Source organism: Sinohyriopsis cumingii, chromosome 4 (assembly GCF_028554795.1).
Source record: "Sinohyriopsis cumingii isolate HCF-2022 chromosome 4, ASM2855479v2, whole genome shotgun sequence".
Classification (NCBI taxonomy): domain Eukaryota; kingdom Metazoa; phylum Mollusca; class Bivalvia; order Unionida; family Unionidae; genus Sinohyriopsis; species Sinohyriopsis cumingii.
Window position 1 is genome coordinate 38,059,940 of NC_142964.1, and position 72,089 is coordinate 38,132,028.

General features: G+C 34.2%; 1 protein-coding gene across 5 annotated transcripts; it reads left to right on the plus strand.

The window, feature by feature from the left end:
* The first annotated feature begins 206 nt into the window (after nucleotides 1-206).
* Nucleotides 207-58,452, plus strand: LOC149800946 (uncharacterized). 5 transcript variants are annotated; one of them, XM_089955017.1, is made up of 31 exons: nucleotides 207-308; nucleotides 4,486-4,545; nucleotides 5,387-5,494; nucleotides 8,621-8,680; nucleotides 9,204-9,300; nucleotides 14,129-14,270; nucleotides 21,072-21,132; nucleotides 22,663-22,768; nucleotides 24,584-24,675; nucleotides 25,810-25,936; nucleotides 28,818-28,949; nucleotides 29,948-30,220; nucleotides 31,193-31,405; nucleotides 31,589-31,732; nucleotides 33,144-33,271; nucleotides 34,244-34,365; nucleotides 36,687-36,808; nucleotides 37,294-37,426; nucleotides 41,324-41,442; nucleotides 41,910-42,047; nucleotides 43,181-43,237; nucleotides 45,755-45,937; nucleotides 46,747-46,909; nucleotides 47,795-47,895; nucleotides 48,149-48,265; nucleotides 49,616-49,756; nucleotides 50,273-50,470; nucleotides 50,863-51,064; nucleotides 51,662-51,771; nucleotides 57,260-57,460; nucleotides 58,315-58,418. In XM_089955017.1, exons 1-31 carry the CDS (start codon nucleotides 291-293, stop codon nucleotides 58,401-58,403), a joined length of 3,957 nt encoding a protein of 1,318 aa, XP_089811143.1. In that variant the 5' UTR covers nucleotides 207-290; the 3' UTR covers nucleotides 58,404-58,418. The 5 variants fall into 5 exon arrangements, with proteins under 5 accessions (XP_089811143.1, XP_089811142.1, XP_089811145.1 ...); XM_089955016.1 differs by having other exon boundaries at nucleotides 220-308; nucleotides 4,480-4,545; XM_089955019.1 differs by having other exon boundaries at nucleotides 221-308; nucleotides 4,480-4,545; nucleotides 57,260-57,456; nucleotides 58,315-58,452.
* Nucleotides 58,453-72,089: the final 13,637 nt, after the last annotated feature.

Sequence of the window (72,089 nt, forward strand, 5' to 3'; positions counted from 1 at the left end):
CCATCTCCGATTTGTGTGTGTGTGTGTGTGTGTGTATATATATATATATATATATATATATATATATATATATATATATATATATATATATATATATATATATATATATATATGTGTGAGTGTGTGTGTGTGTGTGTGTGCATGAAGTAAACAATTCTGATGTAAACATGTCATATCATTATCTAACTCAGTGCTTTAACCTTATATCTGACTTGTCATTCTGCCTACACGTGTAAACTTCGGTGTGTGTTCATGATAAGCCGCAAAATCCGAACTATTCAGGGACATCGATGATGGTAAATGGAAACGTAAGTACCGCAAATTGCCTTCTGTTACCTGTATTTCATCCACACAACAATGTTAATTATTCATTATATCAACATTACACTGATTCCACTAGACAGATGTTACAATAGGAATGAAGAATTTTGATATAAATAACCTTATATAAATAACCTTATATTCAGACTGTCACCTGTCTTAAAATGTAATGGAAATTTCAATCAAATAAGCAAACAATGAAGTATGAAGTTAGTTATATATATATATATATATATATATATATATATATATATATATATATATATATATATATATATATATATATATATCAAACTTCATTTTTCAAATGCTGGGATTAGAAAGGGTCAGTATCAAATGTGGAGTTATCTAAAATGAACCAATGTCGACTAGAATAACAGAATAGTTTCACAGCCCTATTTATGGTAGATTGCTGAAAATCGCAAATATTCCTAGGTGGTGCTTAAATGAAATCGATTAAGATTCGTACTCGTCGCCGCTGCCTTTTTGTCCCCTTCATCCTCGACATAGTCATTTGATTGCGTCTGACTAGTCTTTTCTTTACATCGCGTAGTTATCCGAACCACAAAGACCTTTCGTTGAATAGAAATGCGGCCATTCCTTGAGCTTTCCTTTTTATAGCTGTTTTTCTTTATTGTTATTCCTGAATTCAGTCTGTGCCAAGGAACAGGTAATGTCAAATGTTAGTACAGCAGTAACAACCTGGACTGTGCAATATATGAAAGTGTGCCAAGAAACAGGTAATGTCAAATATTAGTACAGCAGTAACAACCTGGACTGTGCAATATATGAAAGTGCGCCACGGAACAGGTAATGTCAAATATTTGTACAGCAGTAACAACCTGGACTGTGCAATATATGAAAGTGTGACAAGGAACAACTAATGTAAAATATTAGTACTGCAGTAACAACCTGGACTGTGCAATATATGAAAGTGTGTCAAGGAACAACTAATGTAAAATATTAGTACAGCAGTAACTACCTGGACTGTACAATATATGAAAGTGTGCCATGGAACAGGTGTGTGTGTGTGTGTGTGTGAGAGAGATTTGGATTTCTAACGTAGCTTTAAAAAAAATTTCAGTCATATCGCTACGATGTCTGCAGTGTGTCAGTTTATAGTGATGTCTAGCACTGGGGCATCATGTCGCAGACATCTAGCATGATGTCCCACCCAGTCACATTATCCTGATACTAGGCCGACCAGTCCTAACACTAACCTCGTAATGCTGAGCGCCAAGCGAGGAAGCTGTTAGTACCAATTTTGTAAGTCTTTGGTATGACTCGGCCGGGGATTGAACCCACGACCTCCTCATCCGATGAGGACGCTCTAGCCACTAGGCGCCACGGACCAGGTAATGTAAAATATTAGTACAGCAGAAACAACCTGGACTGTGCAATATATGAAAGTGTGTCAAGGAACAGGTCATGTAAAACATTAGTACAGCAATAACAACCTAGACTGTGCAATATACGAAAGAGTGCCCCGGAATCGGTAATGTAAAATATTAATTAAGCAGTAACAACATGGGTTTTGAAATATATGAAGGATCATTCAAAGCTTTCAAACTTCTCTTTTAGCAAGATCGTCGTGATTTGTTACTTTCACGTGTTCCTTGCATACGATAAGAGAGATCTCGAGTGCTCCTGTATTTAATCCACTACTGTGTAGATCATATTCTTATCTATAAAATACAGCACAGTTCTTTACCTTACTCGTATGTGCTTATGACGAATATTCCGCCTTCCTATTCTCAACCTCTTTTATATACATATTGTGACAGTATAACATGTGTGCTTATTTGACACATTATAAGAAACATACCAGTGTATTTACTTGGATGTATTTCGTAAAGAATTTGGTACTCATAATTTTAAAACTTACAGCTCTCGCTAATCAAGTGATTGACTATCGGATTTGTGTGCATCCTCATTTTTTAAAGTTATGAGATGTCTGGAATCCGTACAGTTGCTTTAACCTTGCTAACCACTCTATTATTGTCTTCCGCTGCAATCTATCCTTCTATCTCTTTGATTCTTTTGATGTATGCTATTATGGATGTCTATCTTGTGTACTTAACTTTTGTCCATGAATATAGATTGTAATTATCATTTGTAAACGGCATATTAAAAGCTTAATTTTTATCCCTGATTGTCGATTATATTTTAAGATAAAGACCCTTTGTAAACATGTTTACTTGATTTGCGTCCAGCACATTGATTTTCCAACTGAAAAAATAAACATAGTTTACCTGATACTTCCCAAGAAGTTTTCTAAAATTTAAATAAACAGACTTGACATTGTTTGAGAATTTGATGAAAATTTCCATTGCTTCATAGGTCAAGAGACATAACATATGTCAAATGGTACCAGTCTTTAAGCTCTGTTCATTTACAATTTGAGAGGATTAATTTATTTAAAGTATTTTTGGAATTACAAAGTGTTTATTGACTTTCAGACTAAGACGTTATTATGAGACTTTTGTGAATGTATTCAAGAACATTTTCATTATCTCATTGTGACATATCAAAATTGTTGGCACATCACCACATTTAAGGATATTGTCACATCAGCACGTTGAAGATTGGAATTACTTCGGAACACCACTGGAACTCATTTGGAACACTATACTTGTGATCATGTGACAGAATGTTCAGGACTATTTGCGATTTATTCACAATGCTATAAGTTCCTTTTAAATTTTTAATTTTTTAATTCTTGTGAAATAATTCATTTGTTAAATTTTACTAGACCTGTTCTTTTTGCTTTTTGTTTTATTTAGTTTAAGACCTTCGAGTCGTAACAATACTATAAATGATATGTATTTTTGTACCCCTCAAACACTTTTTTAGGCATGATCTGCCAGTAATTATTCTTCCCTTCTTTCTCTCTGAGAATCCCGTGCTCTTGTACCGAGAAAACATACATACATACATACATACATACCGACCTACATACATTGATACATACATACATACATACACACATACATACATACATACATACATACATGCATGGAGTATGATACAAAATAAATATACAACACGTTAATATGTGACGTGTAAAATATACCAGAATATGTTTGCTCAATCACATGCGTGCGTTTAAATTAAAGCTATTTCCGACGAAGACACAGGCAGAGTCATCAATATACAAGCGTTATTCAGAATGATATTTGTGGGTCGATAAGATCGTTATGCGTCAAATATGATAGCAATGCATGCATTAAACAATGAAATGGAGATTGGTTGAAATCAAAAGAGAACTTAGGAACAAAATAATAATAACTGCAAATAATTTTAATTAAATCGTGTAATTTTATGTAATTTTGTACAGCATTCTTCATATTAATACGTCCAATTAGTACTCTATGGATATAATTTCTCAGATTTCGTACCACGGTAAGTTTCGTGGAATTTAGTAATGTAATAAATTTCACCAGGCCTTTCCAAACATAAGAGTTTATATACTTCTTTCTTCGAGTCAAAAAAACTACAAGTCCTTTTTGATGTAATGGGGTAGATTGTGATATCTTCCATCTCTCTGATACAATATACAAAGTATGGGTAGACATATTTATCTTTGACAGGAATTTTCTAAATTGTTTCACTTTACTACATCCAAATACTCGTTATTGACATAATGTGATGTCAAATTTCTATATAATCTAGATGGTGAATAATTTGATTCCAAGTTGTCAATTTTGGATAAACTGGTCAGTTAGTTGTTGTTTGACGAAAGATAAGACAACCTTTATGTTTCCATTAGCTTGATTTATCTAAATATCCCCCAAATCAAGACTGTTTAATAAATCCCGGACTAGTGATGCACAGTTTTTATTTTCCGTAACAGCTTTCCATGTCAGTGAGCATTAGGGGATACATCATAATGCATAATATATATTGATCAGGAAGGTTTCTTTCCTAAAACGCCATATAAAAAATCGTTAGGGTAGATTTTTTAACCCCACGAAATACTTCAGTGCAACCGCTCGACAGCAGTTCCTTCAAACTAACCCTAACTTCTGATCCATAATTAAGAATTGGTGTTCAAACATGTTCAAACATTTTGCATTTTAATTTTTGGTGGCACATATCCAAACTTCTATAAATCTTTACCCATTGCAATTATTATTATTATTATTATTATTATTATAGCTGAAGATGTCGGTGAGTTTCTCCTTGCGACGATCTCTATTGGGCAGAATTCTGCTTCTGTGCGCGGTAAGAACTATTTGCTTGCGAATCGGATCAATTCGTATTGCTCTATTCTGCTGAACTTTGTTTTTCGCTGGATTAAGATTCGCCAACTTTTTACTGCTGAAGCGTGAATAAATTATGTGGTCTTAACTGTGGAAACATGTGATGCTAAGTCAATGTCCACTCTATCGAGAGAAAAATATTTGTCTATAAAAGCGCCTCATTAAAATTAAAATATTAGTTCATTCACATTTCTTTAGTATAGATTACAAGGTTTACACAAAATCAGAAATAATCGAGCAAAACGTCTTGTATTTTTCTATCGTTTTCTTCGTCATTTACGATTAAACTTGAGAGACAAATAATTAAAGAATTTACCCTCTATACCGGTATTTTTGAAAATGTAAGAGTAAATCTGTATCACACACCAATGCTAACCATAAAATTGCATTTGACTATATTTCTTATATACATACAAATAAACGAAATGCTGAGCACCAAAGCAACGCATAACGGTTATCATTAGTATTGCCATGTCGTGGGTGTTAAACACTCCGTTTAGCTCCTTACTATGTGAATTTTAAATTTATTTAAACCTGTCATATTTTGCAAACAAAATAATATTTTTTGGTAATTAGTTATTATCAGAACAAAGTGTTTTTATCACCAACTACAATGTTGGTGATACTGTTTCGTATTATTTTTATTTCTTTACTTCTGGGTGTTTAAAATATTTCAATGTGTTAATGTAATGGAAATAAATTAAATCATTATTAATATTTTATAAATCATCCTCAAAAAATATATTCATAACGTGATCCTCGGTTTCTCAATTTTGTTTTTTCCCTTTTATTTACTTCATTAGCTGTTACGTCAGTGCGACAATGTTGCGGCTGCCACCGTAAGTGACGTGGTATACATGAAAGATGGACGTCCGGATAATCGGATTCTGTCAGAGATGCAGCAGTCGCAGGTAAGAACAGGGAGAAACGTCCGAAATTGGGTCAACACTAAATGATTTCAAGAATATGTGTTAAGAAATTGAATGCACAAAACTGGTATGACAAGAGTGCCGTCTTTTCTTGAAAATCTCAGAACATGTATCCATCATGACTAGATAAAACTTGAAGAAGGCAAGTATTCAGCCTTAATTACTGAATAAAATTATTTTTCAGTTTCAGTTTTAACTATGCAATGAGTCAACTAGTTAATCTAGATGCTGCCTTATTTATTCTTTTAATTTTCTCAGCTGGTTCAAAAGATTTATTTTGAAACACAGATCATAACAGCATTTTTAAATATCAAAGTGGCATTATATATAATGTATGACCATTCAATTCAATTAATGTTATTGTACAGAACATAACAGCAGAAAATGTACACTTTAAGAAAAAAATTAACAAAAGAATCAAGTGACAGAGATGATCAAATAATGTTGTGGCAAATATATGACTACTATATATTGTAACTTCTTACCTATAGAGGGCACTCTGATTTTGAGAAATTCAAAAGATATATATATATATATATATATATATATATATATATATATATATATATATATATATATATATATATATATATAATTAACCACTTTTTTATCATACTTGTATCACTGATTAGAAATTTAAGTATATATCTGAATGAATATCAAAACATTTTTATTCAGTATTATTTTTTCAGATGATTATTTACAGAACATGACAATAGAAAATGTTTTTCGTCATCTATAGAGTTAGAGCAGGAGGTAGACTCCATTCTGTTTTGTTGTCTCGACCTATCACTATAGCATAGCAATTTAAGCGAAGTGTTGTATCGACCTATTTCAATCACTAGTGTATGGAAACTAAGGCGAAGTGTTGATTCGACCTATCTCACTCTCTATTGTATGGCAATAAAGCGAAGTGTTGTATCGACCTATTTCAATCACTAGTGTATGGAAACTAAGGCGAAGTGTTGAATCGACCTATTTCACTCCCTAGTGTATGACAACAAAGCGAAGTGTTATATCGACCTATTTCAATCACTAGTGTATGGAAACTAAGGCGAAGTCTTGAATCGACCTATTTCACTCTCTAGTTTATGGCAATAAAGCGAAGTGATATATCGACCTATTTCAATCTCTAGAGCATATTGATTTAAGCGAAGAGATGTATCGACCTATTTCGATCTCTAGTGAATGGCAATAAAGCTAAGTGTTGTATAGTTCCATTTCAATCATTAGTTTATGACAACTAAGACGAGGTGTTTTATCGAACTATTTCAATTACTAGTGTAAGGCAACTGACGCTTTTAAAAATATTAAAATATATTGGGAACTGGATTGATTTGAGATAGTTGTTTTTCGGTTAATTGTATTATTGCCTATACTACTTATCTATCGTTGCATCAATAGTTGTAAATAGCATATGCTATGTGCTTACACGTCAACAATATCCACCTGCAACTGATCATCCACATGATTAACATAGATCAGTCTCTATGGAAATCTAAATCTTTCTCACTTTGGTTGTGTAAAGTATATTCTGCTCAGCGAATACTTGCTTTAATTTAATGTACTTCATTGAAATTTTCTCTCATGTAATTTGTTCACACGTTTGAGTGATATTTTGTATAAGCAAATATATATTGTGCATGGTAGGGATAATGTTATACATGCTTGCCATTTAAAACGGTATGAATCTTTAAGAGTATCATTTGTGTTTGATACATTTTCTTTAGGTGCCATCCACAAACCACCAAGATTATCGTCTAAGGCAAGAGGATTTTCTTGCCAGCAATTAACAACGTTTATTTCATCGTTGCAAACGTATAATGATTCTAGATTTATGTCATGCATTTTTCCTTCCATATACTGATTACAAATTGCTGCCTCATAAGCTAAATCACAATGTCTTGTTTTAAATCTAACTTTATGTTTCATAAATTCTATATCTTTTTAGGTGTCGAACAAATTTCGATTGGCCTTGTGATATGTATCACATTCTCGGATTGTAATGTGCATATAACCGAATACAAAAACATCTGTTTCTCACCACAAATAGTTTTATTTCATTCATCATCCTACACTGCTTGAGCCATTTTACTATCCGAGAAGACACTACTAATTTCAGTGCAATTATAATTAAATATAATCAGCATCTCTGATCGTTTCTGAAACGTTCAAGTATATCTCTATGTTTTCTAAATCGACAAATTAATGATTTTGTTCTTTTATTGGAAACTCTTTAGCACAACTAGCTTTAACTACGAAATTTGTAAACCAATAGGAATTACACACACACACACATACGCACACACACACACACACACACACACACACATATATATATATATATATATATATATATATATATATATATATATATATATATATATATATATATATATATATATATATATATATATATATATATATATATATATATATATATATATATATGTAAGTATACACCGACATTCCTGCTTTATGTTAAACTCTGAAAACTGTTGAACTCAATACAGTTTGGATTTTTGACATTATTTTTGTTCTGAAAAGAAACGTCGCACCAGTGTTCGCTAATTTTCTTCATAATCTGACTGATCCAGTATTTTTTTTACAGTTATGAGGTATCTACCTCTGGTCAGCCAGCGATGTCTTGCTAGTCCATTAGTTTAAAAAAGTTTCAATTACATTTGTTCTCTTATATGACTAAGAAATGTCGATCAACAAAACGTGAGTGGTTTCGTGATATTTTTAATTTATTTTTAAATGAACCCAGACGGTTTAGTGTCTATCGGTTTTTAAGATTTCATTTTATTTTAATTACGATTGGTTCAGCACAGAAACAGCCTTTTACATACTACTCCCCATTCCCGTAAAGTTAAAGGCTGCAGTTATCATACGAGACACAAAAATGCTCTCCAGGCAGTGAAAGGTAAAATAATATCAAACTTTAATACCTTTAGAAATGTTATTTGTTTTCTGTCTTGAGCCACTCGAACCCAACGCTTTCCAACCTCTTTTTGAATATATAAAATAAGTTTGTTATGAACACCGCATTTTGCACCTAAGACATCGTTATGGCTATTATCAATATGGTATTTAATTTTATTCCAGTCATTGGAGGACGATAGAATATTCGAAGAGACTAGTCCCGAGGAAATGCAAGATGTAGAAGTAAGTTCTAATTTTATTTGTGTGAAATTGGTCCAGTAATAGAAATATAATAATGAGTTAACCTTCACTAAGATAAAGTCAAAACCAGGCGACGTTTTTTATCAACATACCTGTTACCTTTTACGTCGCTAAGCAGACACGTTGACATGTAAACGAGCGAGGTAATTTTCTCAATATTGGAGTATATTTTGCAAATGAAAGATAATTATGTTTTCAATAGCTTTGACAATATTGATACATAACGGGATTATATAATTTAAATCACTGAGATAAGGCGTATGTAAAAAAAGAATCTTTATAAATTTAGAGTTGCTTTATAGACTGACTTCGTGCAAGCTCTTGTCAGTTTTATTCCCATTTACCAAAGAAGCAAGTTATTGTCCTTTCAACCTAACCAAACCAATTTGTAGATGATATTGGCTCTGAAAATAAGCAAACCTATCCGAAGATCCAGATATTTTACATAGAGTCAAATCTATTTTAGTTACCATTTATTTATTTATTAATTTATTTATTTAAACAGTATGAGGATGGATACAGTAGCCGAAAACGGTTTTTGACTAACAACCCACATAGCTATTGGGATAAAGGAATCATACCGTATGAATTTTCTAATATCAGTAAGTAACAATGTTTTAAAAGTAAACTTGAACATGTTTTTTTTCTTCTCAAAACTTTTATTTGTATCCCACCCCCAATGAAACAAAATAAAAGCCTTATTGCTTATAGCCACGTGTAAATATCGGCTAATTTTGATGATACCTTAGTCATTTTAAAAGTGAAATTACATCATAATTTTAAAATTTTAATTTCTTACCTTGTTGCTTAAAGAAAAAAGATTCTAGCATTATTCCAATTCTTCTTCCCATATTATAACGCATTGACATAAAACATATGTACGAGGGGCATTTGATAAGTTTGAATATTTGTATAACCTTTGTTTCTTTGAAACTGTTAATAAATGTAATGCCGATCAATGGACAAAGTAACGTTCTATAAAATGGACTGCTGCTGCAAATCCTGCGCACCGGACACCTGAAGATATATGTTTGTGAAGTAACATAGGCAAATGAAATTAAGGTAAAAATACCGGAGAAGGAACACAATTCCACTAGTGAGTAAAGAGTATACTTAAAAAATTGAACTCTCTTAGGGTACTCTGCGACTGGTATTAGAGCCAACTTGGATAAAGTTTGCGAATATAATTCTCTGCCATATCCAACAATTTGGAGGTGGTTGCAGCATTTTAAAGATGGTTGCGAATGTATGGAAGGAAATTGATGAACATGCTCGATATATAGAGAATATTACGAGCAATAATTCATCGTATAAAGCTCAGAAACATGTTTGCAATGTGGATTGTAGCGGTTGCTACTGGTTGCGTGGTATTATGAGGTTGTACCTTCTTACAAGGTGTCCGCTTTATTTGGCTCTTTTTATCTAGATGGTGATCGCCCTCGGTATTCGTGCCCGGATCGAGTAAATTTTAAAATAAAGTGTGAAATTATAAATAGAGATCTGAGCAGATATATAGAACAGAATGACACGAGTCCCCGTACATAAAAAAACAAAAATTTAATCAATTACATAAACAATTGTGATAATACATTATATATTAGGAAGATACACTTCTTTTTTCAATAAATATTTCACCAAATTTGAAACACAAATATATTTATATAAATAACCGGTCTGTTTTAAATGACAGATTTAGTTCATCATATAATCGAGTGAACGATCGAAGCCATTGCATTGTACAACTTCATAACTTGCTAATTCCGGCCCTCTCCGACTTCACTATAGTGGTTCCTCCAGGTCCTTTCGCTTTTTCCCTTTTCCGACCTCTTTGCTGTCTCGCCTCTTTTCGGTCCTCAAACTTTGTGTGGGTATATACTTGGATAAGGAGGTACGTGGATATGTCAGTGGATACTTCCGGGGATACGTCCATGGATACGTCAGTGGATACTTCAGCTGATACGTCCGTGGAGCTATTTCCCATTGCAAAATAAAGAGAAGCGACCTAAATCTTCTGTCAGTTGTCCTACTGGGAATATATCATTATTCCACTCTCGTTATGTCAGATATCGTTACATCGGAATTCAAACAGAACAAATGCTATCTGGTCAAGCTAAACATGGCAGACCATAAACAAACCTAGTTTCGCAAGATTAATGTACTTCCTAATGGCTATTTCATTACTGATTCCCATTAACATTACACGAGAAATAACAATTTCGTTCTCGTCTCAATTACACAAATGAATGATTGAAATTCATTACATGCTTTAACTACGTTATTTTCAGCGAATACACACATTCAAGACTTTGGCATACATGAAATTATCTAAGATCGGTAAATTCAACGGATTCTCGTAACTCTTATCAACTAAAGTAATGCATGGAATTCTTAGATTCCTATAACAATCAAGACGACAAATTCAAACAAGTCTTCAAACTTATATAAAGGAGATCATTGTACAAATTCAGATAGATGGACTCAAACACAGTTACACTCATTTCAAGAGAATTGATCAACGGATTTAAACAAATAAATTCATGAAAATATAAACAATTAAATTCAAGCCAACTAGTATATTGGTATCAACGAACTAAATGAAATTGACGCAAATACCTTGTGCTTTCAAGCTTTGTTCGCTTCTGCCGCCAAAATTGTGTCCGTTGACTTTCCAGACATCCGGTCCCTTTGACCAATGTTTTACGAGAGAATTTCTTCCAAATTCAGTCTCGGAGTCCCTTATAGTTTCACTCTTGCAGGAAAATTGCAGACTGACTAGATTTCTTTCGATGAGGGCAATTTAACCCTAAGAATTTTTCGTGTGGGAACCACGCCCCTTATTTAGCTTTACCAATCAGGATTAAATATATTTACCGCCTTTTATAACCAGGCACCAAAATTGCGGTCAGCATGACTTATAGAATTCCAAACAATAGATCTGGAAAATGTCAAATCTGACAGTTCCGATATAAAAATCGAAAGTACCATTCCCTTTTCTAGTCGTCTAACGGTTAAGTAAACGAAGGCTTAATTAAGAATCATTTCCTCCCCGATACAGACCTTAGAAATAATTGCAGTATAGCGATTTAAGAACCACCTGTCCCCATAAATCTAATTAATTGTTCTCTGGCCCAGATTAATGTGCTTGTTATATATCGACAGAAATTTGCAGCCTTACATGGGTCCCACATTTGTTGACGGCTTATATATAATAAAAAAAAAACAGATTCGGGTTGAAACCGACCAACATCTACCGGCCAAATATGAATATATTGACCAGGGACGTTTGAATAAGACAATCATAAGAGATAAGGCATCAAATTACTTTGCTAAAGACTACTGAAGATAAAATAATAAAGTTTGGATGGGATAAAATAAGCAGAAGACACATATCGCTGTTCATTGGAGTCGGACTGTCAACAAAGAGTGATACACGTTATTTTGTATGCTTAATGCCCTGTCGTCCAGATATCTGTACCTGACTGTGCTAGTGTCACCGGATATTTTTAAGACTCCAAAAATTTTGCCACACGCTGTAAAACATTACCGAACCACCCGTCTGCGCACCGGTGCCTGAAATATTTATCTACTCCATAACACGTATTGGCTCAAAAATACTTCCTGAAGGAGACGGCGTCCAAACTTTGCCACATCCTCCATGCAACTTTGTGTTATGCATATTTGATTTACTTGTATCTGATTTAATATATATTTATTTCAATTTAATTGTTTTGTCAGTTTTATTTTTTTATATTTTTCATTACATGATATTGTAATGTTAATTTATTCACTAGAGATGATACGTTTTTCAGAAAATAGTTTGACATTGACTGTTAGTTTATAAACACCAGGTGTTGATCTAAATCCTGAAATTGTTTCACAATTTGTAGCAACCATCGTAAACAAGTTCTATTTTATTTTAAAATGATTGGTTGTTTTCGAGGTCATGATGAGACTTTGTCTTTAAGATGTAAACATTATTTTTTTTATTATTTCTTAGAGTAAAATAATTGGTTTTCGCCAGAGTCACACTGGTATACGTGATCTGTAACAAGTACTTTCCTTCTATAGACTTCGAGAAGATGATCACGTGACCCCTTTTGTACGTTAATAATACGATATAACGCATGTTTTGGAGAAATAATTTCAGTAGAAGCTAGGCTGTTAAACTGTTTGTTGTACGTTGTGCTGTTTCGAGTTATTTCAAATTACTTGGTTTGGAGTTATTTCAAATTACTTGGATTGAAAAGGATTAATTCTGTTATTTTTCTGGACAATACGTGTGCTAATGTAATATTGTGGAACAAGAAAAGTTTTTTTTACAAAAATTTATTTAGTTATCAAAAACCGGAGTGATAATTCTTGTTTCTACAAGGAACTGTAGAATTCAACACTATAGAATTCACCATTCGTCATCGTCTTCCATCTTGGATTCTTCATTGGGATTCGAACTTGAAATTAGTAGAACATTTTGTTATTAGGACTTCAAAAATTTTATTCTTTGATTATTCTTGGATTAATTTTGGATTTGATTCTATAAAATCGTAAGTTCATATTTTTTCATTTTTCCAGGGACATAAATTATTGTATTTTTTCAAAGCTTGTTGTTTTCACTCTTTCTCGTGTTACTGTTTATTCGAGCCTAAACAAGTGACATAAGACTCTGGTTTAGCTACCAAGTTAGTGTTAGCTGAATCCCGTTATCAACGATTCGCCGAGGGACAGACGATTTGAAAGCCACCCTACTGTGAAAATTCATGTTTGTAATGTACGAACAATATACCATAAAGTGAATACAAAATGGCATTTAATAATTGGACAATAAGACTGAGAAAGTAAGTAGACCTGCACGGTGAGCACTTTGAGACGATACACTAACGTACTGTTCACTAAACTTTGTCGCTCAGAGCATAGATATTCAGAACTTTTAAAAAAAAAAAAACACTGGTATCATCCGCAATGCATCTTTAACAGTTGTTTTTGACCAAAATTAATGCTGCAAGTTGTAAATATGCGACGTCATCGCAGGATTGTGCATCCATGGATTTAGCAGCGAGGCACTCATCTGTTTAAATACATATCTCTTGAGGATGAATTGCTTCTTAACTAAAAATAGCAATTATTAAGCATCGACAATTTAGTCTTAGCCGGGACAATATTCTGTGTCACGTTCACACTAAACCTACGACCTAAAAGTAGCCTCGATATAAAATGATTACTAGAAAACTTTATTCAGAACAATGGCGTACACTTGAATATACTAACATGCAATCCTCTCATTTAAGGAGACCTCAAGGCATATGGAAATATGTATTATAATACAACACGGTTTTTTTTATAGTTTATTAGTCGTAGATATTTAAAACTCGTATATACATGGAACCTGACTAACACAAACGGTTACTACATTTTTTTCCACGATAAAATGGAGAGGTTCCTCAAAAAGCATATTTGAAAACGTATTCCCGAGGTACGAGACGATGACGTGTATCCGGTTTGTACCATGGAATAACAGTGTACCCAGTCTGTATGGCCTGTCTCACCACAACTACTTGATATTCATCCAAGACCACGGGTATGTATACGAAAGCATGTTCAATTGTAATAATAATAATAATAATAATAATAATAATTTATATTCGCAATTTGAATAAGTTGCTGACAAACATAAACACACAATAAAATACATTTATACACATCAAATTATAGAAATGCATTAGTACATATACACTGAATATATGACGATAATAACAATTTCACCACTTAAACAAGTAAGAAACTGTATATCAACTCGTGCCACTCATTGGCTAGAATCTGCATGAAACCCATCGTACAAAACAGTGGTGATTCACAATCTGTATTACGCCGATTCCATCATTGTAATCTGGACTGATCCCAAATTAAGTAGAATCTAGGTTCGGCTTATCCTAGCATCAGTGTGTATGTTTGGCTGAGTCCAGGTTAAGTAAAAATATGTGCATGTCTGATCCTCGCATCTGAGTGTATTCTGGGCTGATCCCAGACTCAGTAGAACTGTGATCAGCCTGAAAAGGTATTCTGATTTCCAATTAAATGTACCCGAACTAAACTTTGAATATCAATATACGGTGGGATGAGTCCAGCGCTTTGGCTGATCCCAGTGTACAAGACTTGTATGGTCTGGATTTAAACTAGAATTCTCAAGATGGATGGTGGGAGATGATTCCATAGTTGAAGCGACTATAAACATTATATTAAACAGACAAAGCATTAGTGTTAGTATACAATATGAATATCTATGGGGAACGCCTAGCCCCTATCAGAGTAATAAAGAGACATCACAATAAGTGAAAGCCAAGTATACGAGTATAGGGCACAATGTACATAACAAACCGACCGTGTCAGGTGTGATATCAAGGCGGTGTCAGTGGTGATATCAGGCATGTACAAGTACATAAATATAGTTACATGAGACTCAAACCAAGCCCAGCGATAGCGACTGATCACTACATACCACCTACTAACCATGGACTTTGATTCAATCTTTCATTACTGATAACAATGATGACCAGTTCGAGGGTCTCTGACTATGTACACTGAACGTCATCCTACAGCTAGCCCCAACTAGACAGCAAATTAAGGGGGACAAACATAACTTCATGCACGAGTCATTGTCTATCTCAGTTCCAATGAACATGTGAAAACCATTATACAATGGTTGTATACATGATCAAAACGTCTAACTTCAGATTATCATCACAGATTGCAATACTAGCATCAATTTCCCACTGTTTTTTTGTTTTAAAAAAGCTATAAAGAAAAATATTTTCCTAATAGATTGCAGTTTACTGATATACAAGAAATAGACAACACAGTTATTAGCAAGCTAAAGTCTGTTCTAAATCTTTGCTACGTGCCTTTGCAATTAATGAATGCATCATGTTTTGTATAAACAACATATACACCAGTCAGATTGAAAAATTATATCTGTTGAACCTACACGACGATGAGTAATACTTTGAAGTGAAATTAAAAAGTACGGAGTACGGAGGGAAAATGCTTTAGATAATTTTTAATTCGTCCCCTGCTGGGAACTAAAATATTGTCCTTGGGTTACAGCTCTCATCGCCTTGCCTTCGCGCACCAACCCCCATTCCTTCTCAACTTAGCGCATATCCCCAAAAGAAGAATGGAACCCATACCAAAATTTTATTACGTGTAGTGACATTTTATACCAACCCACTTGTAAAGGGATAGAAACATTCAAATAAAAAGAAAAAAATTATAATGCACTAACACAACATTTTTGAAAAGAAATAAGCACAATATGTGTGTTCGAAAAAGACAGGTGACCGTATATACTGGGTTCACGATCTACTTGCCTAAAGTCTACCACCACCACCCCACACCCCTAATAGGGAATATTTTAAATACACTAATTTTCTCTTTAAAGAGGTTTTATATTGCTCCAATTGTCATTTCCGGTCATGCTTTGAAATGTAACAGAATATTAAGAATGCTAAAATATGCATTTCTAACACATACGATAAAATGTACAAATTAAAAAGGATAGTTAGCTACTGTTGGCACTGAGAAAAGAATCGAATTTGAAGACTAAAAATATACACATACATATTTGTTCAAAATTATTTTGCTTATCACTGAAATCTTGAACATATATGCAAATGCAAAACCTGAGTAGATTTCAGATATATATTTTGTGAAAGAAATAATGATATAAAGAATCTAACCACTCATTCATTTCCAATAAAGCTTAATTTTAATATGTCAAAAATAAAAATGATGTCTTCATTAGGTTGGCAAACAAAACCACACATGACTCCATTTACTAGAGTTAGAGAAATTGTTTTAAGCTTGAAAGACAGGTGTTTCGCAATACTATCTTCGTACTCTTAAATATGGCAACATCCTGGTCTGCGCCTGATATCACTGTCTCGCACCAAAAAAGTCCTTATGATATTTTTCAGTATGAAACGAAATGCAGGATATCAAAATAAAACTACATATTTTGTTGTCAACTATAGTGCACTACATTGACGTTTATGAAATGTATATTGGAAGAAAACTGAACCAATATACTAGCCATTGCGTGCATCTTTAAATATTTGGTACTGTATTTTTTATTCCCCCACCAGTGGACACGATCTCGAGCGTTAAAACAATTGGTGGCTTGCTGATTACAACATAATGGACAGTTAAAACTGATTACACAGTGAGAAAAGAACATGTTTCTAATTTTGAGGACGGGAATACTGTTATATTTAGAGCATCTTTTTCCGTACTGGGTACCATGTAAAACAGCGTGATGTAATACTTGATCTTTAATTAAGTACGATAAGTTTTTATATCACCGAAAACTATATCAAAGATTTTAATTTAGTTATTCTGTATGTAGTGTATAATCTGAAATAGGAAACTGCACAACGTTTCGGATCAAAGATTTTAATTTAGTTATTATATTGCGGGGAAATAAATGGTCCTGTAAATCAGTGGAAGGAACTAGAATATTTTAAACTATTACAGGAACCTACTAAAAAGTGCAAATGTGTATTGTACTCTGGGTTACTGTCAGTTAAAGTTTTGCTCGAAAGTGTTGCGAAAACGTGTGTGCTACAAAACGACGACATTAAACGATACAATTATTATTAATATTATTATTATCATTACTATTATTATTATTATATTGATCTCATTTGTGAAAAATACATTGGTTAAATGAGTAATAAGCCTGAATTTAATAATAACAATCTCTGCTTGTTCATTTTCATGTTTCATATGAAAGATATTCCCTATGTTGCAATGTATTTATTGCTTACTAAATATATAGTGTTCTAACTAAATGTATTAAATCTTGTCAACGCGACTTTTTTACACATGATGTTCATATGTTTAGGTTGATTCAAACAGGATTCAATAAATACTCCAAGTAAAAATCATATAACAAAGATCAAAGAAATATCAAATTTTTGTAAGTGCCAAAATTGCCTATAAAGTTAACAAACATTAATATTTCGACACTCAAAGTAAGAGAGGAAGAAATAAAAACTATATGGTTAGTTACTCGCGATTGACAAATTAACTTATTGTTTTCAATCGAGGAGCCAAACATCGGCAGATACGAATTAAGAAATTAAATAGAGGTTAAATCGAAATTCGTTATGTTTTCTCCCAACAATTATTAACAACTGCTACAATTAAAGGAATGTGCAAGCACCGTGAAACTAAAACTTATTAATAGATCAATCGAAATTGAAAATACGACATAAAATTAAACATTGTCATTGATTCTCACTTTTAAAAGAAAGATGTTTTCCGATATATTCTTGTTTTGCATGTAAGACTCTTTAATGATGAGAAAGCTCAGACGCTGTTTATAATATTAAACAAACGTTGTAACTCGCGATGACTGCAGCGTTGTTCGACTTTCAATAAATGACATTTAGTTGCTTTAGCAATAATTAGTGATATGTATTTAGTGGCGTTCAATGACATTATATGGGAACATTGGCCACTTTTACTAACAATTGGTGATATTATATGAGAATTATTTACATTTAATGACAAACATTGGCTACAATATCTGGCCATCTAAAATAGGGAGTTCTCGTGTCTAAGAACTGACCCTGTTGTCCTCGTTCAACAGGAGTCATGTGGAATTTAATGCAACGCGATAAAAGTAAACACCATTATGAGAAAGACGAAAGCAGTAAGGAAATCAAGATACATTTTATAGGCAGATGAAAAAACACATGGCCTGGACAAAGTACAACAGACTGAATTGAAAAACATTGTGGAAGAAAGCCCAGTTAAATCAGACAGACTAATAGCAAGGAAGGAGCATTAAAATCAGATCCGATAGAAGTACTGAAAGAGAAGAATGTATTGTTTGGAAGAAAGTTGATATCAACGCTTCTGTTGCTTGTTAGCACCAGTTATCTTGCATATAAATTGGAGACACTGCCGACTCCAACCTGCAGTTCAAAGTGTCACGGGTCTATGCTCGTAAAATAAGTAACAAAACAGAGTGAAAGAAAATAAGCTTTGTAAAATTTAACAAATAATTTATTTCTGTAGAATACAAAGTGAAAATGAGAAAACAAACTGACGGTATTGAGAATTAAATCAAACAATAATCCAAGAATTACAGACACAAGTCCTAGTAACTTAAAGTCCTGAATACAATTTAGTAAATGTCCAGAATAAATCCAAAAACTGAAGGCGATTATGTGTCTTTGGTAGCTTAGAAAGTGTTGATGTGTCAACAGTCTTTTGTTGAATCACAGTAATATAATTCCAGGTTTGAATTCAATATAAATTCCAGTGAATGTCTCTATCCACGAATGTTATCAGAACACTTTTGTATTTTCAGAGAAAATAATCACTTGAATTCAATAATTTGAAGAAATAAAATTTAGCCCGACTGGTCACAACATAATATATAACTTAAAAGTGCTAGTTACAAGATTATATAGCTCTCTACTTCACCACAGGTCACAATTAGCATTTTCTATATATAAATAACCCTATTACGCAACGGAAAATAACCTTCTAGAACGATCCTGATGTTTACAATATACAAACCATTACCTGGATTACACTCAGGAAATTCCAAAACCTAGACCCAAATAAACATATTGACTTCTTTTAATAATAAAACTGAATTTCAACACACACACACACACACAGACACACACACATGGAAAATAATTTAGTTATGCATTAGTTGTTTACACAGAATAAAATATTTAAAAAATCAATTTGAGTCAAGCAGAAATGAACTCAATTTTTGACAATGTCAAGTCCAACAAACAGTATTACATTACAACAGCATGTAACGAAATACAAAATAATAAAAAACTAACAAAAAATTAGATTAAATATACATAGCAAAAGTCCAATTTAGAAAAACAAAGCGAAAATAAAAGTGTAGAAATTAAAACGACAGAGTCTGCAACAGGTGTGCAAAGCAAACCTAGCAGTATTACATCCCTCAAATGTTGTAGGCTTTTTGTATTTCAAATGTTTAAAACAAAATACCAACAATGATTGTTATTTAACATGTATCTCTGGTAACCGTTTTAACGGTCTAGTGTAATATTGTTGCAAACATTAGACCGTTATAAGATAGGGTCACCATCTAAACTGTATATCGTGGAAGTACTTAAATTGATTAAGCCTATTCTTATGTCGGATATTCCCATGGACTATCTAACTGTGCGCGGACTAGTGCATGACAAAATAAATACATTATGTCTTGGGAATGCATTTTCATTTCTTTAACGTTTCTTCAATGCGTGCTCCATTTAATATATTGTGTTGACGATGTATATTGCTTTGTACAATCCATCAGAAAGGCCAGATTTATATACCCTGCATAGAACCAAATGTCAAATCTCGAGTCGGACTGCTTCGATATTTTACTTTATTTAACTAGCATTTTAGATGAAAAAGTAATTATATTTAATCATTGTAACTATATAAATGAGTCACGAATTTATTTACACCAGTACGTTCATGTGTTAGCAGCTTGTTTATTAATTTCTGAATATTGTGACTTAGTACGAATTCATGTCATGGTATGATCTTTGGTATTAAAGAACGTTTTATATGTACTGTTGAGTTGCACGAAAATATAATTCATGTTATGACTTTATTTTGTGTATTAGATCACTGTTGTAGGCTTTGATAACTTCTCACTGAAAAAATAGTAATACATATGCTGAGTTTCCAGCAACATCATTTCAATAAATATTCTATTCTCTACATAGTCTCCACACGGCCTCGCTTACACATTAAAGCAAGGTATGCAATATTTATATACTGACGCAAAAGAAAGAAACAAAAAATATTTTGCCATTTAACAGTGCAAATAATTTGCTATTTATATGTACAACAACGTTACTGTTTTAGGACATTAATGTAAGATCCTTTTTGGTGTCCGTTGCACTTCTCTGAAACATATTAATTTAATACATGTAGCTTGGTGCCGTTAGTAATGTATACAAATTCAAATTATTGATTGCACCACCGTTTCTCTGCACGAGTGCGTTTTAAAGTTTGATTTGACTGTTGTTGTAGTACCTGTACAGGAGAAATCGTGAAAGAAAATATCATTCGCTATAACATTTAGATTTTCTTATTTATATTTATGTATTTTACCTGTACACGAATATATATATATATATATATATATATATATATATATATATATATATATATATATATATATATATATATATATATATATATATATATCTGCCTGTATACAGAGAGAGAGAGAGAGAGAGAGAGAGAGAGAGAGAGAGAGAGATGCATGGACAGACAAGGGGCAAACGAAAAGACAAATAACTAGATAGAATATCTTGGTTCGTTTCAGCTGTTGGTCATTCGTTGGTAATATAAGGACAAGTGGACAGAAAATATCATGCTGTGAAGGTGTAAGTACTCTCTCTCTCTCTCTCTCTCTCTCTCTCTCCTGTGGAAGTAACTGTGAAAAATATTTTTTGGAGAGGAATATAAAGAGACTGATGTTTACGTGCAAAATATAGTTTTTTGTTCGATCAGCCTTGACTCCAGAGAAGAACGAATTCTATCACATCTGTTGAATGTTGATGAAATATAGATTCGGATTGAAATCGTTAAACGGCTACTCAAATACAAAAAGGTGTTCAAACTTTAAGCAAATGAGGAGAAACCACAAATCACTCGATCTAATGAAGTGGACACTCAAAAGCGTTATACAACAATTATATATATATATATATATATATATATATATATATATATATATATATATATATATATATATATATATATATATATATATATATATTTATATTTATATATAGTGGTGTGTTTAGGCTCTTGCAAAACGTCACAAGAAAACGTGGAGCCAACAAGCTTTGTACAATTTAACAAATATTTTATTTCCCAACAACAACAAGGTAGAAAAGAGAAAAAGAACTTACGGTTTTAAGAATTAAATAAAAAAATAAGAATTAAAATTAAAAGTCTTATTATTAAAAAAGTCCTAAATGAAACTGAGCTCGAATCCCGATGAAATCCAAAATGGAAAACAATGACGTCTGTTGTAACCTGTGAAGTGCTGCTGTGTCAACAGTCTCTTGTTCAATCACAGAAAATAATATTCCAATTTGCATTCTGTATAAAGTACGATAAATGTCTTTGTCCAAGAAATGATTTAGAGCATTTGTATTTCCATTGATAACAAACTTTAAATCCAAAGAAAAACAAAATAATTAGCTCAACATTAAACACTTTAACTTCTCAAGTGTTAAGGCAAGAATGATAATTCTTTCTCAAAACATTAGTAATCAATCTAACTACAACGTAAAACAGATTCCCGAATGGAAGTCAGTAGTTCATCCTTCTGGTAAAACCAAACGTTTGTAACAATAAACACTTTATGAATCTTACTCTGACAAGGAATAAAAAAATTTAGCAAAAGTTGTTTACTACAACTATTACTGTTTCTGAATCAACGTCAGGAACTAGGTCAGCATTAGGTACAAAGTTTATCTTATTAGTTGTTTATAACTGTCTTAGGTTTCTGGACAATTTTATTTCCAGTAAATAAAATTACACTACAATAACATGTAATGGAATAAAAATAAATTAAGACTAACAAAGAAACAATTAAATTAAAACATATATATATATATATATATATATATATATATATATATATATATATATATATATATATATATATATATATATATATATATATATATATACTTTTTTCTATATTCTTTAAAATGTAGGAAAATTCTACATCAAAATTCACAAGATTGTTGACACAGACAGGTATGCAGCATATAAGTTTGAACTATATTCCATCTCCCGAAAGCTTATCATTGATAAGTCTTGTAATTTATTTATTTATTTTCAGAATGTTTTTGGTATGGCCTAATTCTTAATCATTTAATATTATTTTTTATGCACAGACTGCCTGTGTGCATGAAATTGGACACGTGCTCGGTTTTCTGCATGAGCAAGAAGTCCCAGTCAGAGACGATTACATCAGAATCAACTATCAAAACATAGTCAGCGGTAATTTTAGTTTAAGGACGTTATTTAATTCATGCAGATTAATTATCTAATTATGAATGTGAATAAAGGGTATATACAGTTTTCAAGATGTTTAAGAGTAATGAATAGAGTACCGAAATAAATTAAGAACTTATATATGGCGTGTGCAAGTCGGCTGCATATATAGTATTATGTTATATCCTGTCCGGATTGTTCACATTACACGTAATACATTGTTCCATATCTCCAGAGTTTTCTCAATAGATCAAGTACAAGTGACTAACACATCCTCCAACACATACAGACAAAATGCCTTTTTCATAACTGAATATAATGTTTTGGTAACCGTTTAAGTTTGAAGGCATTCTTAAATTTAATATTATTTCCACATAAAGTTTGGTCGTAGTAAACACTGTCAGTATTTATAATTCATAAAGAATTGTTAGCTTTAAATCAAATATTTATTATGGTATTTCTAATATGCGTATGAACATTATTAGTTCTGACTTTCCTGTTTTATAGTAGAATGTGTCTTAAAGGCATGCATTGTTTGGCAACTGGTATTGATTATTTAGCAGCAGATAAAAGTTGGAATGTTTTGCTATATTATTTTGTAGCCCACGTTAGTTGGAAGCGAGACATAGCAGTCAATGTTCCATAAAATGTAAAAACGACGTCAACATGTTGCTACAGTCTTGGCTAAAGATTCCTTTGTATATACTTCCTAAACGACGTCAACATGTTGCTACAGTCTTAGCTAAAGATTCCTTTGTATATACTTCCTAAACGACGTCAACATGTTGCTACAGTCTTAGCTAAAGATTCCTTTGTATATGCTTCCTAAACGACCTCAACATGTTGCTACAGTCTTGGCTAAAGATTCCTTTGTATATACTTCCTAAACGGCTTTATACATTCTGATCATAATTGGCATAATTTGTAATGGCACGAAGCTAAGTTAGTCTACAACGTAGCCGCTCGCTCCTTTTACCTTTGGGTTAAAGTTTCCAACGTGTTCTCCTTTGTTTTTTCATTCATTTTTGCGGGGAGGGGGCTTATATTTCCTCATACTTGTAATGTAAGGTCACGGTGATAGAAAATTTGTGTTAAATTTCTAGCAAATTTTCCCTTTTTTATTGTTTCCTTGACCATTTGATGGATATTCATTATGAAGCTAAGGTAAAGTGTTAAGTGAAATGCTCACTCGCCCATCTGACCTATAGTCAAAGCCAGTGATAGAATACTTTGCGGTGTGATTTTGGTAAATTTTAGTTTTGCTCATTTTTGTTGCATATTCTTCCTAAACCCCAATATAGATTTGTTCCGTAGTTGGGATGAATTATTATGTAGCTAAACAATTAACGTTGCAACGTACTGGATTTGTGGATGATGTGGTGAAGGTTACGCATTTTATATCAGTGCTTTGATTTGGGGACTCGACATGCACTCACTGGCCTTCTTGGTTTTACTGGACAATCGGAGTTTCAGATGGGTTGTGTAATTAATGATTCAAAAGGACGTTCATTAATTAATTTTAACCGACCTCGTGATTTTTTATTGTAAATCATTAAAAAAATTTAGTAAACTTATTGTCAAGTTGAATAGAGCTTCAAGAAAGCACAAACAATGGAGCCTTTATTGACGAGATGCGTCAATACATTGAACCAGAATGTGAGTATGTATTTGGAATGTTTCGTAGCTTGTGCTTCAGACTCATGTACAGTCTACTGTATTTGTATGATCTACTAACTAATGGATAGAATTTTAAAAGGCGATTTTTATCAAACAATAGTGGAGCGAGATTCATTCAAATGCTATGACTGTTGTTTTACATAGGAAAGCAGGGAAACTTCAACAAAAAAGGGGAGCAAAACAGCAGGACGTTCGGCTACTTTGACATGAGCTCAATAATGGAATATGGTCTCGCTGTAAGTGACGTTTTTTGATAATAAAGTGACATGAGTTGGAAAATGAATTACTACGGTATAAAAGTAATTAACCTCAGATTTGCAATCTGATTGATGAAAATTTAAGAAAATTGACGAATCAAATGTCTCAAGTCTTAGCATGACTTTAAGATTTATTCGGGGCTGGTATAAATGTGAGTCTGGCAAAATGTCAGCCACACAAGCTCAGTAATGAAGTATCGTACAGAAGTGAGTGGTATGAATTAAATAAAGGAGCTACACAAACTCGATAATTGGCCAGCGCACCAACTAAAGTACCGGTAATCGACATGAAAGCGATAATGGGGTTTGGTATCACAATACAGAACGATTATTATGACAGAAGCTCATTCACACCCACCCACACACACACACACACACACACACACACATATATATATATATATATATATATATATATATATATATATATATATATATATATATATATATATATGGGTGTGTATCTGTGTGTCTGTGGGTGTGATTAAACAATATAAATTTCAGCTTTCAAAAGGCTTCTTAGCTAATCAGTTTATCATTATCAAGTAAGACTCTTTAAGTCCGAATTTGAATTTAATTTCAAGAGCTATAAAACGTAATCAGGCTACGGCAGACGGATAAGACTTTACTTTTAGTACTTATTGAACAAAATCGTGTTCTTCAGATACGATACTCTAAAGGAATTAGCATGGTAAGAAAAATAACAAACGCACATTTACAAAAAAATGTCCAGTGCAGAAAAAAGACAAGCCACAGTACTAACTTTATTGGGAAACCAATATGAAAAATGTAAGAAGTTTCAGAGTATGGTAAATGACAGAGATCTTACTCTCCTCTACCCTTCAATGTATTACAGTTTTAAAGAGCAGATATTAAGACTATGAAACAGAAGATGACCTTGTCAGCCAAAACGTAAATATATCTTTACATTTATTCACGAACCATGTCACAAGAAAGGACAATATTGTAAAGCCACTCGAAACTCTCAAAAATTATTTTGGATTAATTCATTTTGCAGAGTTAGCCATAATTAAGCAAATGACGCCACAAGCAAAAAGTAGCATTGTTTAACTCTGTTTTAGTCTCAATCATTATTTTTATTAATACAATTAGGTATTTACCAAGAACAAGCAACCAACAATTACCGTCTTTGACCAGGATCTGGAGTATATGTTTGGTCACCAGGACACGGAGGAGTTCTACATGTTCTCAGAATTACATAATGTATATAAATGTAAAGGTAAGAAACTCAGTTCTTTCACTGCACGAGAATCTCAATGTAAGGAACTATTTTCTACATTTTTGCAGAACTTCATAACGTGTAGAAATTATTTAACGGTGACGAGGCGATGAATATCCTCAAAGATCTGCAATGCGCATCGAAGCAAAGACGAGAATATAGGACCATAACGTGTAATTATTCACAAGTTGCAAATGGAATCTCATAAATACATATGGCATACAGTTGTAAAGGTGAGTAGGTCTACGTGTTTTAAAAATAACACATAATGTAATGTAGTGATTGTTCCCTGCATCAGAAGTCGTCCATTTTGATAAGTATCCCTTGTATTGAGAATGGGCTGGTCCAGTTACGATACACTCGTCCGGTAACGTGATGTTTCTCGGTTATGATGTGTATCGTCCTCAGAGAAAAAAAGCGGTAAATCAAGAAGACAATTGTGAAGAAAGTATTGTAGTAAATATGCTAGAGGTGAAATGCCTGAAGAAGGCTTTCCACGACTCTAGCAATATCAAATGCGATAAATGAATCGTTGGTTGTTTTTTTTTAAACAACGATTTCCTTACCAATCTCTGGGTAAAACAGAGTACGAATAGCAAAGGGAATGTTTCGCTACCAAAGTTGTAAATATTCATTTGCGCACACCCCCTTGCACATGACATTACTTTTATAAAGACGACGAACTCTGTTCTAAATGGTTTCAGAACTAGACAGGGTGATCAGATGTGTGTGTGTGTGTGTGTGTGTGTGTGTGTGTGATTTGGATTTTCAACGTAGCTTTAACAATTTTTCAGTCATATCGCTACGATGTCTGCGGTTCGGCAATTTATAGTGATGCCTAGCACTAGGACATCATGCCTCAGAGATGTAGCATCATGTCCGACCCAGTCACATTATCTTAACACCAGGCCGACCAGTCCTAACACTAGCCTATTAATGCAGAGCGCCTAGCGAGGCAGCTGTTAGTACCATTTTTATAAGTCTTTGATATAACTCGGCCGGGTTTCGAAACCGCGACCTCCCGCATCCGAGGCGGACGCTCTAACCACTAGGCCACCAGAGTAGTCATGCTCAAAAATAAAAATGAGGAACTTAATACAAAGTTATAATGTTTATTAGGTGTAAGGATATGGAACTTAGTTCTGTATTTTCCAAAAACTGCAGAAGACGTACAGGTGCAAAAATAATGAGCTCAACATATTCTTTGAACTAAGAGTGTGTGAAGTGTAAAGGTTAAAAACTTTTCTTGGAAACTATGCAAGGTACCAGAGAGTGATGTCCTCAGTTTATGAAACGAAATGGTGAAAACTCCTTTCGATCTGTTTTCAGAGGTACTCCGTGTGTCTCAGTGTAGAACGTATGTTCTTCATCTTCATGAAGCAGCACGGTATTATGAGTGTATAATCTATGAATTTAGTTATACATGTTCTAATGTGTTCACATATTAACAGCGTTGAACTCCATGATATATGTGTTCGGAACTGTACAAACTAATAAAGTATAAAGATGAGGAGGAAATCAGTTCTACGAGTTCCGCGTGTTATTAGAACTACATAATAAGTACAAATGTGGAGGGAAGAGCCTCAGTTCAGCATGTTGTTTATTTAGATCGAAATCGGTGTGACTGAATTGTTCTTGCTGTTGCTTTAGGGTTTAACGCCATTTTGAAGCACAAGATAGGCTATACATGGTGGAGGAAGAACCCGGGGAAACCCCTAAAAGAACCACCGACCCACGAGAAACTTTTGGCAAGCTTTCTCACATACCCACATTGGCCGAACCCGAGACTCAAGCGCTTTAGACCATTCGCCCACTCGGGGTCCCGTGTGACTGTTTAAAGGTCATGAGATGACAAGTCCATAAAAGTGTAAATAGGCGGAACTCAGTATCACACCTCTCAGTCTAAATGTGAGGACTTCGATCCCATATAAGCAAGGGTAAATTTGAGGAACTAAGTATGATATGGACAAGTGTAAACGGGAGGAATTCAGTACCATATGTCCTTAGTGTAAATGTGAGGAACTCAGTAACATATGTCCTTGGGTTAAATATGACGAACTCAGTAACGTATGTCCTTAACGTAAATATGACGAACTCAGTAACATATGTCCTTTGTGTAAATGTACGGAACTCATTAATATATGTCTATAGTGTAAATGGAAAGAACTCATATGTGCAAGTGTAAAGTAACACAGTACCATATGTCCTTAGTGTAAATGTAACTCAATACATTTGTACAAGTGTAGATGCGAGGAATTCACTCAGTACCATATGTACTTAGTGTAAATGTGAAAAAATCGGTACTATATATCCTTAGTGTAAATGTGAAGAACTCAGTAACCTATGTCCTTAGTGTAAATGTGAGGGACTCACACAGTACCATATGTCCTTAGTGTAAATGTGAGGAACTCGCTCAGTACCATATGTCATTAGTGTAAACGTGAGGAACTCAGTACAATATGTCCTTAGTGTAAATGTCAGGAACTCATTAACATATGCCATTAGTGTAAATGTGAGGAACTCAGTATCATATCTCCATAGTGTAAATGTCAGGAACTCAGTACAATATGCCATCAGTGTAAATGTGAGAGCTCAGTACAATATGTCCTTAGTGTAAACGTGAGGAACTCAGTACAATATGTCCTAAGTGTATATGTCAGGAACTCGGTACCATATGCCATTAGTGTAAATGTGAGGAACTCAGTACAATATGTCATTAGTGTAAATGTGAGGAACTTACTCAGTACAATATGTCCTTATGTCCTTAGTGTAAACGTGAGGAACTCAGTACAATATGTCTATAGTGCGTGCGTGCGTGCGTGCGTGTGTGTTTGTGTGTGTGTGTGTGTGTGATAATGTATCTAATAAATTCATATTATAGACCTGAAATGCCCGGAGTTTCCATTGGAGTGTATAAACGATGGCTATGTAGCTTATATTCACAACAAGTGTGTATGTCGCTGTCCTCCAGGCTTAAACTACGAGACAGGATGTGCCACGCCCCAGAATACAGGTAATCAAAATTTCAAACCGGTCCACTTTAACGTTTAAATTAATAATTTTAAAAAAAAATATTTATTAATAATCTCATGGAACAACCAAATTAATGAGATGTACCAATAATTTATGCAAAAGAATAAATCTAATACTAATGGTAAATTTGTTGTATCTTTGCTCATAGTAACCCTTGTTTTACACTGTAATTCAATGAAGAAAGCTACGCATTGTCAAAGATGTTTACTCTACAGTGGTAGAAACCTTAGATATCTTTGGAAATTCATACAATAATAATTTTATAAATCTTCGCAAAATTCGTATAATATGACCTCACAATTTTCTCAGTAAAAGTCTGTACATGTCGTATGAATGTGAATAACGGTCATGTATTTTGTGGATTTTTGGGACAATGAATTCCATCGATATTCCAATCCTCCAATACCAGATGTTATTTTTTAAGATACAAAAATATATACGTACATAAATAAATGTTTCTAAGTATGTCAGTATGCTTGCAATAGCGAGTTATTACTGCGGCATGTGTTACTTTTGTTTATTTTGCCCTTGCATCGTAATAGTTAAATGAACTATATTATTCTTAGGATCATTGTAGGGACTCTCAATTTTTACGACTAAATTCGCTGAAAGATTTATCTAATAGTTTTAACAGAATATTCAGATATCTGCAATAGTTTTAACAAAATATTCAAATGTGTCCAATAGTTTTAACAGAATATTCACCTATGTACAACAGTTTTAACCACAGGGGCTCGTATCGTTGCTTATAATTTACCTGTCACAAATGTACTATATAATTACTATAGTATGTTTATGACAGGTAAATTGTAAGCAATTATACGAGCCCCTGTGGTCTTAAGCAGAATGTTCAGATATGCCCAAATAGTTTCAACAGAATAGTCATATATGTCCAATATTTTTAACAAAATATTCAGAATGTTCGGAGTATTCAGATTGATCAGAGACCATTGTGTATGCTGTGATCTTTCTTCTCAGCCACCTGGCCTGTGGGCCTGTACTCGCTGTTAAAGCCAGTGTCCGGCTGTCCCCCCGGATTTGAGGAGGGATGGACACGGTTGTGGACAAACCAGTTTGGGAAGCACTCGAGTCTGGACATTTCCCCTCAGTTTCACTCCGCCGGAAGATTTGGCCACAACTATCTGACCTTCAGCTACTGCAGCAAGACGTATAAGCACCATCCCGGCACGGAGACGAGCTGGCCACAAGGGAACTACTGTACCTTCAGGTTTAATACCACGTGCTCACCAGGTGAGGACTCCACTGACACAAATATATTACATTTGCGCCTGCCACTATTTCAATTTGAACGATATATCGGTCATATCGTTTTCATATATTCTAACGTATTTATATCAACGGTGCTACGAAGAAAGTATAACACATGAAATAAAGTATTATTCTCACTTTTCCCAAAAATGCTTAAATAGCCGTTGCATTGAAGTAAAATGGTATTAAGAGCCCTTATTTAAAAACAAAAAGCTCCCGACATTAATAAGGATGCTGGTTTTTACGGCTCTAATTTGGATTCACTGCATGATTGTATCAAATAGTGTCCAGATTTATGAATTCCATTGTAGCCTTCAATAAATACATATATTCTAACGTATTTATATCAACGGTGCTACGAAGAAAGTATAACACATGAAATAAAGTATTATTCTCACTTTTCCCAAAAATGCTTAAATAGCCGTTGCATTGAAGTAAAATGGTATTAAGAGCCCTTATTTAAAAACAAAAAGCTCCCGACATTAATAAGGATGCTGGTTTTTACGGCTCTAATTTGGATTCACTGCATGATTGTATCAAATAGTGTCCAGATTTATGAATTCCATTGTAGCCTTCAATAAATACAGAAGCCACGTCCACGCACTAGGCAGCTTAATTCGATACTGCACTGAACAGTATAAAATACTTGTAGCTACTACATACACAGAATGTGATGCTTATGGATAATACAAAAACGATGTTGAAAATGTTATCTGTATAGAACCACGTGTCATATATACGGTTCTTCTTCAGTCTGCCCGTTTCATAATACCCAAGTTAACGTACTATATAAAACTTTACCGTGTATTGCACTGCTTTTACCATAAAATATATGTGAAGTTATTTTGGTGAAATGTAGCTGTTCAGTGAATACAAAATGCTGCTACAAATGGACATGAACATTTATATAATAAGCACTGATGCCTAACAACAGGAATCGATTGTAAATTTCAGGCTTTCAATCAGTTAATGCAAGATATGGCACACCATCTTCATTCTACAATATCACGGACGTTGGTGTTCTACCGGACCACAGTTTTCAAGGATCACTGAAAGTTGGAATGTGCTGCAGAAATGATGGAAACATTGACGTTCCAGTATCTTTACCGACCCATACTCCTTTCATCCTATTCAAGAATAACCATCATTCATGTCAGCAAGTTGAAAGTAAGTATAAAAGCAACGCTTTCCGTCATAAAAACAAAGATGAAGAAACAAATGCATCGTAATTGATCCTTAAAAACCAATTGTACGAAGCAAGACCGAAACCTTAAAAAAAATCGTTATTAACTCGATATTAATTCTATATCAGATTGTCCTTGTAAACGACAATTTCTTTTTCTTTAACAGACATGACGATAATAGAAGAACACATAGACTGGGACCACTCTACATTCGACCCCTCGGTGCTTGCTGGTCGGAGTTTACATTCGAAAAGAGACGACCAGTACCTGACTAAACTTCAGTATTGTTACTATACCCCAGCACCAGCAGGTACATATATATATATATAAACGGGTACTTCAGCAAGTCTGGTTAAAACAAAGATTTATTAAATATCACCAGCTAATTTATTACGTATAATCTATATGTAATTAACTTCTATAAAAAGAAGTTTAAATGGGAAAGAGCAATAAACAAAATATAAAGTGTGTGTGCGTCTATAAAAAATATTCTGCATTAGTTGATTGTTCAGTTTAAATTAGAAGTCGAAAGGAAAATATTTGACCTGGCATAACCATCACAAATTACTTATCAATCTATAGCTTGCAAACCAAATGTGTTGCTGCCTATATAAAGAAAAATGAATACTTTTTCAAACAATTTATAATACGTAATTAAGTTTTGTATATTTCATAAAATGATCAATACTGTATAATAATCTAGAACTTTCATGCATTAGAGGTAAAATGTAGTAGACATAAATCTAGTCTACAGGAACAAGTATTTGAAAAGTTCTCAATATACTTTTGTTCCTATGAATCTATCAATAAATTTAATACCAATCGATACATAAAAGCATGGTCTGCAGCTACATGTACAGCATCCCCAACACCTGCAGATATAAGCGTGTAAGGTAACATATGTAAATGACAGTCACAGAAAATGTCTTAAGAAGGAGAAACAATTCTGCTATTGAGCATTGAACATGCTGTACAACTTGGGCGCCTTTAGGGTACTCTGATATCAAAGCCGACTTCGATAAAGTTTACGGATGTAATTCTCTATAATATCATGTCATGTGGGTTGGTTTCATCATTTTAAAAGAGTATCGCGAATCCATGTATGACCAACGTTGTTTAGTCTCGTTGTTTGCGATTGGTGAGTGGGAGGTGGCTGCTGTAAAGGGGCAATTGATGAAGATCATCGATACACAGTGGAAGATATATTTTATTATCACAGACATTGTTGACGGATAATCATCAACAGATTGAAGTGGCCAAACATATACTCGTCAAATATGAAAAGTGTGACAAGAGACGATTGAATGATACTGAAACAAGAAACGATTGAATGACATTGTAACAAGAGATGAAACAAAATGGATTTACTCTTCTGAATTCAGTTCAAGAGAAACTGACAAAGCTTGATCAGAGAAAACAAGCAAAGACCAAAAATCACTCGACGTAATCGGACTGTCTAGCGAGTTCTGTTAGCATTATTTTAATGCCAAAAGCACGGTGATCAACGTACCTGTGTCTGACACTGTTGGACATTTTTCAGCTCCCAAAGAACTGCCAAAAGTTGTGAAAGACCACCCAACCACCAAGTCCATGGTACTCAGAATTTTGAAAATCCCCTTCCTAACGACACTGTCGCTACTCTAATCCTCGTTGCTTATCTAAGTTGTATACATACCGTTTGAACTGACTTATTTAAGTGAATACGATATATCATGTTTTAGCATCAGCATCGGAAGAACAGTGTGGAGATGTGATAAACCTATCAGACGCTCAGAAGTGGAAAACGTTTACTACGCCAAATTATCCGCAGAATTATCATGGCACAAAAACATGCACCTGGTTTATCAAGGTGAGCATTATTGCCATTACCAGGATTTTACCGGTTTCAATACAAATATCATCTTGTTGAAGATTTTGAAACTTGATAATTGACACTCGAGGGGGACTATAAAGTCTCAGTAGAGAAAAAAAAAACAAACGTCGAGTCCAACCGCAAACAACATACACTCAGATCAGGCACATAATGCAGATCAGAGTATATGTTGTTTGTTCTATTGATTACTGCTGACAAACTGCATAGACCCAGTTCATGCTCAAGAAAAATCTGAGTGTCTTGAGTTTGCAGCTGGACTCGCTCATAGACATTAATTTCCATCGAGATTGGTCGGTATGATAATAACATGAATCAGTTTTCAAAAATACGATTATGCAAGCACAAAATCAAAGTAATTGAATGTGCGCTAGTGATATCTCACATATCCTCGTTAAAACAATCTAATATTAACAGCAGTTCCAATTTTCGCAGAAAAAACCTACAACAGCGCCTTTCTATAGACAAAGAGTTATTAGTGTCTGCCTCGTATATATTACGTAACTGATTGTCAGACGTTCACAATTAGTTTTATTAATTGACCATGGTCAGTTTTAGAAATTTTATGTTCTTTTATAGTCAAATCGTCATAAAATGATATGTGTGTAAGTGAAGTTTAATTAGATTAATATTGACGAAATTAAAGTTCTCTATTTGACCGACACACTTGACTGGATCCGTAATTGTGCTCAACATATTTCGAGTTTTCTTCTCTTTTCGCAGTAAATTGAATTTTCTTCTCTATCCTCGATGAAAATGTACATTATGCCAAACAATACGCATGTGCATCTCACATGACGAGCACGTGATACCAGTCATTCACTCAATTCACTTAAGCAATATGTAATTGTAATCGAAAGATTAATCATATCTCCACTAAATAATACTGGGGTAAACTATCTAAAATTGAGGTTGGAAGAAAATTAATTAAATTCTGAATATGTCTTACAGGGCCCTGCCAACAGCAAAATCGTGCTGAATTTTCACGACTTTGGTGTGTACAAGTCAGGAAGCAACGACTGCGCAGGCCATGTTGAAATTCGTTACAGCCTACCGGGACAACCGGGTGTTAAGTAAGATAATACGAATTCATTAAATTATATTTACAATATATTTCTGCAATCACACTTGCATACTGAACGTTTGATACTCTTAGCTCTGACACGACCCTATGTGACCGACTCCGAGGACCTGCACTTAAACTTTGTTGAGGTCAAAACTCATTTCAAAGCTTGTTACTAAAACTTGAAGCTGAGAAAGTGTGTACAAAAATAGTATCAAGCAGTCTGCCATACAAAATCAAATCAAAATAATGAGGCTTTTTTCTGTTGAAATACACACATAAATTGATTCTATTTTGGTTAGTTTATATATTATGCCCCCTTCAAAAGTGATTGCATTTTCTGTCGTTCATTGATGTCAGTTTATGTATACATAATTACGAAATATTCTAAATATAAATCTTAGAAATGGTATCGGTACATGTGCACTCAATCAAAATGAAACGAATTTGATTATTAAATTACTTTTATGACCAAAAGATATTGCAGACGAGCTATCAATGCTTTTAACCTTGTTTCAACCAAGATTACAAGTAATGAGCACTTAGAACTGACATTATTTGTAATCATATCTTTATTTTTAAGAGTTAACATCAGGCCGCCTTGCAAATATATTATGTGCATTTTGTTTTTTCTTTTTAGCTTAGGATTGTGAGTTCTATTCTTACACGTTATTGTATGACGGCGGCTTTCTGGTCAATACGTTTCGCATGTTCTAAATTATATTAGCCCATGGCAATGCGTGTGGTGCCAGTAGCTTGTACTTCATTGATGGACGTTTTCAAGTGAATATTGATAAATGAGGGCAGACGTTGTCTGCTCTATGCGGTGGTAATGACCTATAGGTGTTATAAGAGAGAGAGAGAGAGAGAGAGAGAGAGAGAGAGTTTAGCAAGAAACGTGAAGGATAGACATTAACAATTCATATTCATCATATAATTCTATAAAAGAACAACAAAAGGAAATATGTCGTTGGGGAAAACATTAATCAATGTGAGGACAATCTAGTTTTCAATGAGATGGAGAGGAAGGAAAGAACGAAAGAGAAGAAAAAGAGTGAATAGCGTTTCAAACTAATCCAGAGGATAAAATGAAATGAAAAACTTTGAAAACTGCTTGTACTTCATTGAGCCATTTTGTTAATGAAGAAGGAAAAAATACCGAATTGCAAAAAGATCTAAATGAATCAATTCGTGGAAGAAAAAAAGGAGAGAAAATATACCATAAACCTCCTTAAACATTGGTCAACAAATTAAATTCTGAAATACACGATAGTAGTGTCCTCCGTCTATTTTGGTTGACATATAATTGCAATATTTTCCAATTTCCGCATTCCTCACTCCAGAACAATTTGAATAAGTCAAGGTATAAATTCCGCTTAACTCATCCTAGAACAATATAGATAAGTCACAGAAGTGAAAGCATAGGAATATCTCCAGGGGGTTGGACTGCTACAAGTTTAGCACTTTAAATCAATTACAAGACATGGGTATTATCATGTGAAAAGTCGAAATAGTTAGCGAGCTGTATAATGACAAATGATATAGCATTAGAATTTTTTTAAATAAAAAAGAGAAACAGGGGATGTTGAAAATGAGGCGCATAGGCGAAAAGTGTGACCTAGGTCAAAAAGAGAGTTGATCATATAAATGAGAAATAAAGACGTGATCATATAATGAATCAGACAATATTTTCTTCTGTGATAACAGTGATAATGTAGTGTGGTAGATTCAAAGGGTATTAACAGAGAAAACCGAGGCGCTGAAGCGCATTCGATTTCTCTGCCAGTACCCTTTGTGGGTTTTAACGTTATTTTTCAGCACATAATAAGTTATATATTGCTGACAGTATATTTGGTGGAGGAAGAACAGGGGCAAAGTCCGGGAGGAACCACCTACCCACAGGAAGCTGCTGGCAAAGCTTTCTCAAATACTCACATTATCTAAGCCTAGAATATAACCCACGCGGACAGAGGTCAGATGCCAGTGATCTGTAAAGACGAACGTCTTATTGTTGACACTCCTTTGCCCCATCCCAGCACATAGAGCTGGTTAGGACGTCTTAGACCCCTTCCGGGGCCACATGGGATAAACTATTCTGAATGACATGATATCGTTAAGTTATTGGTACTTGTATTAGACAGCTTTAGAATTGTAGTTATTGGTACTTGTATTAGACAGCTATAGAATTGTAGTTATTGGTATTTGTATTAGACAGCTATAGAATTGTAGATTTTGGTACTTGTATTAGACAGCTGTAGAATTGTAAAGTTATTGGTACTTGTATTAGACAGCTATAGAATTGTCGTTATTGATTTGATTCTTGTTATGCAGGTACTGCGGCAATGGCTTCAAGAAGTCCATCATGAGTAACACGAATATGGTGTCACTAACTCTTCATGCAGCACCACAGCAAACAAAGCAAACTTTCAATGCGACTGTTACTCTAGTCCGAGGTATAATCATCGCTTTTCATCACCCTTGAAAAGAAATACGCAGTCCATTTAAAAAAGTATAGAATTTCAATGTATTTTAGTTACCATTCCAATGTGGACAATGGTTTGTTTGGTTTGCTTCATTTGTTACTTTCTCTACGCCTTATTTTATGTATTATGTCATATGTAATGTGGGTGACAAAATATCATATTGAGTATGTTTTACTGATTTGTGTATTCTAATTTCAATCACTAACACAAGAAGTAATAGTCAGTGCTTACACTGACAATACAAATGACTATTTGCTTTCCATGGGCAAGTAAGTTTAAAAACAATAAGCTGTATTTATTGTGACTGTTCTTGTGATAGATTTTGTTTTATCAGTGTGTTTGCAATTTTACTTTTCCATCTTATAAAAATCATAGATACAGCGTATAATGGATATTTTTTTTTATTTTGTTCTGTTTCCTCGTCTAAGCGTTGTTCCACAACCTGGTCATTGTAGATTCCGATATGTGCTACACAAATGGCGCCAAGGACGGCAGTTACGCGGGTAAAGTGAACTACGGCCGTTACTTTGAGACCTGCCTTTCCTGGGACAAAGTTACCAATTGTCCTCACCATATGTTCAACAATAAGTACGTATACCTTGAAATCAGTTAATCAACGAAATTATAATAATCAATACAAATGTAATAAAATGTTTAGATAAACTACATAAAGTACTCAAAGTCTGAAAAGCATGCGAAAAAAGAAATGAAGCCATCGGTGGGCATTGTAAGATAATAATACTAATACTACTAATAATAAAGATTTTATTTAGCATACCAGTGGACCAGCATATTGAAAACGTTTTTAAAGAATACTTTCTTTGGCCTTCGTATAAGGTAAATTTTAACTTCTAACAGACCTTAACTTGGGAGTGTCATCAGCATCTCTTATGTGAAATGGTAAAATATGTTGCATAGACAGGAATGGCTTTTCTGAGCACTTTATACATAAATTTGGCCTTTCTAAGGAATATTCATTCATATATTGTTCAAATACTTATATTTTTCAATCCGTCATGGAAATTCTCTATACATTTATCTAGAATTAAATGGCATGCTCTCTTTAGGAGTCTTGGAATTGTTTTTGTGTTTGAATTAGAGGTATAACCCCCAAAATACAATATAATAGTCATGATATGGCTGAATATAACTTGTATAAAACATGACCTATACTGAAATGGAATATATGATTTGATTTCCTCGGTAGTCAAAGATAAGAATTAACCTTTTTGGAAACATGTTTCATGGGAATAGACCAAATAAGATTGCTATATATGAACACAAAAAGAATTTTATCATGAGAGGTCATATTACGTCTCATATTGTCAAATCACATTTGCAGTTTGTTGCTATCTAGATTCACTCGTTTTTGTTGTGTTGTAACTAGTAGGTTTTTCCCCCTAGATTTATAAGCATACTGATTTCCTTGTACCATATTTTAAGTCTTTTAATTACATATTGCAAATTATTTTTTAGAACAGTTTTGGTTTTACCCGACTCAGATAGTGTTGTATTATCAGCACAGAGGTCAGTGGAACAAATTAAATTTCATCTCTTAAGAGTTAAATCACTGATAAATAGGATGAATAACAGAGGTCTTAGGATAAAGCCCTATGGTACTCCACAATTAAAACTTTTACTTTCAGAAAATTTACCGTTTAAAGATACTTTTGCACTCAATCGGTTACGTAAGATGTAAACCAGTTAAGGGAGTTTTCATTGTAATAATAGATTTTCAGTTTTTCAAGCGAAATATCATGGTCGGCAAGATCAAAAGCTTTAACGGTGCCTACCATTTCTTCTTTATCTAATGCTTTCCGACATTTATCAGTCATAATTATAAGCGCAATTTCACACTGGTGATTCCGTCCAAGGTCAGAATTATTATCATGAATAAGATCATAAGTTTGTAGAAAGTTGAGAAAAGAATCATGTAAATGTTTTCTAGTAATTTGGAAATACATGGAAGAATAGAGATGGGTATGTAGTTATTTACCTTATCTTTTGTTCCAGCTTTATACAGTGGTGTTACCTTGGCATATTTACATGTCTGTGGAAATTTATTAGACCTAATACATTCATTGCAAATGAAAGCTATACTCTATAATATAGCAGTTGCGGCTACCTTCGTTCAATCATATCATGTCCTGTCGCTTTAAGCTCATCCATTTATAAAAATATATTTCAACTCAGATTCAGGGTTCATTTAATGAATTTCAAACTTTATTTTGTGCGGGAATTGTTAGCACAAAATCTGTTTGAATTCCAGATGATAAGATGAAGTTTAGGGTTCTTTAAAATTTTCAGAAGTTTGAACACAAGTCATTAAAATATAAGAGATGTCAGTTTGATTATCAGTATAAATGCCCTCATGATTGTGGGATAAATTTTCAGATTCACTCTTACATTTCCCTGCAGTGAACTCTGTAAAATCTCTCCAGTTACCTTTTGGGTTATTTCTATTTTCATCCAGCACTTTTTGATAGTGTGCTTGTTTCACTTGACGTATCATTTTGTTGAACTTTATTCCTCCGAATTGCATATGTAATTTGATTTCCTATATATTTTATACGGTGTCTTTGCTTTATTGTATCTAGAATTTCTCGAAAGAAAGTCAGGCTGGTGTTGGTCTTCCTTTATGCTGTGTTCTTTTAAAGATACATGATTGTTGACTGTTTCTATGAAAATATATATTCAAGTACCTAAAATAGCATCAATATGTTCAAAGATATGGACTGTGTTACATGGAATCTGTTTCAGATTTTCCAGGAATTTAATTGTATCAAAGTTTTGAAAAGATCTACAGGTAATTGGTTTATGGATATTGTGGGGTTTGGTAGGGTTGGGGTGGGGTGCTCCCAATACATTATTTAAATTACTATGGAAGTCCCACCCAGGCTCGATGTTGTAGGAAGTGAAATTAGTGATATAGAGAGGTAAAGCTCCGATCCCACAATCAGCAATGCCGACAGTTAAATTATTGAGAACACAAAGGTGAAATTCAAAAGAATAACAATTTAATACAATTCATTATTCAAATGATAATAATTTCCTAATCACTCTTCTTCCTCTCGACCAAGAGATAGCCTATTGCATCCTGTGATTTATAGTGTGAGATCGCTTTTCCACCTGTCCTTGTTTTCTACTCATCTGTATCTCTCCTATCCCGCCAATTCCTTCTCTCCTTCCGACTTCCCTCCTAACTCCTTCTCCTTGACTGCTTTTCTCCAATTTTTCATCCTCGACTCCTTTTCCTCCTCCTCCTTGACTCTGCTCTCCGACTAACCTTCGATTCACAATCGACTTCTCCACTAGTCTCTATTCCGTCTCTCTCCTAGAGACTCGGGACTACACCACACCGGAAGTCTGTCCCCTAAAAGCCTCCTTTACGAAGCTTTGTCTTTCCTTGGAATTTCCTAAGTTTACCAGCCAATTCACAAGTGGTTTCCCGGAGTTATTGCTACAACTTTTCAGCACGATGTTTCGCAATTACTGGGGGTTTATAGTCCATCATACTCAGTTAAATTCGGGTTGAAATGGTGACCACACTCTCTCTCTCTCAATTCCGACTGGATATCGATTTTACCCTGTTCTATTCAACTTAGCAGACAATGCTCCGGCCGTCTGTCAACGTGGTGATATTTACGACGCCAATAAGGGTCCTTTGTTATTGAACAAAACTTTCAACGTCCACATGTGATTTTTAACACCCAACAAGCTGGGCTCTCGTAACAATTACGAACAGGACCACTATAGCCGCGGGGTCTAACAAATACACATGGCTTCTAACCAATTCCTTTGTTCCTGACTTACGTAATCGCGGCCAGGCAACGTGACAGATATTATTTATTTTTATTAGCCATTGACTTTACGTGTTAGAAAAATTGCAAAGTGGTCATTGAAACCAATCTATGAAAACATTACTTCCCAAACATTTTGTTTTGTATTGGTATAAGCATGATCTATAAGTATTTTGGAGGTACATGCTGCTCTGGTGGGTTCATTTATCTGTCGTTCTATACCAGACTAAGCAATACAATCCATCCAGTTCAATCTTTTTTATCATTGAGAGGTTTCCGTTTATATCACCTAGAATGTAACATGCCTTTTCTTCATTTGAAGTTTGAATTTTTTGAGGTATTCACACCAATCAGTGTGTGATAGTGGGGGTTTATACACAAAACCAACTAATTAGGGCTTAGATTTTATGGAGTTATCTGTAGCCAAATGGTTTTTGTTTCCTGTATTTATATGTCTTTCCTTCATGTAGTAACAGTACCAGTTTTAAATACACAAGGTGCCCACCTCCTTCCTCTTTCCTATCCCTACGACAAGGTTTGTCTTAGCCATTGATATACAAATGTTCACTGATTTTCTGTGAACATAGTTTCTGAGAGTCTGTCTAGATACCTCTCTGCCTTTCTGTGTCTCTTTTTTGTCAAACATCATTATTATTATTATTATTATTATTATTATTATTATCAGGGACATAGAGTATGATTTGACTGGCAATTACTGTCGAAACCCTAATTCTGGGCTGGGACCATGGTGTTACACTACTGCTGACACCTGTAAACGGACTTACTGCGACGCGTGTCAACTCCGTAAGATATTTGCCTATTTTCAATATTGATAATGGTGAATCAATCATAGGATCATATCCTGTCAGAGAATGTATAAATATGAAAGTTCTGTGTCCAAAGTATCTTCAACAAAATTATCAGGTATTTATGTTTCTGCTCAAATAACCGTTTTCCTGACGATTTAAGTTTCAGGACCTTAAATAAATAAAATTAAAGTGCTTGGATACAAACACAAACTGTTGTGAAATTATTTTGCCACTACCGATTGTATTCAGTTTTGCATTCAAAATCGTCCAAAACAATAATAGGTCCTCAAACCGGGAAGGTGCTGGAAAGTTGTAAATTTTGAACTTGTATTAGGCAAAAATTCGCATTGTGATTATATCATTCCATGCAGATTCTGACCAACACCTGTTTTGCATATGTTCAATAGTTTGTTCATTGTTCCAAGGATATAAATGGCTTTTTTTTTTTTTTAAATCTTTCAGTGAACTGTTACGACATATTTGATGACTGCAATATTTTGATCCGCAATAACTCTAAGTTCTGTCAGTCGAACGAAGAGGCTATGAGAGGGTGTCGAAAAACATGCGGTTTGTGTCAGTCTGTTCCCCAAAGTGGCCCAGGTAACCTGTCTTCTTTTACATGTGTGCTTCAGCTAGGGTTGTGGCTTACATCTTAATGCTATAGTTGTAGTTTAAAGCTCTACGTTGTGTAACAAGATGAACCGGGTTGGGATCAGATTACAATGAAGACACTAAGAATGATAAACAAAAATACTACGTTTATTTATAGATGATTTAAGATGGAAAAAATCATACTCCAAACTCGTGCGCGTAAATTCTAAAACTGGAGTTTTAACACAATGACGCGCACTGAGTTGTGTAACTGACCGATAACTGAAATAATATAACGAAATATAATACGTTTCCTAACTGGAACGAATTGTAAGATGTAATATAAAACTAACAGTCAACAATAAAAAATGAAAGGAAATTTAAAACAAAAGCACAAAAAGAAACAATAATTCACTCACACAGTGATATGTGAATTTCAAAACAATACGGTTTCACTCAAACATTGATAACTGGTTTCATACAAACAGTGAGAATGTTTCACTCAAATAGTGATAACTGCTTTCACATAAACAATGACAATGTTTTCACTCAAACAGTGAATAATGATTTAATGTAAATTTGGACGTGTATCGTGCGGCATCCAATTCATAATCACAAGGTATTTCCAGCCCCACCACTCTGCAGGATGGTCAAGGAACCACCACAAATGGTCTGCCCCTCACGGTCTGCCTAATGATCACTAGAACATCTTGTTCCCTGTAGACCTGTTGAACCTGAAGCTTTCGTCCCTCACCACGAGATCACCACTATCTTCCTCAGGGCCAACGTCACCACCGACAGCAACACACTGGGTAGATACCAACCCAAATTAGCATCATTGCTAAAACAACACCTACAGTAGGGTGCAGACACAAATACACAGCATAGCTCTGTCACTATCGCTACAGCACTCCGTCACTCACTCAGCCCTTCAGCCCTTATCAGCCCTTTACCCCCTTTCAGTTCTACAGCTAGAGATATTTCGCCGTAAAGTGGACCGCTTACTGACAAGACTTTCCGTAATGTGAAACTGGAATGTACCATCAGCCTATATGTACACTCATGGCCGACAAGAGGGGTTGCAATCGGGGATATATACGAATAACACATTTTAATTTTCTAAGAGAATTTTTTTGTTTCAGCAAGAACTTGGAGATGCCCGGGAGTTTCTTACCCGAGAGCCCGTGATCCTCTCTATCGTAAGCACTTCGCTCATGCGGCATAGTGTACCGAACTCACAACATTGACATAATGTATGATATAGATAAGCCATCTCAGGTAACACTGTGCACAAAAATGAAACCCGAGTACATTCTATTCCAAATATTCATTAACATTAACTATACACAGTCCCGTGGGATGTTGCAGTTATGACTGTATTTTACGTCTTTGCGCAACAGTTAAGGTTCTAGCTTGCATATATATGCTACAGTTAGGGTTTCGGTGTGAATCTATGTGCTACAGTAAGGGCTACAGTTTACTTTGTATGTGCTGCAGTTGGGGCTTAATTCTGCATGTCTGTGCTACAGTTATGGCTGTAATATACATCTATGTGCTACAGTAAAGGATTAGCCGTTTATCTGTGCCACAGTTAGTTTATGGATCTACTGGCAATGACACACGATTTTCTGTGTGCCAAGGTTTACCGGCGAAGGAAGGTAAAATATGAACAAAATTATCACGCAAACGTTTGCACACAGGAGAATCATAATATAATCGAAACGATTTTCTTCACAAAAGGCGTGCCATGTTTCCAGTGTTAATATCTTTGAAAATGGTTTAACTTGACAACTAGCAAGCGATAAGTAATTATGACATTAAAAATTACACGTCTGTAAGATAGAGCGAGGCTTGATTACTAAAAGAAATTCATCTTCGTGTCTTTAGTATCTCTTAACTCATTTGCATCATTCTTTTACAAATTCTGAGGTGTTTAACGCCCAATAAGTTCCACATACTTTAACATGTTCTGTGTTTGCATAAATACTTGACACTGAATCTGATTAAAAGAATCTTTTTAAGAGAACATACAATATGATTCATATCCAATCGCCATGATAGGAATCCAGGGTCGTTCCTTATTTCTCTTTGTTTGTCAGTCACTGGCTACTAGCGACATACATTTTATACCAAATGCCTACAAAATGGATTGTTTAATGTAACACAAAAAGATCAGGACTATGGTAATATTTTGATATAACACAAATGTTGGGCTGACATTTGTAGATCCATAGTGGATTACTTAACAGGAATGAGTTATGTATCCACTGTAAAGGTTATATCATGTAACAGGTGTTATATTTTCTTCCTTCTTAATGCATCAGGACCTGATTAAATGATTTCGTTTGAAATGTGTTGGAATATATTCTGCAAATTTAATTCGAGTAATAAAGTTACACCAATGTATACATATTAACAATGAAGTATACCATGCTGCAATATTCTTATAACGTTAATAAAGGACGGACCATTTCGGTCTAGCTATGCCTGAAAGTAAATGTCGGCTGAAAATAATTAGCTACATACACAACAATCTAATTGCGCCAAGTCCTAAGAGTGGGGTTTTTTAAAACATTTTAAGTAATGCAAGTTATTTCACCACGTTTGGCAATATGGTAATATAATACATTTTGTAATAATAAAAGCTTACGTCCATAGCTAAAAATATTATTAAAATCTGTCCACTTTTATGAGATTGATATCAAATGTCTGAATCGGTTGAGTAAGTCACCCTATTTAAGTAAATTTTGATTTGCTTAATTTCTGCCGCCTTTGGGAGTAGAGTTGACGAATTGCCATAACACGAAACGACCAAGCCTATTCATTAACATTGTATTTTCCGTAAAACTAAAGATTTTCTTTTTAAAATCCTACCAGATTATTAAATAATTATTTCCTGTTGATGATTAAAAATTATGAAGTTACTGAACATTGAATTAATACATACAGTGCAAGCTGCCTGTATGTCTAAGGACATCAGCTATTTCTTAGTCAGACAGCACACATTATGTAACGGATCACAAGACTGGTCAGACAACACGTATTATGTAACGGGTCACAGGACTGGTTAGTGGCATTTGCATTTCAAATACACAACTGACTGACTAGGCGGAGTTTGATGATTCGATGTTTGTACAAGATGAATCTTATTGTTTGTGATCAAAATTAACTTATTTTCTATACTTTCCCAATATTTTTTAACCAAATCGACCCAATTCGCAAACCAAGCTTTAATTACACAAATGCTTGTATTTTGTTTTTTGTTTTGCTTTGTTTTGTTTTTTGCATAGACTGTCCATGTTCAAGAATTACATCGAATCATCAGTATATAAGAGCTTAATTGAAATTCATAGCAGTATAATCACGATGTGTCCAGCTTAGTTTTATTCATGATTCATCAGGTTGTTCTGCTCAATTCAACGCAAACACAAAATAATATTTTGAAAATTGGGTCCTTATGGAAGAATAGTGCAGAACTAAGTGTCATGCTGTTATAAAGAAAGTACAAACAGGATGGTGCAGGATGCTGAATTAAAATGAAATAATGCATTTTATCAGAATGGTTTAAACGGGCCCAACAACAGAGGGACAATGGTAGTTTCCCTATGAGCAAAGAATGTAAGAAAAATAAAGTAAAATAGGATTCAATTAAATTGTTTGCGACAGCGTAGAGCTACACGAAAGATAGATTAGGTAAATTCATCATTTTGTTTAAGTTTCTAGTACGACATGCGATGTACCAGCGGTTCCAGCGGACGGAGTACCTACCACCAAACTGAAGACCTCATATTACGTCGGAGAAAAGGTCGCGTTCCGGTGTAAAAGTGGGGGAAATGACATCCAGGCCATCACGTGCACCTCGGATAGGATTTGGACTCACCTATCTTACGTTTGCGGAAGTTGGTAGTCACATATATTATCAGATGTAAAACTTAAAATTTATTCGAATAACATAACATGTCTAAACTTGATCAAAACGACGACACCTGCATTAAGAAATGATCTACCTTAAAACAATGACAATTTCACAGGTTCAGTAAATCAAATTATCGTAGCAGGCAACCTCTATTAGGAATCCAATTGTTTTTCGAGGCCACCTTAATCGCTGTCAACATATTTCTGTTTGGAAATTATTTTTTGGTGTGTTTGGTTTGCAACCGATTTATGCCAGAAATGAAAGATAAGAAATTGTTACTGTGATAAATGTTCCTCACTGAACAGCAACAATTAAAAATGTTGTAAAAAGATTATACCAGAAGAAGCATATTTCGTTTACTCTTTCGGGAACCTGGGACAAAGTTTGACGAATCTAACAGTCAGATAAAAAGGTATTGAATTACACATTTCACAAATCAGCTATTTAACAATACAAAGCAAATTTACCGTAACCATATACAATACTGTTCTTTATTGTAAAATCCTTTCGTGACCGCAAGCATTTGTCTCACAATTCTATGCTTCATTTTCATTTTCTAAGCTATGAAACTCTTTTCATCTTGTCCCCAGAAAGAATTCATTGTTCCCACTAGAATGCAATGATCTAGTACAGTACATAACTAAATTCTACCGAAAATCTTTATTCAGATGTCAAAACACAATCATTTCTTTTCTTTTTTTTTTTTTTTTTTTTTGCCTTGTTGTGTACCTTGCTAACCGACTCTCCAACACTCTGGAATGTGACATTTTTGCATATTGTTCCGTCTAACAGCTTGTCCATCAGGCTGGAGTGGCCATGGTAGTTCCTGTTACCAGTTTCTCGATGAATCTGTGACGAAATCGGCAGCAGATAAAAAATGCGGTCAATTACATGCGGGCTCTCGCCTGACTTCGTGTTCAAGCAGTGAGGAGGCTGACGTTCTATCCAGAATTGTGTGAGGCAATTTTCTTCGTTATGCTTAGAACTTTGGTCTACTTTACCAGCAAAGAAATTATTTATTGAACAAAATGAAAACAAATGTGGATGTGTGCTGATAGTAAATTGTGTTTATATACTTGAAAAAATAACTACGTTTTATTTTGCAAGCTTGGATGATTTACAGAGTCTTCCAGAATTATATTCGGATTAAGCTGGAATTGTTATATTAATTGTTGAAACTCAGTGGCTACTGGTGTTTAAAAATATATTTTTTTTAAAATTAACCGAGCAGTGTAATAATCCATTTTCAGCATGCAAACTTGCGCTCAGTATCGAGTTCGCTTTGTTGTTGATTCTTGAGCATGGATCTTTGAACACTTTGTTTTAGAGACGGTTATTTGCCTTCAGGATTTGTATGCTCTCTTCGATTTGATAAAGTAACACTTTTTTTTTTTTCATCGTTCAAAAACGTATAATTATATTGGACAAATGCACCACCGCAGGGTGCGAGTATTAAAGACAACAGAACGTGGTTTCGTTTTGGGTTTTTGTTGTTGTTGATAACCTAAATTAGAGCATAAATTAACCTTTGGTTATTTTATATAGAAATTAAACTACTTTGTAGAAGTCAAATAAGAAGAGTCTTCACATCTCACGTACGTATATGGCAGGTTGACTGATTAACAGCAAAGATTTCGGCCAAAGAAGCTATTGAGAATTTTTCTTTTATAGAACTTGTTTCGATGCAAAGTTCTACCAGAGTTATCAAAACTGCATAATAATAATAATAATAATAATAATAATAATAATAATAAATTAATTAATTAATTAATAATAATAATAATAATAATAATAATAATTCTATTTTTGAATATGGCATAAATCAATTGAGTTTTCTCAGTGGCGATAACCAAATGACATGGCTTGGAGGAACTGACCTGCAGCATCATGGCCAACTTAAATGGGATGACGGCACGGTCAACAACTTCTCTAATTGGCAAGGTACGAAAGTGTAGCAACATATTTTCTTTCTTGGTACATATAAGAAGAGAATTGAAGCTCTGATATTTTCCTATTCGAGGGACATTGGCAATTGCTTGTGTAATTATGGGGGTTTGATACCGAAAAACGAGTTACTTCAGATTAATTAAGGATTAGTTTATATTAAACTCATTGTAATGTCTTGTACCTTATGCTAGCCTTGTCCATGCTCCTGACAAATCTGGGATTTTAAAAGTATACGTAACAATTCTAGGCAAACCATGGTCAGCAGGAGGAGATAGACACTGTCTAGTGATGCACGTGGGTGGAAACTGGACCAACGTCAGGTGTACAGAGCTGCACAAGTTTGTCTGCAAGTACAAGCCCGCAGGTAAACTGCATACAACATCCACTATATGTTCAAAGGAAACCCTTTCCAATCTCTTTTTAAAGAATGGAAAGAAGAAAGTAAAAGAGGGTGTTTTGCTCTTTAATTTATTCGTAAATGTTTCATTTGTTATCCGCAAGCCCATACTTTGCCAAAAGTGTGCAAGAAAATATCATAGCATGTGCTAAATGTGGTACTTTTGGATACATTACTATATTTGGCTAATCATACACATATGGCTTATGTTTTGTAGAAATGTCATCTTATAAACAAACAACAACAAAAAAAACTCGTAGCCAATGGTTTTAGATATTTGCTACAATGTACTACATCTCGGATGTGGTGGAGGGTGGTCAGTCCAGACCTTTAAAATGAGATATGTGGCAAAACTAAATCGCTGTATGTTTTCAATAATTTAAGCTCCTTACACTGATACACATCTCTCATGCTAATAAAAAGTATGCGTCACCCTCAACTTTGTTAGGTCAAAAAGGACAAATTATTTCCTCCATATTCCAATTATTTTATCTTTAAGATTCTAACATGAAATAGCGTTTTCTTAAACGGATATAGGTTAATTCATCTATTTTTCAGTTAAAGAAAGAGCACGTGCTTTCAGGATCGCACCAATTGAAACAGGAAATATGTCAAATTCATTGTGCAAGCCTAGTTTGATGTTGTATAGCCTTTCAATGTCTCAGTTTCTCATTGCTGGTATCGGTCTGCGTGGGTACATTTTGCAACAAATAGCCGTTACATCATTTTAAAATTATTTTTAAGTGTTAAATTAACGTTTGAAAATGCACAGTTGACGCTATGTGCTATAAGTTTCTATCAAAACATCATTTTTATTCAACACATGCCCTATATCCAGTGAAGCCGTACTGTCAACATGTAAAAAACCCAATAACAAGATTCTTCAAATATTCCTCAGCAAGGGTCCTTTGTGTTACCCCTTAAATGATAGGTTTCAACCAGGCATCGAACTGGTTTAGCTAATAGATCCCAAGGTTTAATATTTGTAAGTGCCACAATGGTATGTACAGACCCTTTCTAGACCCTCGTGGAGCTAAATAGGGGTTTGATTGAACGAGACCATGTATCCGGGACGTCATTTGGGGCGGGGGGCAGAGGTTATTTGCCCCCCCCCCCCTTGAATTTGCTTGTGCTGTAAAATTGATGTAGCCTATATACGAAAATTAACAAGCCCGTCAAGTTTTACCCCCACCCCCATCAAGTTTTGTCCCCCCCCCCCATCAAGTTTTGCACCCACCCCGGAAAAAGTTGAAATGACGTCCCTGCTATGTATAAAAAAGCCATTATGTTCAAGTGGCCTTTTTCTGCTCATTTCAGAGCGCGTGCTGTGTGCAGACCAACGCCCTGACTGCAGTCTCCTGATTCAGAGAACACCCGACTTGTGTGTCCGTTACGGAGAAACGTTTGCCCTGGCGAAATGTGCAAAAACCTGTGGCTTGTGTACAGACAAAACTGCCGGTACCAGTTATGAACCTTGCGATAGGCTGTAGTAGTGGTGCTAGTCATATATATGTTTCTTGTGGTTATATCATCTAATATTTTGCATATTATGAGATTAAGGAAGGCCCTTTATATAAAAATCATCGGTTTTGTAAGTCTTACATCATTTATGCCAGCACTTTATCTTCACCAGCATTCCAATATGAATAAAACATTAACACCAAAGAAAAGGACGCATTATCTTGAAATACAATAGCATGGTTTTCAGTGCTACATTGCCAAGATAGTCGTTTTAGTTTCAGAAATCTATAAGGTATATATACAAAATAAAACAATAAATAAAAGGTCGGCACACCTATACGTCGGACAAGCAAGCAGAAACGAAAAGAAATTATTGGTAACAATACACCGCTAAGCACTGCTCATGACAGTACCTATTTCGTCGTTTTCTAATGTTATCACGTATATCTTGAGCACGTGTATATTTATTAAAATATCAAAACAAGTTTATCAAAGTGTTCTATTATTTTGTAGGTGTTCCTCTCTCATCAATATCATGCCAAAAGTTTGATGTTGGACCTAACATAACGTTGGTAGGACACGTGACTTCCCTACAAGTTGGGCAAGTGGTACAGTACTCCTGCTGGCAGGGATACGTGCTCGTCAGTGGTGACCTCGTTAGGATGTGTCAAATCTCAGGAACTTTGACAGGAACGACACCCAAGTGTCTTGGTAACGTATCTACATATATTATAATATACTGTATCTGTAGAACATAATACTCATGTCATGCACGTGTTGTACATTACTTACAGTTTTCAGAAACCTTATTTAAAAAGTACTAAACGATGACAGTAACTTGCTCATTTTCTATTACACTGTTCTCAGGGGTGTTATAGCAATATGTAATGTGATACTAACCGTACTCACCAAACATGATTTTTAAGAACTTTTTTATTCCTATCACATCCAAGCACAAACTTCCGGCCAAGCAAGTCGAGTTATTTTCATTGCAAGAATGAGATCAAAGCTTGGCTTCAGGTTATTATATAACCCAATTAATGATCTCCGAGACAATATTGTAAAATGCTTAACTTCCTCCTCCGTAATGTTTCATGTACCAGCCCAGGAGGATACGTCGACGTCAGTCAATAACGTGGATATAAGTTACCGCCATTCAACGGGTATAAAAGGAATAGCCTACTTTGCTAACTCCACGTACATGCGCATAAACCGAACAGGTGACATCAACCGATGGATCTTCTACAGCAATTTTGATGGTTTGGCTGTCATGCAAGTCTGGCGACAAACATCCACCGTGGATCAGTATGTATTTTGTCTTTTCGTTTTTATGTTCAGATATGTATTCGATATTTAAAAAAGATGAATCATGCATTTTATATATTGGTTTAATAGTAGATGTTGAGGCTCGGAGCAGATTCCTACAGAGGATATTTAAAGTTCAAGATATTGACATTCATGTGAATATGTGAATAAACAGGAACAATTCAAAGCTGAGTATAACAGTATTGTGTGCGTCCGTCCTCACTTTGTGATATATATATATATATATATATATATATATATATATATATATATATATATATATATATATATATATATATATATATATATATATTCAAAGTTTGCAGCAGGTTCAACAGAAACGTTTATAAGAATTCGTTAATAACAATTTTTCTGGCTTGTTTTTTTTTTTATAATTAAATTTAATTATCCTTTCAGTTTATTTGTTTTGGGGGTGTTGTTGTTATTATTGATATTTATGTTATGCCAACAAAATTACAATATTTATTGCTATTACACAGGATCAGCATCTAGCTATAGCCTTTCCAATCAGATGGACATATTAATTAAAATGTAAGCACACAACATTTGTTTTCCATTTGTTTATACTTTCACTAGGTTCCTTCTCGTGGGGCACAATATAATACAGAATACAACAAACGGACGGAAAGTGACAGTGGACATCCCCAGAGGGTCACGTATACACGTACAACCGGGCGACATGATTGGTAAGGTACTTTTGAAAGCTTCCCAATATCTCATGTTAAATTGATATACCTACATCCAACACACGAGATCATTTTCCTGATCACATATATGCTGATATTGATCAGGGATGTTCTTCTTCGATAGATTTTTCTTTTCGTTTAATTATTTATCATGAAGCTCCAGTAAGCTAAATGTAGGTACTGTCAAAGGCACAAATGACAGAAAATGAGCATCAATCACTCTCTTCCCACTTCTAGGGTCGCGGGTTCTATATTCTTTGTCTGCGCTTATAAGTGTAATAGCTTTATATTAGAATGTTCGAGTGGTATTTAAAAGGTTTTGAATATTAGTACGATTACAACAAAGTTTACTGTATTAGTGAACAGTACTTCCCTGCATCCCCTCCAAGTACTCCTCGTGCATTTGTAGATACTGTTCTCTGTCTGATTGTCCAATTATTGAATGCTAGTTTGAATTCACTTTTTAGTAATATTGTTCATACCTCGGAAAACTGCGCTTCTAACCGCAAGGCGGATTTCAAATTGTCTGCCCCTCAGCGAATCTTTGATAATGGGATTCAGCCACAAATTACTAAAAGCTAAGTCAGGTCTGAATGTAGGCTATTGCTAAATATGGAGCTAAGTCAGGTCTCTATAAAGGCTATAACTAAATTTGGAGCTAAGTCAGGTCTGCATAAAGGTTATGGCTAATTTGAACCTAAGTCAGGTCTGTATAAAGGTTATGGCTAAATTTGGAGCTAAGTCATGTCTGTATAAAGGTTATGGCTAATCTGGAGCTAAGTCAGGTCTGTATAAAGGCTATGGCTAACTTTGGAGCTAAGTCAGGTCTGTATAAAGGTTATGGCTACATTTGGAGCTAGGTCAGGTCTGTATAAAGGTTATGGCTAAATTTGGAGCTAAGTCAAGGCTGTATAAAGGTTATGGCTACATTTGGAGCTAAGTCATGTCTGTATAAAGGTTATGGCTAAATTTGGAGCTAAGTCAGGTCCGTATAAGGGTTATGGCTAAATTTGGAGCTAAGTCAGGTCTGTATAAAGGTTATGGCTAAATTTGGAGCTAAGTCAGGTCTGTATAAAGTTTATGGCTAAATTTGGAGCTAAGTCAGGTCCGTATAAGGGTTATGGCTAAATTTGGAGCTAAGTCAGGTCTGTATAAAGGCTATGGCTAAATTTGGAGCTAAGTCAAAGCTGTATAAAGATTATGGCTAATCTGGAGCTAAGTCAGGCTGTGTAAAGGCTATGGCTAAATATGGAGCTAAGTCAAGGCTGTATAAAGGCTATGGATAAATTTGGAGCTAAGTCAAGGCTGTATAAAGGTTATGGCTAATTTGGAGCTAAGTCAGGTCTGTATAAAGGCTATGGCTAAATTTGGAGCTAAGTCAGGTCTGTATAAAGGCTATGGCTAAATTTGGAGCTAAGTCAGGTCTGTATAAAGGTTATTGCTAAATTTGGAGCTAAGTCAGGTCGGTATAAAGGTTATTGCTAAATTTGGAGCTAGGTCAGGTCTGCATAAAGGTTATGGCTAATTTGGAGCTAAGTCAAGGCTGTATAAAGGCTATGGCTAAATTTGGATGATGTGCTCCTTAAGGACATCTGTCAAGGCAGAAGAAAAATAATGCATATCAAACTCTCTCGACAATCCTACTACGTCAAACGCTGTGTAGAAGTGTTCTACTCGTTTTCTCCCATCCTAACTAAAAAAAATTCTACTAGGTTCAGAAACGACAATCTATGTTTTATCACCTCTGACAATCTCTGATCACTCACTCTCTTCATATCTTTTTCGGGGGGTGGGGGGTGGGGGCAATTTCTACCCGAGTCTGTTTTTGATGAGTCGTCAACATATGCAGGACTTAACTTGCCCAAACCTTTATCAGCTTTTAATTTTTCTTAAACATTTGAAAACAGTTTACGAATTAATGCACTTGATAATAGAAATTTGTTCCACTGTGTGTCGCTAATCTTCATCCCGCTAGTCATTCGCAGACAACGGTCTTCCTGAACGTGAGTCATATTCAATGGGTTCGCGACAATCTTTTAAACGATGAAGCCACCCCAAAGTTAAAGAATTTGACAGATAATTGCATCCGCAAACTGTATCCAAGATGGACATGATGTCAATGAACTATTTTACAGTACGCTCATAGTAACATAATTGTTTATCCCCTCCTTTTTACTTCACTGTTATTTACTTATATTACGTCACGTGCATGTATCTACAGGTGTCTGACTAATTGCACACGCAGTTCATTGGCTCAAACGTGTTTTGGTCTATTGATTGGCATTCAATTGATCACCGTGTTCAAAGAAATAAAAACATTATCCCTAAATATTCAGAACTTTTAATATACCCATGTTATGTCGATAGTGGACTCTACGTTCAGAATCACTCTGCAGTAACAACTACGTTTTAAAGAATATAACATTGTATGTTACCAACGCTTGACGTAGCCCTTTCTCCACCACTCCCAGGACAGATGACTTCCGGGCATTTTCATTATCAGATCAGTGGTGATGATTTGCAGTTGTCTAAATGTCGCTGTGCAAATACATGGTTCAGACTGTGATGTCTTGACAGCGACGACTAGAAATAGGAAAATTTAAATGAAAAGGACAGTTTTAGAGGAAGAACTCTATAGATATGAACAAAACCCGTCAAGTGTTTTTGAAATAATTCGATTTAAAATTTCATCAATGGAGCTAACGTATTGTAAGTCTATTAACTATTCCTAATTTCGATGATGTGAGAGATGATGGAAACATTTAAATATGCCAATATTATTAAAAAGCAAGAAAAGGTGTCTTTTTTACTCTTTTTGTGACAAGACATTGCCTCTAAATTGATGTCAGTATACTGGTATGCACGTTTTAAATTGAAAAGTATAAACTGATTTATATTACAGAGGAATAAGAAGTTCAAACTGATTCTTTTGCAAAATTTTTGGAAATTACAGTGTCATTTTGTTTTTGCTGAAAAGATGCATGAAGTAAAGCACCCATTTGGCGTATGTCTGTCGTGAGCGCACTAGTAGTAAAATGTGTCAAAATGGCTACATACATGAGTTAACATTAGTAAATGTTAATGGAAATTCTCAAAATTGACACTCTGGGTTCGAACGAGAAATCCTTTAAAAAATGTCCATAGGTTTAACTTTAGCGTAAAATGCAACATTGTAAGATTTTGGATCTGTTTGGCTCCAAATGGGAATTCAATAATGGGATTATAATTTTGGGTAACATGAAATTTGTCACTCTGGCCTCTAACTGGAATTTAACAAGAGAATGACTGTCTTGGATCGAACGAGAGATTATATCTTAAAAATGTCAACAGGGTCATCATCAGGGGCTGTTTTGGGTCTAAAGGGAATTTAACATGAGGCTGGTTGTGTGGTATCTAATTAGAAATGTAGTTTAGAAATGCGCATGTTATTTAACATGATAGGGAATTTGTGATCTTATTGGAATTTAGCATGTGAATCAATCTGATGTGCCAAAGGAGAGAGAGAGAGAGAGAGAGAGAGAGGGAGGGAGAGAGTTTTAAAAAAAGTTGTTCAAAAGAATGTTTGCACATGCAAACAAAAACCAACACAAAAAGACAATAATCACCATTTTGTTTCTAAATCAAATTCGAAGAAAAAATCAGCAACTCAGTGCTTCATCCTCTCCAAGACATAGAGAGCCAAGATATTTTCATATTCCTACCCAATTCATATTTATTAATTGGGGATTCAAGATTGTTTTTTCTTTTTTTTTGCCAAACCAGTGCTCTCTCTATCGATTAATCGATCGAAACAAAGAATGGTAGTGCAGAATCTTGTCAAATTTGTAACACAAATTCAAAGGTCTGCAAACATACTGCTTTAAACTTATCAGGGAATGGACAAAACTCATTTGAATGCATACTCTCTCTCTCTCTCTCTCTCCAAATCATACAGTTCAATCACGCACACTTGAGTGATGCTCAAAGCGAAACAACAATAATGAATATAGAATATATACTATTTGCCGACAAAATAAATGTGACTTACATATGGGGTGTTCTAGATAGCAGTGAACGAATCAGTACAGGAAATAGGTTTCACTTTAAGGCTAGGCTAGTGGCGACAACCATCACTGCCTCTACGGCAACTTGGACGCGAAAAGGAATGCCAAATTAAACACAAACAAGATACATCCAAAGTTCTGTTGGCAGTGTATTTTCGAATGACTCTGTAAATCTCTGAACAGAAGTGCCATCTGTTCTGGTTCTTCTGGTTTAACATATCGAAACTAAACAAGTGTATTTGATAACGCATAACGAACTTTAAAATATATTTTTTTTGCTTTCGTATCGGCTTCATCCAGGAATAAACAAACTCACAGAGCAATTTCGGGAAATTTAAATTTCACGACTGAAACAGAAATATGACCTTCTTTTTATGCTGTTGTAGATCGTACCACAGCAAGAAATAGTTTTGACGAATTTTCGTCTGCTGGGCATTTTACAGAATTTGGCATGAAGTTAAGGTTTACTCTAAATTTTTATTCACTAAAGTGTGTGCTACTAACACAATAAAATTGAGTCTCGTCACTAAAATGTTTGCTTCTAAGCCAGTAAAAGTCACTTCACTACAATATAGTAATACACTGTAGTAAAGAAATGGTCATTACATGCGTGTGTTTCTACAACAGTAAAAGTAACTTCACTACAATATAGTAATACACTGTAGTAAAGAAATGGTCATTACATGCGTGTGCTTCTGCAACAGTAAAAGTCACATCACTACAATATAGTAATACACTGTAGTAAAGAAATGGTCATTACATGCGTGTGCTTCTGCAACAGTAAAGAGCAGTTTGTCCTCTAAAGTGTGTGCTACTGCCACAATAACGGTCAGTTTCATCACTAAATTGTGTGCTACTTCAACACTAAACATCAGTTCAGCACTAAGTGTGTGTTACTACAACAGTAAAAGTCAGTTTGTTCACTGTTTGTGTGCTACCTCAACAGTAACAATACAAGTCAGTTTGTTCACTCTTTTTGTGTGCTACCTCAGCAGTAAATGTCAGTTTCGTCACTGTTTGTGTGCTACCTCAACAGTAACAGTCAGTCGGTTCACTGTTTGTGTGCTACTTCAGCAGTAAAAGTCAGTTTGTTCACTATTTGTGAGCTACCGCAACAGTAAAAGTCGTCTGTTCACTGTTTGTGTGCTACCGCAAAAGTAAAAGTCAAGTTTGTTCACTGTGTTTGTGCTTCTCATCAGTAAAAGTCAAGTTTGTTTTCACTTGCTTGTGTTCTACTGAAACACTCTTTACTTTTTAGAAAGAAAAAAAAAACCGTCAAAAACCAAATGAAAATTAAGCTGTGCATCGTACATGGAATTTCCCAACCTCAAACAACTGCTAAAAATAGGCTAAATTTACCCAGTGGTAGGTGTTGGATATCTCTAATAGGTGAACGTAGATGTTGGATATTTCTAATAGCTGAACCCTAATTTATCTTATTGTAGGTATCCACTACGATTTTTTCCATCCCAGCGGGATATCTTTCGAAGACTGCAAGACAGAGTACAATCCAGAGGGAGGACACTTGTTCATGTCTAAATATAACGTTGTACATGTAACTAACTGGGTGCCAGGAAAAACGTATCTCTTCCAGCCTTCAAACGCCTGCCAGATCTTCTCGCTCAATGCTATCATTGGTCCGGTAGGTAAGCCAATATTTAACAAATGTTCATCAAATGTTCATCAAAACTTTTATCAGAATTTATCAGAGCTAGAAAATAGACGCTAATATGTTTCGCTTTATTGATCTACAAGTATTGCCTGATTTGTGAAGTAGGGGTGGAATCTGAGTCCTTGGTTGAAAGAAAGTGTTCTTTTGGAAACGTTAGCAAAGATCCAACATATACAGGACCACAGTGCATGCTTGGTGCACCAGGAGGTTCAATATGGTTATAAAAAATTGTTCCGCTAAAATATTTTTATTTAGTTTTCGTGCTTGACTAATGCAAAAGACAAGGTTACAAATAGCGTATAACACTTTTTATGGCAGTCTTGTGGCCCTCTTAGATACTATTTAGATTTTTGTCCCTCTTCTCTGGGCTTTGTTGTGCATATGTAAAAGTGGCTCAAAACACTGATTATCTTTTTCCTGCAGATTGGTAAATACTATCTTATAAAATAGAAATTGAATTAATTACGGCTTCAATTTATTGACCGTTAATTAAAAAAAAATGTCGCGCGGCGTATTATTTATTCCTTTACATCTTCCAAAAGAAAGTGGCACAAAAATTAAAGGCTGTTTGCAATTTCAATCATATGGTGAAAATAACTTACAGGACCTTTTTCGTGCATTTTAGTGGTTAGATTATCATGTGATCAGAATAATGCTCTTATATAATAATAAGCGGAATGCTTGCATATTTCCTGAATGTATACCATCGCATGGGGTTTTCCTTTTTGCCAACTATTTGACTTCATATTGCTCTCTATGCTTTTATAATTATTCCTAGCACACATTTTGTCAACATGATTTTAATGCAAGCTGACCCTTTTCTTACAGAGAGAATGACAACCCTGAGATGCCCCTGGAAGATTTCGACCCAGCACAAAATCTGTTTCGTACTTAAGGAAATAAAATATCAGTCTTAAAGTCGTCGGTGATCTTTCAAACATGTAACAGCAAGACATACATTTTCTTATCAAATATCATGCGAAGGAAAGTCCTCTGATTACACCATGACATATATATAGCTGAATTTCTTTTTTTTAATGAAACTTCGTATACATAAAACAAACTATACTCTTGACCCAGTTTCGTCAGAGATATAGCAAGCAGCAGAGATATTTAACCCACCTTTTCCCAAGGGTCTGGAACGACGAAATAAAGGTTGTAAAAAATGACGATTAAAAGACGTAAAATACGCCGAATCGAGCTTTCTAATTACAATATGGCTGCGCCGGCCGAGTTAGCGTGTATATTCATTATAATTTTCATACGTAAATTTACAATATTTATATAAAATATTATTAAAATTTAACCAACTTTGGTGGTTAAATCTCTCTGCTGCTATACATAAAAATTTTATCACAAAAAGATTTTATATATTTCTTCTCATGGGTATGTATGATCGCTGCAATATAATTAAATCATCATCATATTAATAAATGCCACCAGCTAAGGAATCTTACACAGCTAGATTAGCTCGAGAACAAATAGAAGCAATAAAGAAATTTATTCCTGTGAGAGATTCTGTCAGACAAAAATTACAAGAACGTCAAGAAGCACAAGTTGAATTTGCAGAAGGCACAGAACGAGTATTTAAACCTGTTACGAAAGTTACTGAAAAGATTGTACAAGCTACTGAAGGTCTTCTTTCACCGTTAAAACAAACTTCTGAACAAACTGAAAAGATAGCGAGAAGAACTAAACAAACGAAAAAGATTTTACGAGATCTTCCAGCTGAAATAGCTGCTGCACAACCTTATGGTGAAGAAATACTTGAAGGTATTGGCAGAGTTCGGGCTGACATAGATGAAATGAAAATTCTTGAATCAATAAAACCAAGACAAAAGGAAGATGAAGAACAAACTACACTGAGTGATAAATTAACCGGTGAAAGCATTAATAATATATATAAAAAAACATTATTAGAGACATTGATGCATTATCAAGATTTGCCGCGGATAGCATTAATATAAAAAAAGAAGAATTTTTGAGACCTGAATACAAATATAAATATGTAAAGCCCGAAACCTGGTATAAATGGATATTTCGTATATACTACAAAGAAGATCGAGTTTTATCTGATGATCAAAGATTTATTTAATATCGTAGAAAAATAGACGAATATATTGCAGAAAAAAAACAACAATCTTTTTCGCCGCAGCAAATGTTGACGTCGGAACTTGAAGGGTCTAAAGAGCAACTCAAAAAAGCAAGAGCAATAAGAATACATAAAGAAAAAGAGATTGAACAATTAAAAAAACAAATGGAGGAGGAAGATCTTGAATCTGAACAAGTTAGACAAAGAATAAAAATGCGTTCTTCACTAAGTAAACAAAAAAGATTCTGATGATGATCCTAGTGGCGCTACTGCAAGTGGTTTAGGAAGTGGTCTTATTGATTGTCCTAACAACATTATTTCTGAGGCAGATAGATTAGAAATTCTGATTGGAGGAAAATACGCAGGAAATAATTCCTCAGAAATAATCAATGAAATATCTGATATTTGTCGAAGATTATTTACCGGCGGAATTAAAGATATTAATGTTTATCGATCCCTTATTGATGAAATTGCCGACGATTATTATAGTGATTAATATCACCTCGATTAAACAACTACTAGATATATAAAAAAAAATAGATCATACACAATGCTCAACGTAGACCGAACATAGTTAGGGTAGTGAATTCACGATCACTGGTCTATAAAGCAATTTACGGAGATGGACTTGGCGATGTTGTTCAATGTTTATTTACCAGAATAGCCCCAAAAACAATACCAATTGCAAAACAATTAGGAATGAAATCTATTGATATTATTCGTGATAAAATTCCTGGCGTAATTGGTAATCTTGCTAGTAAAGCATTCTCATCGATCAAGGAAAGACTAACACGATTAATACGTAAACCTCAAAGAGGTTCACCGGTCCAACCACAACAAATACAATAAACTAGCACCGAAGTTATGCCTGCAAATATCAGTAAAATAATAAATCATTCTGCAAATCAAAGACTAGCAGATTTAGCCAATGAAACGGCAAATATAACATCAAGTTTAATATCAGGAAGTGGTCTTCGTGTTAAACGATGATATTAATAATGTTTAAACATATATATGATCCAGCTTTTGACATGGACGCGCCAGTTCTTAAATATGAATCCGTGCGTGATTATCAACTTTATAGGTATAATCAAGCACGTGAATGGCAAATAAAATTAAAAGATACCGTCGAGCAATATACAATAAAAATAAAGAAATATCGTAGACGTATAGTCATTGTTGATGTAATTGTTTATTCAGTATCTACAATTGTTGCTGGCGTATTATTATCAACAATGACAATGATGGCGCCAGTAGCTGTAACGATCTTTATTTCGGCTGCAACAACAATTGCCGGTTTTCTCAATATTATTAAAAAAAAAAATATGTACCTGCACAAATGCAAAGTTGCACGATTATTTAATAAAGTTACACTTCGCAACGTCAGCATAAAATAAATTATCATCATTATTATCAATGAGTCTTAACGATGAAATAATTTCTCATTTTGAGTTCTCAGAAATTATTAAAATTTATCATGATGGCGTTATAAATGGTACAAATGTGTCATATTTAAATGATAATAATAATAATAATAATGACGTCGTTAGAACTGCTTCAACAAATTGCAACGAACACAGCCCCGTTAAGAACCACGATGATTTCAGTATGTTCGACTAATCCTGAATTTAATATTAATTTTCCAACCGCAATTTTAGTAAAATTAATCGCACTAGCAGAATTACGAGTATATTATAGTTGGCCCAATATCAGGTCAAAATCATTTGGTGGATCACCAGCAAATAATTCACTTGTATTTGCAAATAAATATAAACCAGATGGAACTCCAGATTGGCAAGTTGTTGGAATACCTACGGTCATTTATGAAATCGAAGAAATCAATGAAGAATTTAAACGGAAAGTCAATTCAATAACAGGAACAGAATCAAAAATATCAATTGATGTTCACAAACCAACTTTATCTGCCGCGATTGAAATAAACTCACCAGATTATTCTGTTGATATTTATCAGTCATCAGTCAGATCTGTTTTAGGATGGACTGAAGCAGCACCAGAATATCAAGGACCACCAGAACCGCGTCGGGATGATTTTATTACAAAAAAAAATTGTATAACAGATCCAAAATATAAAAAAAAATATACGTGGTATGGTGCTGGTGCATATATTGATGATCGGACATCTTATTCTGCTGAGCCTGGTAGTGAAATACTTCGCTGGTTTGGAAAAACAATATATAGTCTTCGTCGTATCTATGCTCCGGAATCGAGGTCTAAAGATGTTTATGAATATTATATTGACACAGACTTCATGAAATTTACTACTGACCAGTTAAAAAAATCACTCAATGATCTTATTATGAAAAACTTTCCTAAAATTGTTGAGTCATGGAAAACAATAGCCCCACCTCCAGTTATTCTTAGATATAACAACGATACATACGGCTACGGGCGTCATATTTCACCAGGAATTGTCAATATATCTTCAGTGGTCGCAGTTAACTTAGTTTGTGATGTAATTGATGGATGTTTTCAAACAGATACTACGCGATAAAATCAAGCTCAACAAGGATATATTATGTATACATTCACTCCGCAAATTTCTCCTGGATTTTTGATTGTACAAGAACCAATCAATCCTGTTTACCTACGCACTCATAATCAGTATTTATCAGGAATCAATTTTAAACTTACTGACCAGTCCGGATATTTACTTGACTTAAGAGGTGAACAACTTAATATAAATTTATATGTAAAGTCTTAAAATTAATGTTAAAAATTTTATGATTTTACATATATATCAAAATACATATTGGGTAATTATAGAGAAAAAAATATATATTTATGAACAATAATAGCAATAATCATAATAAATCGAGCTCCATAAATATTCATGTTTAGGCATTGTTTGCATATAATCATTTACTAAATACCATTAATACTAGCCATAATAACTTATCTATGATTATTTATCAGTAAATTGCGTATATTTATTGATTCAGTTATAATGGCGATAAACATAGATAAATAAATAATCTTGACAATCATATAATTATTATTCCATTGTTATTCATGCCGATGCATTATTTACTCAAGATTTTATAATTACCGTGATAATTATTCATCTATGATTATTATACATAATTACTGCATATATATATATATATATATATATATATATATATATATATATATATATATATATATATATATATATATATATATATATATATATATATATATATATATATATATACATATATATATATACGTAAATGTCCTGCGCAGAAATGCATAGAGGAATTATGGCGATAAACATAGATAAATAATTAAGCTTGACAATTATAGAATTATTATTACATTATTATTCATGCCGATGCATTATTTACTCAAAATTCCATAATTACCGTAATAATCATTCATCTATGTTTATTCTATATAATTACTGCATATATTTCAAGTAAATAATACATCTGCATGGATAAACATATATATGCAAATAAGCGCATAATTATATAATTATTATTACATTATTAGTCATGCCGATGCATCATTTACTTGAAATTTCATATCGACCGTGATAATTATTTTATCTATGATTATTTGTCCATAATTACTGTATATATTTCAATAAATAATCCATGCAGCGGCATTTGAAGAACTGACGATTTTTATGAATGAAAAAAATAAATAATCCGTAGATATATTTATTTATTAAATGCTGCATTGATACGCAAACAGATACATATTATCCGTTTATAATTACTAATATATTTGATCCATGATTACTTTCTAGAAATATTTTTACATTTTTTTTTTTGGCTTCATTAATATGACTAACTGATCTACGTATTTGTCACATGATGATGAAGAAAAAATTATTTCATTGCGAGGTGAATCTCCGTATAGAGTTGCGAAGTTATATCATATTGGCATAAATAGGCTGTATAAGATATTTAAGAAGGCAGGTAAAAGTAAACAATTTCCTGCAGGTGTTACTGGTACCGTCCCGGGGAATCTAACAGATAAAGTAAATAAGATCTTTGACCTAAATAAATCTGAAAAAGAAAAGATCAAATTTAATAAACATATCTATAGTAAACTACGCGATGAAAATAAATCCATTGAGGAACAAATAAGCGTTGTTAAAATTGAAAGTGCCAGATTAAGTAAAACTCTTAACGACTGCAATAAAGACCTTAATACAAATAAATCATTATGTGATGAACTGCGCAGTCAAATAGAAAAATATAATATTGAATTAATTAATCTTACGTGTAAAAGTGATAATCCAACTAAACCTCGTAAAAGAAAAAAAAAAATAGAATTATTTAATATTGACGATGATATTGAATCTGATAAAAAAAATAATTCATCGGACAAAATGTCGCTGAAATGGTACCGAACAATATTAAAAATTCATGATCCTAACAGAGTTAGAAACAGAAGTTAATTATTTATCTGTGTCGTGGGTCTTCTCATTTTTAAGTCGCTCAATTTCATCTTCAAGTTTCTTGATATTATCATTATTATTTTGTTTAGATCCACACTGCCCAAAGTTATATAATTTCTTTATTCTATATGCAGATATGTTTTTTTTATCTCGTTCGTCATATAGAATAGATAAAAGAGTTTTAACGTGATTAATTGCACTAATAAGAGGAATTAATTCTTGAATACTGCTGCGATGCATATGTGAAGATAAATCACCTACAGCATCTTTGAGTCTTTTAACAAGACGATATTCGATACCTAATATGTCCTTGTTACAATATTTTCCCATTTATATCCTTTCGTAATCATATATAATATAATTTGCATTAAACATTTCAACGCAAACCATCTTTACAGATAAATCTGTACTCTTCAACTGTTCAATCTCTGAAATAATATCGTCAATGTTATTTTGGTTCATATACTATATATTGTATCTCTAAATTACAATTTTCAGGCATAATAAAATGATATCCACCTGCAAAAGGTCTTTGAAAATGTATTACCGTATCCATGTGCACAATTTCGTACAGATTGCCTATTAATATTGAAATATTTTGCGGCTGCGTATGTTGAATAAAATTCAAATTCACCTATATTAAGAACAGCGACAACTGGTCTGATATGATGTTTAGGTCTGTCGATTCTACCATTCTTGCCATATTTACAATTTCGACTCTGAGTAACAGCTCTTAGATTAAATAAGTTATTATTCAATGTATCTGAATTGATATGGTCAATTACAAGATTTTTCTCAATTAATCCATTAAAACATTCATAAATAAATCTTTGAAAAGGATAATTCTTTTTTTAATCGATAAATATAAATAACCGGTATTATTAATTCAAGCAATATTTCCTTTTAATCTACAATTTCTGATGACTCCATCACGAGATGCTTCATATTCATTAATTATAGGATGTTTTATGAACTCCATCTCCATATTATAATAATCAAACTTCTAAATATTAGATTAACCTGTTGTTTGTGGATATTTATTTATATAATCAGTGATGAATTTTTCGTTGGATTTATTTTTATGATACCGGGCCAATTCACGATATTTTTTTACCTCCACATGCTAAACATAGATCTGTTTTTCCTCGCACTCTGCGTTGACAATTTATACAACGAATAGGACCAATATAATTACGTTTTATGTATTGTTTATGAGATTAACAGTATTCATTTACACAGCTGCGATTGCACGTATCGATGGATCCAATTATTAACCACTTGCATTTGTCTTTTTGCTTGGTCCTTATAATAACATGAAAAATCGTTAAATTAGACATCATTCTTTTAAATATTACAATGAATGATTTTTCATTTACACGTAAGGATATTTCGTATAGATTTGACGTCGATAAAATAATTCATGATTCACAAAGAAGATTTTTGGCAGATAAAAAGAATAATAATCTGATTGGAGTTATTCGTGATGCTAAAAAAGAATTTCGTAATGATGGTGCTGTTTATGTACGGACAACGTTTAAAATTATTCGTGATGATATTATTATTGATGGTACAATGAATAATTATAGCGCTGCAAAGATTATCAATTATATTGGCGATGGAACATACTTTTTCAGGATAAAATTTATTACGTCGGTAAGTACTGAAGATGGTGATATCTGGATAACACTCGAGAAACGTGATCCCGTAAGTGCCAAAGGAAATATTATTACAGTAAATAACAAATCTAAACCAGGTATATTAGTTGGTATTGATAAACTGTATTATGCGCGATCGTATCAAGTAACACGTGTTATTTATGCGTTATATTTATTAAATAATAAACCTAGCACAAGTGATCTTAAACCGATGAAACTATCGCGGTTAAATTCTGTAGCTGAACGAGTAATGGAACATTTTGCAGCATCGACACGTGGAAATAAACTAACAGATTTAAGACGTAGTAAGATAAACAAATGGGCTGAATTAGTTAAGATTGCTGGGGCAACAATTAATGATGTCGCTAAGTTAGAAAAAATATTAAAACATCCAATAATAGTGTCGACGCTGACTGGGGAGATTTTACATACTTCGAATCATTATAAAAGAAGTGGAACACCTATAAATATCATTGATCATAATGAACATGCGTGGACGCGTGCGGTAACAATATTTCCACGAAATCGAACCGTTACATTTTATCGCGGTGATATTTTTGATGCTATCGAAAATATCAGTAGAAATGATCCTGTATCAGTATGGTTATCTCAAAGTTGTGATGAAGGTTATGATCAATTTGTAACGCCGCGCGGAGATATTTATCATACAGAACTATTTCATGAAAAAATTAATGAACTTGCACATAAATATATTGCTGAGCATACCGATGATGCTAAGACTGAAAAATTGCTTAGTAATTGTTTTACTGTTTCATCTGTTGCTGCACATTTCGCTAAAGAGAAAAACACATGGAAACCAACACGATTATATTTTCTTGACGTTATAATATTAAGTTGTGTTGAATATGGACATGGTGGACTGTGGAATACTAAATATGATCATAAAAATGTTATTTCAGTTAACAATTTAGTTGTGTACGACGATGTGATGCTAGATAAACAATCAAATCCAGCTAGAATATTTTCTCGAGGAAGACATAAAAACACAGATATAATTTATGTTACACAGCGATATACACAAATACTGAAAGTCATCAGAGATAACTGTAATATTTTAGCTGTATTTAACGGTGTAGATACATATACGTTGCGAAATATACGACTTGGCGATATGGATATGGTTAAATTTCAAAAATTCTTTTCACGTGCGCAGTTAAGCCCACACGGATTTATAATGATACATATACATGATCCTGGATCAAGATATCGAATAGGTATTGATAACAATTGTATGTATAGCAGCAGAGAGATTTAACCACCAAAGCTGGTTCAATTTTAATAACATTTTATATAAATATTGTAAATTTATGTATGAAAAATATAATGAATATACATGCTAACTCGGCCGGCGCAGCCATATTGTAATTAGAAAGCTCGATTCGGCGTATTTTACGTCTTTTAATCGTCGTTTTTTACAACCTTTATTTTGTCGTTCCAGACCCTTGGGAAAAGGTGGGTTAAATCTCTCTGCTGCTCAGCAGCAATAAAACCACTCCACTCAAATCGTAGCCACCGCAAACAATGGCAAGGGTTTGGGCATCATGTGATTTACAGGAACACTGACAGCTTGTCTGACATTTAGGCCTAATGCCTGTCACCAACCATTCTACATAAAATTTACTGTATGCACCCAAAATTTCACATTCGTTATATAGAAAAAGTTTGCACTGATTGCATATGATGGGCTGCACTAAAGAGTAGACCTGGTCATATCTGATCTGGCCATAGGTCAGTTGCAAATTAAAAGTAAGCATGCTTCATGGGGGCCACATGGTTAGTGTAGTCGGGTTAACAGTACAAGACCCAATACATAATCAACTAAATGCAAATACAGATGGAACAAAAGGAGCATTTATATATTTGCATATATCTCACACACAAAGTGCAGAGACATTACCATACACTGATACATACTTGTACACACATCACACATAAAGCTCATATACATTATCAAACACTTACACACACATCACACATAAAGCAAAGATATTACCATACACCAATTCATAGAGACACATCTCACATAAAGCACACAGATATTACAATACACTGACACATACACACACACTCACATAAAGCACACAGACATGACCATACACTGACACATACACATACACATAAAGCACACAGGCATTACCATACACTGACACATACACACAGAACACACATAAAGCACACATACCTTATCATACAGTTACACATACACACACATCACACATAAAACACAAAGAAATTAACCTACGCTGATACACAGCGTACATAATTAACACATCGATTTAAAAGACACATTGAATCGTTATTTTACGACCCATACAAGGATAACAGAGGCATCGAAGACATACATACAACACATAATTACACACTCTACGCACACCAGAAGCAAATTCATATATTTTTTGTGGTCGAATTCACAAATCTTAAATTCAGGGCGTGTAAACTGGGGTACGACTTTTTTTTTATGTAAAAGCTTGTCATGCTGAAATCTGCAAAACAAAGAGGCTAAATTACCGTATCTACATAAATACAAAAACTAAATATGGACAAAGAGCTAAACAAAGGGCAAATAAAAATTGATAAAACTAAATCTGAGCTAGAAGATTGGCTGCATGTACCGGCAACGGTTATTACTTATAGCTAACAACTTGCTTACCTCCTACAGCAGAAAAACTCGATAACTGCCTGCGTTCATTGCTCGACAAACATGCCCCCAGCTACCAAGTGCAGAGTATCAATTCAAAAGTGTTCTCCATGGTATAGCAGTGTTAGGGACTAGTTCGCACTGCTAAAAGAGATCACCATAAAGCTGAGAGGCTTTGGCTTTCCACCAAACTCACTATTCATAAGCAAATCTATGAAGCCGCTAAGAAGAATGTCACAAATATAGTCCATGCAGCGAAATCAGCCCACTACACTACTAAGATCATGGAAAGTTCCAGCTGCAAAGAGCTCTTCGAGATTAATAACAAGCTAATGTCAAGGAACAAATCTACACCACTTCCAACTACCTTCTCTCCAGTCGACCTTCCAGACATGTTTGCGAATTTCTTCCATGACAAAGTACAAACCATTAGAGATAAGCTTGACAACACAATTTCAATTGACTCGTCGTCACCATAAAGTTGGGATACAGAATTTGAGCGGCAACCATTAGCAGAATTAGAACCTGTCTCTATGGATTTCGTACGTACAATCGTGATGAAGAGTGAACGAAAGTCATGCGAACTTGATCCAATTCCAACATCACTGCTGCTTGAGTGCTTAGATCCAGTATTGCCTTCACTAACTGATGTTATTAATACCTCTCTCTCATCCGGGGAATTCCCATCATTTTTCAAAACTGCCATTGTAAAGCCTCTGCTGAAGAAACCAACACTAGACCATAACTATTTAAAGAACTACCGCCCAGTTTCTAATCTCCCATTCATACCAAAAATCTTAGAAAAAGTTGTTCTATGCCAGGTTGTATCTCATCTAAATTCAAAAAGTCTTTTTAGAAATGTACAATCTGCATATCGCCCTTGCCACAGTACTGAAACTACTCTTCTAAAAGTAGTTAATGACATTCTCTCTGCGTTGGATAGCGGAAAGATTACAGTCCTTACCCTCCTTCATTTGTCTGCAGCATTTGACACAATAGACCGTGATATATTACTTCACCGTCTCCAGCATGTATTTGGCATTCATGATACAGCCTTACTGTGGTTCAAATCATACTTGGTCAACAGGACACAAATTGTATCTGCAAATGGAATACACTCCAGCCCAGTTGATACATGTTGTGGTGTTCCACAGTGGTCTGTTCTTGGACCTGTTCTCTTCATTCTATACACTCAGTCGCTCTCAAGTGTCATAGATCATCATCCAGTGTCTCACCAATTGTACACTGATGACACCCAAATATACAAATTTAGCCACACAACTGAAGTTGATGCTACCATCCAAGGTGTAGAGAGGTGCATTTCTGATGTGAAATCATGGATAACATGCAACAAGCTCCAGATGAATGGTGATAAAACTGAGGCCATTCTGATCACAACACAAAGACTTTCTCATTCACATCCTTTACCTCAAACAATAAATATCAGCAACACCAACATTAAATTCACACAATCAGTATGAAACCTAGGTGTTACTCTGGACAGCACTCTTACATTGCACAAACATGTTATGAACATATGCAAGGCTGCATATCTTGCGCTGAGACGCATCAGCTCAATTTGCAAACATCTTTCAGTTGATGCCACTAAAACACTTGTGTGTTCATTAGTACTTTCAAGACTGGACTATTGTAACTCAATTCTGTCTGGTTCATCTCAATATCTGCTCCAGAAACTTCAAAAAGTTCAAAACACAGCTGCTCGGATCATACTTAGAGTACCACGATCAGAGCACACCTCCCCGCTGCTCTGTACCCTACACTGGCTATCCATTCGATCCAGAATCAAACACAAAATTTGTTCTCTGTGCTACGTTTCACTGTCGGACTCTAGTTGAACATACCTATCCGACCTCACCCATGTGTACACACCAGCAAGATACTTACGCTCCTCTTCTGACAATTGTATACTCATTATTCCCACTATGAAAACAAAGTCATATGGACAGCGTTCTTTTGCATACCAGGGCCCAGCAACGTAGAATGAATTACCCACTGAACTTAGACACAAAGACACAGTGATCCCATTCAAGAGTGCTCTCAAAACTCACTTATTACGACTGCAAGAACAAACTTAAAGACCTGATAATGTTTCCTACCTTAAATATTCTCAGCATGTTCTTTTTTGTTTTCTAATTTCATCGTGTTTGTTTTTGTAATCATATCATTATATGTTTTTTATCTTATAGGTGTTGTCTAATGTTGTAAAGTGCTTAGAGCTTCTAAAGATTAGGCGCTATACAAAGTCCTCATTATTATTATTATTATTAACCTGTTGCTGGAAAATATTATTAATAAGATATTTGCATAGGCCACGCCTACAGCTTGTCTCATAACATGCATGGAACAACCTCCGGAAAAAACCATAAGGACTTCCAGTATCAAATATTGTTTAGCACGCCGTTCCAGACCTAAGGAGCATCAAACCTGAGTGAAGCATTACCATATTATTTCTTACCTTAGGTAGTTCCAAAATATTTTTGTACTTGAAATTAATAAAAGATTTTTTATTTTTGTAGCTGAAATTAAAATAAGATTTTTGTTTGCTTTGAGTAATGTTTGGGATATGTCTCGTTGCCACGCTATATACGACTTTATAAACTTTCAAAGTCATGTTTCGATGTTATTTTAACTGGAGTATTGGTAATCCTACCTTTTGTAAGCAATTCATCCTAACAGCTGTTGTAACCTCCACCCACAGATGAAACGTAGGATTCGTACTTGTATTATTTTTTACAGTTTAAGAGATTCTCCTTTCTACAAAAATGCTTTGCCAAAGAACTTGTTTTCTTCCTATGTTAGAAAGAATAAAAAAGCAAACATTCCCCATTTAAAATTGGCTACCAACTTATGCGCTTGAATAGATTCAGTTATCTTGAAGCTATGCGACGCATTTCACTTATCATTCATCAGCAGCGTCGTCACAACTGATTTGATTTTGATAAAGAAAAATGAGCTACCCTCGTGTAGTGATAATGTGCGTGCATGCGTTTGCGCACGCGCGCGTGTGCCAGCCAGCCAATGCAAACGACCTGGAACTTGTCTCAGTTGGCCTTCATTCCATTCTGGGTTAACCCGTCGACTAAAACTTCATGCTCTTTAACGTAAGTAATATAAGATAGATAAAGCAGCTTCTGAAATTTGTTTGCACTTTTTACTAGGGTTCACTTTATTCAATTATGACAGTCCATCAAACCACAGTTAAAATGTACTGCTTTGAGAAAGCGTCTATGACTATTGCTACGTATAACATCATCCAAAGTATATTTTTATTTTTTAACATTTCATGTCAGTCATTGAACAAGATCACTTAGGTTAAACCTATCACGGAAAAACCTATGATCTTTGCGCTCAAATGGAAAAACGTTTATGAATTCCCAGAAGTCAAGCCATATTCAAAATCTGGACCAGAAATTAAGTGTTGTGCAGATCATTGGAAAACTGTACTCTTACTTCCGGTCCTAATAACCTCGACCTTTAATATTTTAAATGTTAGATTGACGTGTTCCTTTTATTTCTTAATGTAGTGTTTTATGCATTTCATTGAAACATGTTATTGCATTGCACTTATAATGCAAATTCATAAGAGCCGTTTTCACAGTGGTCTTCCACCTATTCAGCTAACAATGATTTAATTTCCTGCTTGTCCTTGAAGCATGACTAGTACATAAGAAACAAAGAAGCGAAATCCAAAAAAGTTTAGTAAAAATTCAGCAAAAAAATGTATTCAAGTTACAAAGTGACAATTTAAGAGACAGTGACATTATT

Excerpts from the sequence above, each read along its gene's own strand:
- LOC149800946 (XM_089955016.1), top strand. Across the intron at positions 28,950-29,947 it reads TGCCACGCCCCAGAATACAG|CCACCTGGCCTGTGGGCCTG; the intron begins GTAATCAAAATT and ends CTTTCTTCTCAG. Across the intron at positions 37,427-41,323 it reads CACCATATGTTCAACAATAA|GGACATAGAGTATGATTTGA; the intron begins GTACGTATACCT and ends TATTATTATCAG.